General features: G+C 48.3%; 2 protein-coding genes across 4 annotated transcripts in view; one reads left to right on the top strand and one right to left on the bottom strand.

Annotated features, from left to right (window-relative positions):
- The window catches only part of LONP2 (lon peptidase 2, peroxisomal), a 153,578-nt gene extending 129,773 nt beyond the window's left edge, over positions 1–23,805 (top strand). Inside the window, exons 12-15 of the mRNA XM_089662888.1 lie at positions 5,864–6,006; positions 12,219–12,426; positions 13,739–13,929; positions 21,682–23,805. Of these exons, the coding sequence (XP_089519014.1) occupies positions 5,864–6,006; positions 12,219–12,426; positions 13,739–13,929; positions 21,682–21,903 (764 nt within the window). The 3' untranslated portion in view covers positions 21,904–23,805. The remainder of the gene's footprint in view (positions 1–5,863; positions 6,007–12,218; positions 12,427–13,738; positions 13,930–21,681) is intronic.
- A 15,180-nt stretch (positions 23,806–38,985) lies between these two features.
- Positions 38,986–64,966, bottom strand: LOC149435220 (E3 ubiquitin-protein ligase SIAH1). 3 transcript variants are annotated; one of them, XM_089662886.1, is made up of 2 exons: positions 64,821–64,966; positions 38,986–40,402 (listed from the first exon to the last, which is right to left on the bottom strand). In XM_089662886.1, the coding sequence occupies exon 2, from the start codon at positions 40,398–40,400 to the stop codon at positions 39,552–39,554; it is 849 nt and encodes a 282-aa protein (XP_089519012.1). In that variant the 5' UTR covers positions 40,401–40,402; positions 64,821–64,966; the 3' UTR covers positions 38,986–39,551. The 3 variants fall into 3 exon arrangements, with proteins under 3 accessions (XP_089519012.1, XP_089519011.1, XP_089519013.1); XM_089662885.1 differs by lacking the exon at positions 64,821–64,966 and adding an exon at positions 52,410–52,838; XM_089662887.1 differs by lacking the exon at positions 64,821–64,966 and adding an exon at positions 47,759–47,911.
- Positions 64,967–72,089: the final 7,123 nt, after the last annotated feature.

The raw sequence follows: 72,089 nt of genomic DNA, 5'->3' as shown, positions 1-72,089 counted from the left end.
CTTATTAGATGGAGGGGGACCTCTAATGCGATGGAAGGGGACCTCTGATGCGATGGAGGGGGACCTCTGATGCAATAGGGGGAACCTCTGATGCGACGGAGGGACCTCTGATGTGATAGGGGGACCTCAGATGCGATGTGTGGGGACCTCAGATGCGATGTGTGGGGACCTCAGATGCGATGGGGGGCATTTCTGATGTGATGGAGGAGACCTCTGATTTGATGGGGGGGACCTCTGATGCGATGGATGAGACCTCTGATTTGATGGAGGTGACCTCTAATGTGATGGAGGGAACCTCTGATGCGATAGGGGGGACCTCTGATGCGATAGGGGGGACCTCTGATGAGATGGAGGGGACCTCTGATGAGATGGAGGGGACCTCTGATGCGATAGTGGGGACCTCAGATGTGATGTGTGGGGACCTCAGATGCGATGGAGGGGACCTCTGATGCGATAGGGGGGACCTTAGATGCGATAGGAGGGACCTCAGATGTGATGGAGGGGACCTCTGATGCGGTGGGGGGCATCTCTGATGTGATGGAGGAGACCTCTGATTTGATGGGGGGGACCTCTAATGCAATGGAGGGGACCTCTGATGCGATAGGGGGGACCTCTGATGCGATAGGGGGGACCTCAGATGCGATGTGTGGGGACCTCTGATGCGATAGGGGGGACCTCTGATGCGATGGGGGGACCTTAGATGCAATGGAGGGGACCTCTGATGTGATGGAGGAGACCTCTGATTTGATGGGGGTGACCTCTAATGCGATGGAGGGGACCTCTGATGCGATAGCTGGGACCTCTGATGAGATGGAGGGGACCTCTGATGCGATAGGAGGGACCTCAGATGCAATGGAGGGGACCTCTGATGTGATAGAGGGGACCTCTGATTTGATGGGGGTGACCTCTAATGCGATGGAGGGGACCTCTGATGCGATAGGGGGGACCTCTGATGAGATGGAGGGGACCTCTGATGCGATAGGGGGGACCTCTGATGCGACGGAGGGGACCTCTGATGTGATAGCGGGGACCTCTGATGCGACGGCGGGGACCTCCTATGTGAAGTTAGCTCATCAAGATGGTCGTGTACATTGTTCCAGGCTCAGGTTTCCCATTAATAAGCAACATTTACATGTTTACATTGTGGGATTCCTCGAGATCTTTCATACTTTTAAAGGTTGCCAAGACTCTGAAAAAAGGTTGAGGAACACCGTCCTCAAATATTTATAGCACGTTCTGTTGGCCTGGCTCTGCACACATAAAGGGTTGCGTCTTGATCCGGCTGTCAGGAGTGTTCAGTCTTTGGAGGTCACAGCGATCTGTCATGTCTCTCTCGGTACGTATCTAGGCGGAAGCTGAAGATAATTGAAGTTTTATCGGGTTATTTTCTCCCCAAGCCACAGCTGCCGTATTGATCACTCAACATTTGCAGTACAGACTGTCTCAGACCCGCCGTACCCGCCTGCCAATCGTCTCCCAGCAGGAAGGGTTGACATAAATCGTTGTCCACCCCGAGCTCTGCCGATGGTCCCCGGTGATAATGTCCTAGCTTCATTACAATAAATTCCTGGCTAATATCATTTCCCCGTCTCCACTATTAGATTTACTCCCCGTCACCGGCAGAGAGTGGAGAGAATTAATGAGCTGCTGGCCGAGTATAGTCATTCCTGGACCTTTAATTGTATTGTCTATCCTCGAGTGATACGTCTTCCAGGATCCCGAGGAGCCGTCGTATACAAAGAGCCGCATTCTGAGCGTTCATCTCTGGGGCTGTCCAATCAATACGGCAATAGCCAGGCGCTGCATTGTTCTCCGCTACTCATCATTCTATTTCTTCACCAATTTTCCTGCCTTTTAACCGGCCTAGAAGTGTCCGTCCGCAGAGAGTGCCGGCCTAGAAGTGTCCGTCCGCAGAGAGTGCCGGCCTAGAAGTGTCCGTCCGCAGAGAGTGCCAGCCTAGAAGTGTCCGTCCGCAGAGAGTGCCGGCCTAGAAGTGTCCGTCCGCAGAGAGTACCGGCCTAGAAGTGTCCGTCCGTAGAGAGTGCCGGCCTAGAAGTGTCCGTCCGCAGAATGTGCCGGCCTAGAAGTGTCCGTCCGCAGAGAGTGCCGGCCTAGAAGTGTCCGTCCGCAGAATGTGCCGGCCTAGAAGTGTCCGTCCGCAGAGAGTGCCGGCCTAGAAGTGTCCGTCCGCAGAGAGTGCCGGCCTAGAAGTGTCCGTCCGCAGAGAGTACCGGCCTAGAAGTGTCCGTCCGCAGAGAGTGCCGGCCTAGAAGTGTCCGTCCGCAGAGAGTGCCACTCTTCTCTACAGGGATCATGTCAGCGGTCTCCAAACAGAAGTCCGGGGGCCAGATGCACCCTTTGCTTGCATTTACTCTGCCCTGGAGGCACTATTCTCCCCACTGATATTAACAATGGGATGTAATCCCTCCCACTAACACCAATGATGGGACACTATTCCTCCCACTGACACCAATGATGGGGCACTATTCCTCCCACTGACACCAATGATGGGGCACTATTCCTCCCACTAACACCAATGATGGGGCCCTATTCCTCCCACTGACACCAACAATAGGACACCATTCCTTCCACTGACACCAAGGATGGGACCCTATTCCTCCCACTGACACCAACAATGGGACACCATTCCTTCCACTGACACCAACAACGGGACACCATTCCTTCCACTGACACCAAGGATGGGACCCTATTCCTCCCACTAACTCCAACAATGAGACTCTATTTCTCCCACTGACACCAACAATGGAACACTATTCCTCCCACTGACACCAACAATGTGACACCATTCCTTCCACTGACACCAACGATGGGAAGCTATTCCTTCCACTGACACCATTGATGGGACACTATTCTTTCCACTGGCACCAATGATGGGACACTATTTCTCTCACTGACACCAAGGAAGGTACACTATTTCTCCCACTGACACCTATATTGGGGCACTATTCCTCTCACTGACACCAACAATGGACCACTGTTCCACCCATTGACACCAACAATGGGACACTATTCTTTCCACTGACCCAACAATGGGGCAATATTCCAACCACTGGCCATATTCCTCCCGCTGACACCAACGATGGGACACTATTCCTCCCACTGACACCAACAAAGGAACACTATTCTTCCCACTGACACCAACTATGTCACATGTCCCAGAAGACTACGGAGAGGGGGGAGAGAGCTTCCGCTTCCGATCGCTTAGACCAGTGGTCTCCAAACTGTGGCCCTTTGCTTGCTTTTATCCGGCCTCTGGGGCACTATTTCATCCACTGATACCAACAATGGAACGAAATTCCCTCCCCTGACCCCAATGAAGGGGTACCATTTCTCCCAATGACACCAACAATGGGGCCCAACCATGGGGTACAATTCCTTCCAGTGACACCAAAAATGGGGCCCAATGACACCCATGATGAGGAACAAAGAATGGGGCACTATTCCTTACACTGACATCAAAGATGGGGCATTTTTTACCCCACTGACGTTGGGACCTTTTCTACAACCAATGGCTCCAGTCCGACCCCCCTAAAAACTGAAGGACATTAAACTGTCCCTTTGCTTAGAAAGTTTGGAGAACCCCTAGCCTAGGCGGTTGCAGCGGGAGTGGGGGCGGGTACCTGTCAAACACATTTCGAAAACCCCAACTCACCCGTTCCTTCATCAGAGAGTGGCTATACATGTAGGTGGGTGCTGTGCAGTGACCATCAGCTGGAGCCGAGGGGCATTAGAAGGGAGAAGTGTCACCGGCACACCAAAGTACTCCAATATGGGTCCAAACTTTTAATAAGCAATCATTGGGCAGCACAGCGGCTAAATGGTTCGCACTTCGCCTGGCAGTGCTCGGGTCGTTGGTTCGAATCCCAACCATGGGATCACCTGCCTGGAGTTTGCATGTTCTCTCTGTACCTGTGTGGGTTTCCTCCAGGTACTCCGGTTACCTCCCACACTCCAAAGACATGCAGGTAGCTTATAATTGGCTCCTGTCTACATTGGCCCTAGTATGTGTATGTATGAATGTGAGTTAGGGACCTTAGATTGTACACCCCTTGAGGGTTAGGGACCTTAGATTGTACACCCCTTGAGGGTTAGGGACCTTAGATTGTACGCCCCTTGAGGGTTAGGGACCTTAGATTGTACACCCCTTGAGGGTTAGGGACCTTAGATTGTACGCCCCTTGAGGGTCAGGGACTGATGTGAATGTACAATATATATGTAAAGTGCTGCGTACATTGACGGCGATATATAAGTACCTGAAATAAATATAGTTACAGCAAGAACAACGTTTCGGAGTCCCGCAGGACCTCTTCATCAGGCACGTGACGGAAAATAGGTCTCTGAAACGTTGCTCTTGCTGTAACTATATTTATTTATTTTAGGTACTTATATTGCGCCGTCAATTTAAGCAGCACTTTACATATATATTGTACATTCACATCAGTCCCTAACCCTCAAGGGGTGTACAATCTAAGGTCCCTAACCCTCAAGGGGCATACAATCTAAGGTCCCTAACCCTCAGGGGGGTACAATCTAAGGTCCCTAACCCTCAAGGGGCGTACAATCTAAGGTCCCTAACCCTCAGGGGCGTACAATCTAAGGTTCCTAACCCTCAGGGGGTGTACAATCTAAGGTCCCTAACCCTCAGGGGGCGTACAATCTAAGGTCCCTAACCCTCAAGGGGCGTACAATCTAAGGTCCCTAACCCTCAAGGGGCGTACAATCTAAGGTCCCTAACCCTCAAGGGGCGTACAATCTAAGGTCCCTAACCCTCAGGGGGCGTACAATCTAAGGTCCCTAACCCTCAGGGGCGTACAATCTAAGGTCCCTAACCCTCAAGGGGCGTACAATCTAAGGTCCCTAACCCTCAAGGGGTGTACAATCTAAGGTCCCTAACCCTCAAGGGGTGTACAATCTAAGGTCCCTAACCCTCAGGGGGTGTACAATCTAAGGTCCCTAACCCTCAGGGGGTGTACAATCTAAAGTCCCTAACCCTCAGGGGGCGTACAATCTAAGGTCCCTCACCCTCAAGGGGCGTACAATCTAAGGTCCCTAACCCTCAAGGGGTGTACAATCTAAGGTCCCTAACCCTCAGGGGGTGTACAATCTAAAGTCCCTAACCCTCAGGGGGCGTACAATCTAAGGTCCCTCACCCTCAAGGGGCGTACAATCTAAGGTCCCTAACCCTCAGGGGGCGTACAATCTAAGGTCCCTAACTCACATTCATACATACACATACTAGGGACAATTTAGACAGGAGCCAATTAACCTACCAGCATGTCTTTGGAGTGTGGGAGGAAACTGGAGCGCCCAGAGGAAACCCACACAAGCACAGGGAGAACATGCAAACTCCATGCAGGAAGCGCCATGGTCGGGAATCGAACCCATGATCCATTTACTATATGACTGCTTAATAAAAGTTTGGCCCCATATTGGAGTACTTTGGTGTTCCGGTGACATTTCTCCCTTGGGGTACCTGTCAAAATCGGGTACCCGCTCCCCAAAGGTGCCAATTCCTCACGGGCAGCGGGGGATGGGGCTTTAAAGCAGAACTTCCCCTTTTTGGGTGGCGTTCCGCTTTAAGTCCTTGTGGAAGATGCAGCCGGGGATCAGTATTTGATGGACCTCCCGTCTGTCCCGGTTCAATCTCTCATTATCTGCGCACATTGAATGTAATTTGGAGATGGGGTCGCTCGGGGTCAATGGCGGGACGCAGATGAGCATCTTATCCTGCTCATTACAGGAGGGGGGGGGTCTGCTGGCTGAAGAGGCCATTTATCTCCATTTCATGTCGGTGTCACTGCACATTCGCTCCCTCTAATCCCTTGTGACTTTCTTATCGCAGAGAGCAAAGCCAGCCTGGCGGAGGACTCCAGAGCTCGGGACATCGGTGACCCCGCAGACTTGACCCTCCCGCCTGAAATGCCAATACTGATTGACCGTCACGCACTGAAAGATATCCTCGGAGCACCAAAATACGAGATTGAGGTAAAGGACCAACGAGAAATTGCACCATCTGCAGTGACTATTTTTTTTTTTATAGAGCTAATTGGTTGACCTTTCCCTTCACCTGAGACTAAAACTGACCGCAGATATTGGGGGGCGAGCGTGTGTGAGCGGTCTGATGCGGAATGATCGGTTTGTTCATTAAGGATCGAACTCCAGACAAATGGATAAATATACATAAAATAAGGGAGCTGCCAAAGGGCTTGTATTGCTGTCCATCCAGTTCTTAGAATCGTAATACTCTGCCAGATTGTTAGCACCAGACTGCCCGCCACCCTGTCGCAGTCCCGCTCTAAGTTGCTGATCACCGCCATTACAGTGTAGCGTCTAAAGCTGCGTAAATTCCAGTATATATACCATCGCAGATTTTTTCTTCTTGGAAAATAGGTTCAGGAACTCAACTACGATCAGAGTACGGGGGTGCGCTACGTATAGAGTGCAGAGTACGGGGGTGCGCTACGTATAGAGTGCAGAATACGGGGGTGCGCTACGTATAGAGTGCAGAGTACGGGGGTGCGCTATGTATAGAGTGCAGAGTACGGGGGTGCGCTATGTATAGAGTGCAGAGTACGGGGGTGCGCTACGTATAGAGTGCAGAGTACGGGGGTGCGCTACGTATAGAATGCAGAGTACAGGGGTGCGCTATGTATACAGTGCAGAGTACGGGGGTGCGCTACGCATACAGTGCAGAGTATGGGGGTGCGCTACGTATACAGTGCAGAGTACGGGGGTGCGCTACGTACAGAGTGCAGAGTACGGGGGTGCGCTGCGTATACAGTGCAGAGTACGGGGGTGCGCTGCGTATACAGTGCAGAGTACGGGAGTGCGCTACGTATAGAGTGCAGAGTACGGGGGTGCGCTACGTATAGAGTGCAGAGTACGGGTGCGTGCTACACTTCTGTGTCAAAAAAGGTCCAAAAACGCCGGTTTACGTAAACCTGTCCAATATTAATAACAGAGATATGTTCAGGAGATCTCATGCCCCTCCTTGGACTTGACTCGGTGTGCCTGCGCTTTTTACCAAGTCGCTAAATCCCTGCAATTCATCTTTACGGCTCGGTTCACACCTACAAGCACGGACACGTTTCTGTGCATCGGCAGCCCTACACGTGAGAAATGCGGAAAAGAAGCCCGTGACCATTCCACAAAAAACGCACCACACCGAGCCGCATGGTGCAGGTTGGCGCACGTGGAACGCACTCATTTACAGGGAAGCCATTAATAATGGCACCGACGCACATTTGCTAATGGGCAGCGCATGACGTTCTGTGCGTTCCTAAAGCCTGCGGTTGTTATCTCATCTGTTAGAGCGCTAAAGGTATCCTATCAGGTTTGTGCGATTCCAAATTCCCGGGGGGGGGGGGAGGGGGGGTCGTCCCAGGAGAATTCTCAGCTATTATGCCAGCCAGCTCCCAGAAGGCCTGTGGCTGGCACTCTGCGTCTGGCCTCTTGCGGTGCAGACAATGCGGTGCATCGGTGGGGGGGGGGGGGGGGGTTGATGCTACGTGGTGTGACACCTGGAAGAATTATTGTATCCGACACCATGATGAGTGAAAGTGCTAAGCGGATTAAGGAGTACAGAACTGCATCCGAAACAAGCGTCCTTTGTACCCTGACTCTGGGGGGGCCTATTATAGGGGAACCCCTCCCACCACCACCGCCGCCGCCTGCAGGGATGATATTGTTGTTCTGCCACATGACAGGGGACTCCAGTGTTGACTTGTTGCAGGAGAACAATGGAGCGAGCGGATACACTGACAGCGGAGGGAAGATGAATGGACGGGCGGGCTCTGCCTTTCTGTGCTGGAAAATCTTCACATCCGCTGGCTCGGCACTGATTGGGTGGCTGGTGGAGCCTGTAAAGCCGTAGTCCCCGTATATATTATACTTCATATATTATACTGCTTTGTGTAACCAAAATACATTCCACTTTTTTTTTTTGCTTTTGTCATTTGGTTTTAATTTTTGATACATTTTATGAGTTTTTCACTTATAGCCATGGATCACTTCCATACACGGGTCACATTCCGAACGAATGTTCTTTAGAAAATCGGAAATTCTGTGCGCGATGGCGCCACCATTGATTTCCAGATTCAACCAACCAATCCTTCAATGTCTCCTCATGTTATTTATTATTTATTTCAGGTACTTATATATCGCCATCAATGTACGCAGCACTTTACATATATATTGTACATTCACATCAGTCCCTAACCCTCAAGGGGTGTACAATCTAAGGTCCCTAACCCTCAAGGGGTGTACAATCTAAGGTCCCTGACCCTCAAGGGGCGTACAATCTAAGGTCCCTAACCCTCAAGGGGCGTAGAATCTAAGGTCCCTGACCCTCAAGGGGCGTAGAATCTAAGGTCCCTGACCCTCAAGGGGCGTACAATCTAAGGTCCCTAACCCTCAAGGGGTGTACAATCTAAGGTCCCTGACCCTCAAGGGGTGTACAATCTAAGGTCCCTGACCCTCAAGGGGCGTAGAATCTAAGGTCCCTAACCCTCAAGGGGGGTACAATCTAAGGTCCCTAACCTTCAAGGGGCGTACAATCTAAGGGCCCTAACCCTCAAGGGGCGTACAATCTAAGGGCCCTACCCTCAAGGGGCGTACAATCTAATCCCTAACCCTCAAGGGGCGTACAATCTAATCCCTAACCCTCAAGGGGCGTACAATCTAAGGTCCCTAACTCACATTCATACATACACATACTAGGGCCAATTTAGACAGGAGCCAATTCACCTACCAGCATGTCTTTGGAGTGTAGGAGGAAACCGGAGTACCCAGAGGAAACCCACTCAGGCACAGGGAGAACATGCAAACTCCAGGCAGGTGGTGCCATGGTTGGGATTTTAACCAGTGACCCCAGTACTGCCAGGCGGAAGTGCTAACCCTTTAGCCGCTGTGCTGCCCATAGTTGCTACAGAAAAGAATTTTCTTTCCAGGTCACAGCTTTATATTTCCCGCACGGTTCTCCCATCAATGATTCAAAATTCGTTCATTTTTCAAATAATTTCCAGCACACCCGATCAATCAAATTTGACAGTCACACGAAAATGAATTCCAAACAAATTTTCTTTAGAAACCGGAAATTTTGTGCGTTTTGTAATCCAATGGCGCCACCGTTGATTTCCGAATTCAACCAACAAAGCCTTCAATGTCTCCTCGTGTTGCTACAGAAAAGAATTTTCGTGGCCAAGAATTTTCCTTTCTTTCCAGGTCACAGCTTTATATTTCTTGCACGGTTCACCAATCATTGATTAAAAATTCGTTCGTTTCTCGAAAAATTTCCAACACTCAAATTCGATGGTCGCACGAAAATCGGCCATTTCTGTGACCCACTAATGGTGCGAAATTAGAACGAAAATTCTTAGGAGAGATTTTCGAAAGAAAATTCTTTCTGAATTCGACCCGTGTAAGTCCTCGCGCACACGGGACGGTTTTACAGCGGCTGTTTTTGGCTTTTGACGGTTTTTTCTACAGCCAATAAACCCCCCCAGCATGTTATCCTCGGTGTCCATACACACATAGATGGGAATCAACGTTTTTTGACTGGGACGATTTTTGGCTGGAAATAAACCCAGAACTAGAGGAGTTTTTTAGCTGTAAAAACGCTCTAATGCTGGTAAATGCCGTAAGCCGCACGTTATATGTAGGCTACCTTCAGGTGATTGGACACTGGCAGAAAAAAACTTAGCTAGGGCCGCCCCCAATGCATGCTAATATAACCCCACCCACTCCATTTTTAAATTGTCTCCTTGTCTGATCTTCAGCTCTTCTTTTCTCTTCAGCTGTTCAAAGTCGAGACTTTATAAAGCTTGTCTCAGCTTTCAGAAAACAGGAGGCGGAGAGCTGAAATGACACTGCAAAGCTCAGTGAGGAGAGCTCTGAGAGCAGATTGGAGGGAAGAGACACGCCCCCCTTCACACAGCTCACAGGAACAGAGGCTGTCAGTCACAGGCTGTGTGCTAGAGGTCCTTGCCTGTTACCCTTTTTCTCTATGGGTGTCATGGGTTATATGTAGGCTACCTTCAGGTGATTGGACACTGGCAGAAAAAAACCTAGCTAAGGCCGCCCCCAATGCATGGCAATATAACCCCACCCACTCCATTTATAAATTGTCTCCTTGTGTGTTCTTCACCTCTTCCTTGGTGCTGGACAGCCCTCCATAATGTGGAGTGTTGCAGATGTGAGGATGTCCGCATGGTGCGGGCTGCCTTGATGGAGCACCCCTCGGGGGGCGGGGCCTGAGCACCCTGCATTCACAGCTGGATGTCATCAAGAAGTCAAGCATTACAGGGCAGAGAGGTGTCCTTGTGGGGGACAGCTCCGGAGAAGATGTCAGCATTGCAGCAAGAGCTGCGTTCTTTACTTGCACTGGTGCAGAACTGCTAAAGTCAAATAAAATACAATAGCTGAAGAACTGGGCTTCAACGTGGGTGCAATGTAAACCCTCCATATACCCGGTCAGGTGCTGCACAGAGATGAAACAAATCCTCCTACATTAGTTGTCCCTGTTTATCTGCAGCCTTCTTTTCTCTACAGCCGTTCAAAGTCCAGAATTTATAAAGCTTGTCTCGGCTTTTAGAAAACAGGAGGCGGAGAGCTGAAATGACACACTACAGAGCTCAGTGAGGAGAGCTCTGAGAGCTGATTGGAGGGAAGAGACACGCCCCCCTTCACACAGGAACAGAGGCTGAGGCTGCCAGTCACAGGCTGTGTGCTAGCATTCCCTCCCTGTAACCTTTTTTTTCTTGGTGTCAGGAAAACGTGTGAGAAGTGACTCATGGTGATATCAGGAAGGAGGCAGTGGACAGAAATTGACACATGGGGGTTGATTTACTAAAACTGGAGAGTGCAAAATCTGATGCAGCTCTGCATAAGAACCAATCAGCTTCCAGGTTTTGTCAAAGCTTACCTGAACAAGCAGAAGTTAGAAGCTGATTGGTCGCCATGCACAGCTGCTCCTGATTTTACACTCTCCAGATTTAGTAAATCAACCCCATAGTGTTCTGGACTGAGACAAGTACACACTATAGAGGGATTTGCTTTGCTCATATTTTATGTCTGGGTTGACAACGACTATTCTTTTCAATATTAATTTTGGATCTGTAGGTACATACACATGACTCATGCTGATAGCAGAGGAAAGAGGCAGCGGACACAAATGACACTCAGTGCTCTGGATTGAGACCAGTACACACTATAGAGGGATGTGCTTTGCTCATATTTTATGTCTGAGGTTGACAATGGATTTAATTCTGCTAAATATTTAATTTTGGACCTGGGAGGTCTGTAGGTACATAAACATGACTCATGCTGATAGCAGAGGAAGGAGGCAGCGGACAGAAATGACACTTAGTGCTCTGGACTGAGACAAGTACACACTATAGAGGGATATGCTTTGCTCATATTTTATGCCTGAGGTTGGCAACGACTATTCTTTTCAATATTAATTTTGGACCTGGGGAGGTCTGTAGGTACATACACATGACTCATGCTGATAGCAGAGGAAGGAGGCAGCGGACAGAAATGACACTTAGTGCTCTGGACTGAGACAAGTACACACTATAGAGGGATGTGCTTTGTTCTTGTTTGAGGGTTACAACTTCTGTAAGTTGATCTCTTACATATAACCTATAAATGATGAGACGTTCCCTTGAAGAACTCTACTGGATTTCACCTCAGCCAAGGCAGTCTACTGGCCTTTCCATCGTTGAGGTATCTGTCCCACACAATGCTGCTTTTTTTTTTTTTCTCTGAAGTAAATAATCATCTTTAGAGGCAAAGAGGAAGTTCCCTTTAAGAAGGCTTATTTGCATTAACTTACCAGGAAAATTGTTTGACATCTCCCACCCCTTTGTCCTTCACTCAAGGAAATTCTTAATAATCACCCCAACCGTTGGCTAGGAAGTCCGCTGCAAGGCTTCTGGAGTACAGGACCCTCATTGACCGAAAGGATTTTATGGACCCAATCCTGCGCCTAATGATTCCTCACCCCCGACTGCAGACAAAGGCCCAGATGTTCTGGTGTCATGCAGGCGGGTGGGAAGGTATTATTTGCAGAAGCCGAACATGAATAATTAGAACCCATCAGCATATGTGAGCCAAGGGCTACGCTTCCACTTCTGTAGCAGTGAAATGACTTGGCCATTACCCTCCTGTTTCATTGTGGGGCTTTGTCCATCCTGTAGGTGTTTGAGAGGCTGAACCAGCCCGGTGTGGCCATTGGACTGGCCTGGACTCCGCTGGGAGGAGAGATCATGTTCGTGGAGGCCAGCCGTATGGACGGGGAAGGGCAGCTTACCCTCACTGGGCAGCTGGGCGACGTCATGAAGGAGTCGGCTCATCTTGCCATCAGCTGGCTTCGCAGCAACGCTAAGAAGTATCAGCTGACCAATGGTAAGCAGGAACCTTGTGGCTTATGATGTCTTGTGCCTAATCCAGAAAGCAGTGACTGGGAGAGGGTGGAACACCACCGGATTATGCTACTGCTAGTATGAGGGGGTGAGAGACTGGGAGAGGGTGGAACACCACCAGATTATGCTACCGCTAGTACGAGGGGATGAGAGACTGGGAGTGGGTGGAACACCACCAGATTGCCTACTGCTAGTATGAGGGAGTGAGAGACTGGGAGAGGGTGGAACACCACCAGACTGTGCTACTGTTAGTATGAGGGGGTGAGAGACTGGGAGAGGGTGGAACACCACCAGATTGCCTACTGCTAGTATGAGGGAGTGAGAGACTGGGAGAGGGTGGAACACCACCAGACTGTGCTACTGTTAGTATGAGGGGGTGAGAGACTGGGAGAGGGTGGAACACCACCAGATTATGCTACCGCTAGTACAAGGGGATGAGAGACTGGGAGAGGGTGGAACACCACAGACTGTGCTACTGTTAGTATGAGGGGGTGAGAGACTGGTGGTGTTCCACCCTCTCCCAGTCTCTCACCCCCTCATACTAACAGTAGCACAGTCTGTGGTGTTCCACCCTCTCCCAGTCTCTCACCCCCTCATACTAAAAGTAGTACAGTCTGGTGGTGTTCCACCCTCTCCCAGTCTCTCACCCCCTCATACTAACAGTAGCACAGTCTGGTGGTGTTCCACCCTCTCCCAGTCTCTCACCCCCTCGTACTAGCAGTAGCACAGTCTGGTGGTGTTCCACCCTCTCCCAGTATCTCACTCCCTCATACTAGCAGTAGGCCATCTGGTGGTGTTCCACCCTCTCCCAGACTGTGCTACTGCTAGTATGAGGGGGTGAGAGACTGGGAGAGGGTGGAACACCACCAGATTGCCTACTGCTAGTATAAGGGAGTGAGATACTGGGAGAGGGTGGAACACCACCAGACTATGCTACTGCTAGTAAGAGGGGGTGAGAGACTGGGAGAGGGTGGAACACCACCAGACTGTGCTACTGCTAGTACGAGGGGGTGAGAGACTGGGAGAGGGTGGAACACCACCAGACTGTGCTACTGCAAGTACGAGGGGGTAAGAGACTGGGAGAGGGTGGAACACCACCAGACTGTGCTACTACTAGTACGAGGGGGTGAGAGACTCCCTACCTACCCCCCCCCCCCCCCATGACCATTTTATTATGTGCAATGGTTGGCAAAATATTTTTTTCTTTTTGAAGTTTGTATGTCCGAGCCGTGCAGCACACGGACTCCGCAGACGCTGCGCCTGTGACATGACCACCGCATCCTCTTCTCTTGCAGCGTCTGGCAGCTTTGATCTCCTTGACAACACCGACATTCATCTGCACTTTCCAGCTGGGGCCGTCACAAAGGATGGTCCGTCTGCGGGCGTTGCCATAGTAACCTGCCTCGCCTCGCTCTTTAGCGGCAGACTGGTGTCTTCAGATGTTGCCATGACAGGAGAGATCACATTGAGGGGACTCGTCTTACCTGTAAGTCGCACGCCGGGGGGGAGAGGGGGGTATTCCTTCATCAGAGCCTAAAACTGCCCCAACCAGGTTCACATTGTCATTTTCAGTTCATAACCACTTTAGGTGCCCAATCAAATCGCATGGCAAGTCGCACCCTATTGCTCGCAATGTAAGCGGTCACATCGGTGCGGCTCCTGTTTGGTCGGAGCCACACCAATTTCTATAGTGACTCCAGATGCGACTTCCATAGATGTCTGTATCTTGCAAGCCGCGGATGTCTCACAAGTCGGAATGAAATCTGACTTTGAAATCGTGGGGCTTCATGAAGTCGCGCGATTTCAAAGTCAGATCAGCTTGACCGGGAACTAAGACCAGGCCTATTGTGACACTTCTCACATGTATGTAAAAATCTGCACTTTTTTTCCAAGAAAATTATTTAAAACCCCAAAACATGATGTATTTTTCAACCAGAAGCGCTGGAGAATAAAATGGTGGATGTTGCAATTTTTAGGTCACGCAGTATTTGCACAGATGTTTTTCAAACGCACATATTTTGGAGAAAAAAAAACACTTTTGGGAATTTTAGTGCACACAATATAATACCCATTTGTTGGCATAATATAAAAGATATTACGTCAAGTAAATAGATACCAAACATGTCACACTTTAAAATTGCGCTTCATGGCACGGGGAACAAAGTGTACATTAACCACTTTCCGTCCGGCCCATGTATATAAACGGCTGGACAGAAGTAGTGCAGGGGCGGGTGGCCTGGAAGCGCACAGCTCCGTGATCCGGTGCCCGCTGTGTCATCCAGACACAGTGGAACACCAATCGTTGTATGGGAACTCTGTGTGAGGTCCCACACGTGATCACTGATTGGCCAATCAGTGATCACATGCAGAGTCGTAAGCAAGATGTCACTTCTGACCAGGGGCGGACTAACAACTCATGGGGCCCCCGGGCAATAGGGGATCATGGGGCCCCTGTGTCCTTGCCCAAACTCAAAAAAGCCTATGAAAAAGGTACCAGGGGCATCTCATGGGGCCCCCTACTGACCCCGGGCCCTCGGGCAGTGCCCGAGTTTCCAAATGGTCAGTCCACCCCTGCTTCTGACATCATTGCTTACTACGTGTGAAATCTGTGAATGATCACTGAGATCACATGGTACAGGGCCATTCACAACAGCCTTGTAGCATGTGACAAGCTGTGACCAATCACAGCTCACACAGTATTTCTCAATGGCTGCAAGAATGCAGCCAGAGAGAAGGAGAAATGATTGCTTTTATAGCCTTTATGGGTGTAAAAGCAATCAGTGTAAAAAAAATAAATCTTCATCACCCCCCAAACGTAGTACAGTGTCACCATGGTGACACTGTACTGTTAGGGTGATAGTATGTAAAAATAAAAACATAAATAATATAAAATTTTATAAGAAAAACACTTTTTTGAAAAAAAGTTTGGATTTTTTCATTTATATAGCAAAAAAATAAAAATCCCAGTGGTGAATAAATACCACCAAAATAAAGTTGTATCTGTCTCAAAAAAATGCTAAACAATTCATATGGGTACAGTGCTGCATGACCGCGCAATTGTCATTCAAAGTGTGATAGCGCTGAAAGCTGAAAATTGGCCTGGGGGGGAAGGGGGTGAAAGTGTCCGGACTGGAAGGGGGGGAAAGTGTCCGGACTGGAAGGGGTGAAAGTGTCCGGACTGGAAGGGGGGGAACTGTTCGTACTGGAAGGGGGGGGAAAGTGTCCGGACTGGAAGGGGGGGGGGAAAGTGTCTGTACTGGAAGGGGGGGGGGAAAGTGTCCGGACTGGAAGGGGGGGAAAGTGTCCGGACTGGAAGGGGGGGAAGTGTTCGTACTGGAAGGGGGTGAAAGTGTCTGGACTGCAAGGGGGTGAAAGTGTCCGGACTGGAAGGGGGTGAAAGTGTCCGGACCGGAAGGGGGGGAAAGTGTCCGGACCGGAAGGGGGGGAAAGTGTCCGGACTGGAAGGGGGGGAAAGTGTCCGGACCGGAAGGGGGGGAAAGTGTCCAGACCGGAAGGGCGGGAAAGTGTCCAGACCGGAAGGGCGGGAAAGTGTCCAGACCGGAAGGGCGGGAAAGTGTCCAGACCGAAAGGGGGTGAAAGTGTCCGGACTGGAAGGGGGGGAAAGTGTCCGGACCGAAAGGGGGTGAAAGTGTCCGGACTGGAAGGGGGGGAAAGTGTCCGGACCGGAAGGGGGTGAAAGTGTCCGGACTGGAAGGGGGGGAAAGTGTCCGGACTGGAAGGAGGGAAAGTGTCCGGACTGGAAGGGGGGGAAAGTGTCCGGACTGGAAGGGGGGAAAGTGTCCTGACTGGAAGGGGGGGAAAGTGTCCGGACTGGAAGGGGGGGAAAGTGTCCGGACTGGAAAGGGTTAAATTCTCCAAAGTCGACGTTTTAAAAGCCTTTACAGGTGACCAGTATAGAGTTACACAGGAGGTCTGGTGCTAGAATTATTGCTCTCAATCTGATGTTTGCGGTGATACTTCGTGTGGTGCGATTGCTGGTTGCGTATGTGTGCACAAGCAGGGGGGTCTGGGGAGGCGTGTAAAACATTTTTTTATTATTTCATTTTTTACATTTTTTTTTACATTATCTCTTTACATTTCTTTTTGATCAACTTTATTGCTATCACAGGGGATGTACAACATGGGCAGTGACAGGTCCTCTTTACTGAGAGATCTGGGGTTCATTAGACCCCAGATCTCTCCTCTGCACTTAAAACCGAGATTGGTTTGATCCGATGTTTTCCAAAGCCAGTAATGGCGGCAAAACCTAAAGTGACAAAATACTCGTTGCTTCTGGTTTCTTGGACCAAAGAGATGATCGGGAAGTTTTCAATCCTCTGTCATCTCTATGGTCAGCCGGTGGAACTGCTGGCTGCAGTCCATGGGCTTCCCAGTGGGACAAGAGAGCCCGGGAGGGGGGCAGAAAGGTGGTACCTCCTTCCGCCGCCTGTAAAAGTGATCCAGCGTTTAATTAGCTGCTAGGATCACTTTTATATAAAAACAAGTCCATCTCTGGCAAAAAAAAGATACCAGGATGATGCCTGTAGCTGCAAGCATCTTCCCGGTTGTACCCATCCAACGTACCGGAACATCACTGGGGCTGAAGTGGTCTGCTTGGTTACAATGAGCCAATGTAGATAAGGTCTAGTCTCTATTGCAGCCTGTCCTAACCTCTTCACCCCAGAGGAACCCTGGAAATAATTTTCAGGTCTCAGGGACCCCCTGGAAAGATTAGTCCATTGGGAAAACGCCATTTACATTGGTGGTGGTAAATGCAAAAAATGCCCCCCTTACAGGGGGGGATCAGATGGACACCGCTATAGTCATGGCACTCACATGGCCAAGTGTTGTTAGATCTGGAATTAAGCCAAGTGTTGTTGGACCTAGAACTAAGCCAAGTGTTGTTCATCCTGGAACTAAGCCAAGTGTTGTTCATCCTGGAACTAAGCCAAGTGTTGTTGGACCTACAGCTAAGCCAAGTGTTGTTGGACCTACAGCTAAGCCAAGTGTTTTTGGACCTGCAACTAAGCCAAGTGTTGTCGGACCTGCAACTAAGCCAAGTGTTGTTGGACCTGCAACTAAGCCAAGTGTTGTTGGACCTAGAACTAAGCCAAGTGTTGTTGGACCTGCAGCTCAGCCAAGTGTTGTTGGACCTAGAACTAAGCCAAGTGTTGTTGGACCTGCAGCTCAGCCAAGTGTTGTTGGACCTAGAACTAAGCCAAGTGTTGTTGGACCTGCAACTAAGCCAAGTGTTGTTGGACCTGCAACTAAGCCAAGTGTTGTTGGACCTGCAACTAAGCCAAGTGTTGTTGGACCTGCAACTAAGCCAAGTGTTGTTGGACCTGGAACTAAGCCAAGTGTTGTTGGACCTGGAACTAAGCCAAATGTTGTTGGACCTGCAACTAAGCCAAGTGTTGTTGGACCTGCAACTAAGCCAAGTGTTGTTGGACCTGGAACTAAGCCAAGTGTTGTTGGACCTGCAACTAAGCCAAGTGTTGTTGGACCTGCAACTAAGCCAAATGTTGTTGGACCTGGAACCTATGCCAAGTGTTGTTGGACCTAGAACTAAGCAGGCAGTATCAGATGGGAGATTGGTCAGCAAACAGCGCATGGAACCCCCTAGCCACCCCTGAAGGAACTCGGGTTGAGAATGGCTTCTGTATGGTGTCATTGGAGCCATAGACTAAGTATGGCCCCCTTTGTCAAAGCATCTCAGAAAACTTTGCAGCCGATCGGATATTTGGTGGCTCTCGCGCCTGCAGAACGTCTCTTGTGTCAGTGCGGCTGTTTTATTCTTTTCTCCAAACTCCCTTCGGCGTTCCATCAGCCTGTATGATTCAAATGTACCGCAAAAAGGAATCCTCACAGGAAGACGTCTATCCTCATTTCACCACAACTACCGCTGCCAAATCTTCCTCGCCTCCATCATCTCTGCTTTCTGCCATCACATTGTCAACTCTTTTGGGAATCTTCTTCGCTGCCAGTATTTCATGTAATTGGCCTTGTTATTACAGCCCCATATGTCATCAATTTGTACTGTGCTGCAGAAGAGGGTGCTGCCGTCTACCTCAATAATACGACTTCGAACACAAAGCAAAGTTTCCGATGTGACGACTGCCTGTTCTGCACAAACCCAGCCATCAGATGCAGACTATTGTTTCCTCAACTGTCATTTTCACGAGACTACTGGCTGTACAGTTTTTAACCCTTTTGCTGCCACATCGTACGGACCTGACAGCGGGGGGGATTGTAGACACATTCCAGTGAGGGGGGGGGGATTGTGTATAAAACAGACAGGTGGAAGCGGTTGGCTGCGTTGACGCCTAATTGCTACCCCCGTTAATGATGCCAACACCCCCCCCCTCCCCACGCATGCTTCCAGGCTTTGCTTGCCTATCTGCAGGCCCGGGGCCGACATGGTGGGTGCAGGAGAAGGAGGAGGGCAAGCACACATCCGCTCTCCTCCCCTTCTTGCTGTGACCCAGAAAGCGACGTGTATGACATCACTTCCGGGTCACAACTGTCACTTTTCTAGCCGGGAAGGAATGTATTCCAATGTGATCTACAATGCATTACATCCAGTGGAGCCCAGAGGAGACATTGGGGATCTTTGGACCCTGCATGTCTCATTAACCCCTTGGCGCTGGTGCCTCCCAGCCCTTTAAGGGTTCCAGAAGCCAGGAGGCGGGGCAGGATTTTAGGGTCATGTGACCGCCGTGATTCGCTGTCACAGCGGTCACATGATCGGGAAAGGTCCCGATTGAAAGAGGAGATCGGGACCTTTCTGTGAGCACCGAATGTGTGCGCTGGGAGCGAGCAGGGCGCGCGCTCTCAGTACATTTTTTTTTAATAGAACGCAAATGTGCGGCTGCTTGGCGTCTAGGCCCAAACGCCAGGAGGACACACATTTGCGTTTGGCCGGCGCCAAGAGGTTAAAGAGAACCTGTCACCTAAAAATCATCACATAGAGGACTTTGTCAAAAAAAAAAAAGTGAAGCAAAAAAATGTTTTTTCTCTATTGCAAAAAAAATAAAGTTACACCCAAGCACGTACCATCCCCCCAATAAAAAAATTTATTGAGGCCCCCCATATATGCACTTACAAACGTAACAGCACTCATCAGGGGCGCCTATGCATGAAAACGTCAATTGTGATACACGTTAGATATCGCCACTCACACCGGAGTGAGAGCAATGATTCTAGCAGCAGACCTCCTCCGTCACACTAAACTGATGACCTGTACGGGGCCTTTGAAGCGTCGCCTATAGAAATACAGAGTACTGAAGTTTGTCGCCATTTCATAGACGCACGCAAATGTAAGATTTGACATGTTGGGTATCTATCTACTCTGCATATTCTCTTATATTTTACCAAATTTGGGGTAATTTATTGCATTTGACCTAAAATTCACTTTGATTTGTTTTTTTACTGAACTTTTACGTTTCTTAGACCTTTGCGGTAATATCGCGTGACATAAAAAATTGGATATACCGCTATTTTATTCTCTATGGTGTCTGCTTTCAGAAAAATGTATCATGTTTGGGAGGTTTTGTGCCATCTTCAGGCCAAAAATTATTTTTTTCAAACTTGTGCAAAAAATGTAACAACGGCTCTGGCAGCGATTGTCAGGATTAAGGCTCAATTCACATCTGTGTGGGTGGTGCTGCTGTGGATCCACATGAAAATCTGTGCAACCGCACCACCCGCAGAGGAATGTGGACCCGCAGTCGGGTGCCATTCGTTCTAATGGCACGACGCCCGCACTGGAAATTGCAACCGTACTGGGAACCGATGATCCCACTGACACCAATGATGGGGCACTATTCCTCCCACTGACACCAATGATAGGGCAGTATTCCTCCCACTGACACCAATGATGGGGCACTATTCCTCCCACTGACACCAATGATGGGGCACTATTCTTACCACTGACACCAGTGACGGGGCACTATTCCTCCCACTGACACCAATGATGGGACACTATTCCTCCCACTGATACCAATGATGGGGCACTATTCCTCCTACTGACACCAATGATGGGGCACTATTCCTCCCACTGATACCAATGATGGGACACTATTCCTCCCACTGACACCAATGATGGGGCACTATTCCTCCCCCTGACACCAATAATGGGGCACTATTCCTCCCACTGATGGGGCACTATTCCTCCCACTGACACCAATGATGGGGCACTATTCCTCCCACTGACACCAATGACGGGGCACTATTCCTCCCACTGACACCAATGACGGGGCACTATTCCTCCCACTGACACCAATGATGGGGCACTATTCCTCCCACTGATACCAATGATGGGACACTATTCCTCCCACTGACACCAATGATGGGGCACTATTCCTCCCACTGACACCAATGATGGGGCACTATTCCTCCCACTGACACCAATAATGGGGCACTATTCCTCCCAATGACTGGGCACTATTCTTCCCACTGACACCAGTGACAGGCACTGTTCCTCCCACTGACGGGGCACTATTCCTCCCACTGACACCATGATGGGGCACTATTCCTCCCACTGACACCAATGATGGGGCACTATTCCTCCCACTGACACCAATGACTGGGCACTATTCCTCCCATTGACACCAATGATGGGATACTATTCCTCCCACTGATACCAATGATGGGGCACTATTCCTTGCACTGATACCAATGATGGGACACTATTCCTCCCACTGACACCAATAATGGGGCACTATTCCTCCCAATGACTGGGCACTATTCTTCCCACTAACACCAATGACGTGGCACTATTGCTCCCACTGACACCAATGATGGGGCACTATTGCTCTCACTGACAACGACGGGGCACTATTCCTCCCACTGACACCTGTGACGGGGCACCATTCTTCCCACTGACACCAATAATGGGGCACTATTCCTCCCAATGACTGGGCACTATTCTTCTCGCTGACGCCAATGATGGAGCACCATTCCTCCCACTGACACCAGTGACGAGGCACCATTCCTCCCACTGACACCAGTGACGGGGCACCATTCCTCCCACTGACATTGGGGCATTTTCTACTCCCACTGGCCACAGTCCAGCCCCCATAGAGTCCAAAGGACAGTTACCTGGCCCTTGGTTTGTGTGGAGACCCCTGGCTTAGTTGTCCTCATCCCACCCATGTGGTGTAGTCCATGGATACTCTCCATCCGGGTCATCACAGGGAACCTGTCCTGGGCTCGGTTCTCATCTAACCTCTTCTTCCAGGTCGGCGGCATTAAAGACAAAGTCCTGGCGGCACACAGAGCGGGACTGAAGCGGGTGATCATTCCACAGAGGAACGAGAAGGATCTAGAAGAGATTCCAGTCAACGTCAGAAGGGATCTGGATTTTATATTAGCGACCGCCCTGGATGAGGTCCTGAACGCGGCGTTTGATGGCGGATTCTCTCTGAAGAGCGGACCGGAGCTGCTGAACAGCAAACTGTGATACCACCTCCATCTCTCTCTGTACATGGTGGCCGTATCTCCTATCATGGTTCTGCTGCAGATTGCACCTTGGTTTTTTTTTTTTGTATGCAGGGCTGCTATTGGTTGAGTTGTAGGTGGAAAAGAGAAAAGTTATCACCTGGGCAGGGCCTATCCTTAGCTCCACCCACAAAACATCTACTAAGAAATGCTCTTAAAGCCGGATCCCGCCCAAGTTTTTTGTTTTTGTTGAACCTCTGTCAGGATTTGGGACTCCCCAAACTACGGCCCTCCAGGTGTTGAGGAACTGCAAGTCCCATGAGGCCTCGCAAGACTCTGACATCCACAGGCAAGACTCCCAGAGGCATGATGGGACTTGTAGTACTTCAACAGCTGGAGAGCCATAGTTTGGAGACCCCTGATCTGAGACATGGGGAAGATTTTCCTGTGTGGTCACCAGGATAAGTAGTGAGGGCAGAGGCATCCCTAGGGTTGGTGTCACCCGGTGCGGTAACACTTGGTGACACCCCCTCCGACGATCCCCGCAGAATGGATCGGATCTGCGGATGGAGCGTAATGGATCGCTCCATTCTGCGGGGATCATCAGCTTTCTTTACAACTTACCTTTTCTTGGAGCGGGTTCGGATTGAGCGGCAATATGTGTCTCCCATGTGGATATGTCCCCCCTGAAGCAACTGCGCATGTCCCGGTTTCAGGCACAATCAATTGATGATAGCAGTTTTTCTATCATCGATTGATCGTGCCTGAAACCGGGACATGCGCAGTTGCTTCAGAGGAGACATCTACATGGGAAACACATCTTGCCACTACACCAGTGTCACCCCACAGGATTGTCGGCATGCAACCTACATGGGGTGACACCGGACCCGCTCCAAGAAAAGGTAAGTTGTAAAGAAAGCTGATGATCCCTGCAGGATGGATCGGATCTGAGCATTGGGGAGCATAATGGATCGGATCCATCCTGTGGGGATCATCGGCTTGCTTTACAACTTATCTTTTTGTGGTGCGGGTCTGGTGTCACCCGATGCGGACCGCACCCCCCGCACCTGCCTCGGGACGCCACTGAGGGGAAATCTTAATATCGGGGACACTGCAAGTAACGGCCAGGACTGGCTCTACACAAGCCGGCCCAAACTATCTATTTCCATTATAAAATGATGCCGCCGCTGTGTTGGCTGTAGTAGAATTGGCTATGTACAGTAAGTGGCGCCATGTTCTGGCAGCAGTACCGTTCACTTCCGCATGCTGCCGCTGCAGTTACTGGCAGTTTGGGCTGAGTGATTCACTGCCAATCAGGAGAAGCCTTGTATTTTTATCACACATGAATTATGAATACAAGACTTCCTGTCATTGGCTGGAGTGGAAATTGTGACCTCGCCTGTCCACCTCGGCCAATCAGAAGCAGCCTTATAGTCATGGATAAAAGGCTTCTGATTGGCAGAGATCATCAGACAGGCTGTACCGCTCCCAGAACACAGCGCCGCTTACTGTATAACTAATGCTACTACAGCCCATGACAGCCCACACAGTGGCCGCAACGCTCTGTAATGGGCCAGCTTGGCCCGCACTAACTATATTTAAAGTGAAATTAAAACTGGAATTCTACTTTTAAGACGCTCTGATGTCCAACACATTTGGCTAAATGTCTCCTTTAATTTCCAGAAAGAAATTATTAAAGAAATGAAGCACTAAATTATCTGCCTAACATTTCAAGAGTGAAAAATGAATGTTTAATTTGCACATTACCTGGAAGTGAAATGTAATCAGTTCAGGAAAAGTACTGATAATAATAATGGTCGGCTCTGGTCCTGTGTATTATGTACTCATTAATTACATGTTGATGGCTCAGAGGAGAAACAAGGACAAATAATTATTTCAAATAAAAAATAAATTTACGACTTTAGTTGTTTTTTGTTTTTTTTGTTCCGTGATTAAAATCTACATCTCGTTATGATTTGTTTTCTCTGTGAACAGCAGTTGATTTACCTCATTATGGACCTTCAGTTACGGAAGTATCGATGGACTACAAGTGCAGGATGCCACCACACTACAGTGCCTGTACCGCCATGGAGGATGGACTTGTTTTGTTGTTTTTTTTCCATTCAATAATCTCTCTGAATGAATGAAGAGGCTGTGGGGGGGGCAGCAGTTTTAGGGCGGAGAAAAACGGACTGACCATGTTGCATGCTACATGTTAAATATGGGTGTAACATGAAACATGGTTTCGTTTTTGAAGAAAATTACCCCCCCCCCCCCCCATTACTGTGAATAAATTAAGTCTCGACTCCGCCTCTTTCCTGATGTCGACACTGACCAGGCAACAGCACAAGTCACATAAAAGGAAAAGAGGGCGCCACCATCTAAGTGTAGAAGATTTATTAAAATGTGAGCACATTTATCATTTTAAATTCACAAGTGACCCAGAGCTGCAAACATATCCTCATCACTGGCATCAGTGTAGCATAAATCCCGGGAGCCAAGATGACAAATGCCCAAATAGCAGAGAGCACCAGGCAAGCTGCTGGAAATAGTCCAATGGCTCCATGCTGTATAGCATTCATCTATTTTTAATTACGTTTGGTCCCGCCCAGCTTCAGATATCCTACATTGCCATTCACGCAGCTCTGAAACGCGTAGCCACACCCCACAGTGCGCAGAACTGCTGGCTGCTTCCTCACACCGCTGTGCGTTCCACGCCGACTCCATCATTCATCCCACAGCCACTTCCTGGTGTGATTCTGCATATTCCTGGCAGCTTCCCTGGTGACCTTCACTACTAAGCTATTTCCAGCAGCTTCCCTGGCGGACTCTGCTATCGGGCTTTTGGGCTCCCAGGATTTAATCCACACTGATGCCAGTGATGATGATATAGGGGTATGCTGGTATGATGGGGGCTCTGAAGGCTAGTACTGGCTGAAACAGAAACCCTAATTCCCCCAGGAAAACTAGAGGGGCCCAGTTCCTCCTGATTTGAATGGATCTACCTTGTCTGGCCGGGGAGGCAGAGAGTCCACAGAGCAGTGCCCCCCGAGTGGTTGCTCTTAGTAGCACCCTGCAGTGGGACGCTAGTGATGGAACCCTGCAGTGAGCATTAGTGTTGGTAGTAGTAGTGAAACATTAGTGATGGGACACTAGTGATGGTACCCTGCGGTGGGACATTAGTGATAGTACCCTGCGGTGGGACACTAGTGATAGTACCCTGCGGTGGGACATTAGTGATGGGACACTAGTGATGGTGATGGTACCCTGCGGTGGGACACTAGTGATGGTGATGGTACCCTGCGGTGGGACACTAGTGATGGCACCCTGCGGTGGGACACTAGTGATGGTACCCTGCGGTGGGAACGCTAGTGATGGTACCCTGCGGTGGGAACGCTAGTGATGGGACACTAGTGATGGTACCCTGCGGTGGGACACTAGTGATGGGACACTAGTGATGGTACCCTGCGGTGGGACATTAGTGATGGGACACTAGTGATGGTACCCTGCGGTGGGACATTAGTGATGGGACACTAGTGATGGTACCCTGCGGTGGGACATTAGTGATGGGACACTAGTGATGGTACCCTGCGGTGGGACATTAGTGATGGGACACTAGTGATGGTACCCTGCGGTGGGAACGCTAGTGATGGTACCCTGCGGTGGGACATTAGTGATGGGACACTAGTGATGGTACCCTGCGGTGGGAACGCTAGTGATGGTACCCTGCGGTGGGACATTAGTGATGGGACACTAGTGATGGTACCCTGCGGTGGGACATTAGTGATGGGACACTAGTGATGGTACCCTGCGGTGGGACATTAGTGATGGTACCCTGCGGTGGGACATATACTGTGTATATTGTGGGAGGGGTGAATATGCAGAGCTTTCATTGGCCAAGCGTTCTGATAATGAGCAGCGCGTGCGCCCTTATCTTCTAATATGTGGCCATCAAGGCATGACAGAGCTGTGATTGGCCGTTATGACTTTGCTAAACATATTAGATGGAAAATCAAACGTGTACTAATGTGGACTTCACAGTAAACTGTACCTCTGAATGGCGGACCGCGCCTGTGTGATGTATATTGAAATAGCCACTTGTAATCCCCATTGAAGGGCCAGGGACAGAGCGCTGTCAGCCTTTACCAGCAGAGAGCTGACGAGGATATCAACCCTCTGAAAGTTCTTGTTTATAAGATTTTCAGTGGCATTGGCTAGGTCAGGGGTGGCCAACTGGTGGCCCTCCAGCTGTTGCAGAACTACAAGTCCCATGAGGCATTGCAAAACTGACAGTTACAAGCATGACTCCCAAAGGCAGAGGCATGATGGTACTTGTAGTTCACCAACGGCTGGAGGGCCACAGTTGCCCACCCCTGGGCTAGAGCCATCCATCGTCTAGAGCCTTTTACATCTATCTGCGACTACCAAAAACTCACCAACCGTCTTCCTGCAGGTAAACAAAACCGCTTAGAGAAATCAATGTAATTTTTGTTTTGTTTTTGTATTCTTGGAGGAAAGCCGTGGTGAGATGTCCTTGTCATAGTCCCAGAGGAAACGAGGCCCCCAACAGGTGTGCCCGGGAACTCCAGTCCAAAGATCTCACCAATGAAGTCCACCAAAGACAATTGGGCTCCAGCATCTACTGCAAAGTCACATCATTTTGGGGTAGAAGACCCTTTATTCACCTCCAGTGCGGGCCTTTTATGGCACACGGGACATTTTTTACATATACCGGCTGATGTTTTTTTTCTACAGTCAGCAAACCCCCCCCAGCATGTTATCCTAGGTGTCCATACACAGACTAGAATCAATGTTTTTTTGGCAGGGAAAAAAAAACCCAGGACTGGATTTCTAGTTTTCTTTTTAGCTGTAAAAATGCTCTAATGCTGAAAAACGCATTTTTTTACTTTTTATTTAACCCAAAAAAAAGGGTTTTTTGAAAAAAAAATTAGTTTTGGTCGAAAAGCCTTTTTTTGGTAAAAAAAGAACGCCAAAAAAACGCAAGCACGTAAAAACGCCACTAATGCAAAAAACGCTAAAAAACTGAAATTTGTAACGTGGCTTTGCGCAGCCAATGTTACCGGTGTTATTTAAACGCCCCGCGTGCATGAGCAATCAGTATTTGTAGCTAGAAAATCCCCCCCCCCCCCCAAGCATTATATATATATATATATATATATATATATATATATATATATAAACATTTTCTTTAAAGCAACAGGCCCTAGAGATAAAATTGGTGGCTTTTTGTCATTTTCTGTCACGTGGTATTTGCACAGCGGTTTTTCAAACACCAAAAAAAAATGTCATTGCCTTTTTTTTTTTTTTTTTTTTTAATGAAAAAAAAAAATACCTAACCCCATTTTTTTTGTAAAACACAAAAGCTGATGTTGCACCGAGTAAATAGATACCTAACATGTCACATTTTACAATTGCGGACTCCCGTGCAATGGCGGCAAACAACATACATGTTTACTATCCATAGGCAATGTCTTAAAAGCCTTTACAGGTGACCACTTCAGATTTGCAGAGGTCTGGTGGTAGAATTACTGCCCGTGAGCTGACGTTCAGTGACACCTCATAGGTGTGGGGCGATCGCTGTTTGTGTGGCGTGTCTTATTTGTCTTTGTGCTAGACCGGGGGGGTGGGGGGGGGACTTTAATTTTTTTTTTTTTCTCAATTTGTACACTTGCTTTAATATTTTTTTTTCCTCACTTTTATTACTGTCACAAAGAGTGGTAAACATTCTTGTGACAGCAATAGACGTGACAGGTGCTCTTTATGGAGGGATCTTGGGTCTATAAGTGTTGGCGAACCTATGGCACACAAGCCGAGTCGTCCCAGCAGCCGAGTGTTGGATAGCGCCACACATAGGGGCCGTGCGGATGCTCAGAAAGGAGTAGCAGCGCCAGACGATGATGTCAGTAGCTGAGACTCATCCATGCTTTTGCATGGCCGGTCAGTGCGCTGCCAAGGGGGGGGGGGGGGGGGAGAGAGATATTGGACTGACTGAGTTTTAATACATTGTTTTGTTGTTTTTTTTTTTAATTAACACAAAGTTTTCGCTTGTGCTGGCGGCCGGCGGAACTTTGCCCCCCCTCGTGTTGGCGGAACTTTGCCCCCCCATGCTGGCAGTCGGCAGAATTTTGTCCCCCTCCTGTGCTGGCGTTCGGTGGAACTTTCCCCCACTCGTGCTGGCGGTCGGTGGAACTTTGCCCCCATGTGCTGGCGGTCGGTGGAACTTTCCCCCACTCGTGCTGGCGGTCGGTGGAACTTTCCCCCACTCGTGCTGGCGGTCGGTGGAACTTTCCCCCACTCGTGCTGGCGGTCGGTGGAACTTTGCCCCCATGTGCTGGCGGTCGGTGGAACTTTGCCCCCCTCGTGCTGGCGGTCGGTGGAACTTTGCCCCCCCTCGTGCTGGCGGTCGGTGGAACTTTGCCCCCATGTACTGGCGGTCGGTGGAACTTTGCCCCCCTCGTGCTGGCGGTCGGTGGAACTTTGCCCCCCTCGTGCTGGCGGTCGGTGGAACTTTGCCCCCCTCGTGCTGGCGGTCGGTGGAACTTTCCCCCACTCGTGCTGGCGGTCGGTGGAACTTTGCCCCCATGTGCTGGCGGTCGGTGGAACTTTGCCCCCCTCGTGCTGGCGGTCGGTGGAACTTTGCCCCCCCTCGTGCTGGCGGTCGGTGGAACTTTGCCCCCATGTACTGGCGGTCGGTGGAACTTTGCCCCCCTCGTGCTGGCGGTCGGTGGAACTTTGCCCCCCTCGTGCTGGCGGTCGGTGGAACTTTGCCCCCCTCGTGCTGGCGGTCGGTGGAACTTTGCCCCCCCTCGTGCTGGCGGTCAATGAAACTTTGCCCCCCCTCGTGCTGGCGGTCGGTGGAACTTTCCCCCACTCGTGCTGGCGGTCGGTGGAACTTTCCCCCACTCGTGCTGGCGGTCGGTGGAACTTTGCCCCCATGTGCTGGCGGTCGGTGGAACTTTCCCCCACTCGTGCTGGCGGTCGGTGGAACTTTGCCCCCATGTGCTGGCGGTCGGTGGAACTTTGCCCCCATGTGCTGGCGGTCGGTGGAACTTTGCCCCCCTCGTGCTGGCGGTCGGTGGAACTTTGCCCCCCTCGTGCTGGCGGTCGGTGGAACTTTGCCCCCCTCGTGCTGGCGGTCGGTGGAACTTTGCCCCCCTCGTGCTGGCGGTCGGTGGAACTTTGCCCCCCTCGTGCTGGCGGTCGGTGGAACTTTGCCCCCATGTGCTGGCGGTCGGTGGAACTTTGCCCCCCTCGTGCTGGCGGTTGGTGGAACTTTGCCCCCATGTGCTGGCGGTCGGTGGAACTTTGCCCCCCTCGTGCTGGCGGTCGGTGGAATTTCCCCCCCCCCCCTCGTGCTGGCGGTCAGTGAAACTTTGCCCCCATGTGCTGGCGGTCAGTGGAATTTCCCCCTCCCTCGTGCTGGCGGTCGATGGAACTTTGCCCCCATGTGCTGGCGGTCGGTGGAACTTTGCCCCCCTCGTGCTGGCGGTCAGTGGATTTTCTCCCCCCCCTCGTGCTGGCGGTCGATGGAACTTTGCCCCCCCCCCCCGTGCTGGCGGTTGGTGGAACTTTGCCCCCCCCCCCCGTGCTGGCGGTTGCTGGAACTTTGCCCCCCTCGTGCTGGCGGTTGGTGGAACTTTGCCCCCATATGCTGGCGGTCGGAGGAACTTTGCCCCCCCCCCCCCCCCCCTCGTGCCGGCGGTCGGCGGAACTTTGCCCCCCCCTCGTGCCGGCGGTCGGCGGAACTTTGCCCCCCCCCCGTGCTGGCGGTCGGTGGAACTTTGCCTCTTCTAGCTGGCGGTTGGGGAGTTGTTTTTTCTAAGCTAAACCCTCAGTATTCAGACTTAATTGCAGTGTTGGCACTTTGTGATAAATAAGTGGGTTTTCGGATGAAGTTGGACATTCGGTCTCTAAAAGGTTCGCCATCACTGGCTCGTCTCATACCGAAAATGAAGGTCATAAACATTCTCATACAACAGAATACAACTGCAGAAGCGACGTGTTGTATTTTGATGTATTCTTTTGTTTTGGCGCATGACTGATTTTTTTTTTTTTCATTCATTCTGGTATTGTACAAGATAACTTTGTGTTTGTCCCTGCGGATATTTTCACATGAACTCACATTCATCTCTCGTAAGCTGTGTACGAACGATCAGATTTATGTACGATCGATCAAAAGCAGTATTCTCTAAATCCGATTTTCTCATTGTGTGCACTAGGCATTGGAGGTGGGGGAGGGGAAACATCAGCACTTGCACATTCAGGAAAGGGGGGGGGGGGGGGGAACCCACCTGCTGTGCCTAAACACTAGGCACTTTCAGCACTTAAGCATTATTTTCAGGGGCCGGAATCAACGTCATTTTCTTGCCAATGGAATAAATGAACACACCAACGCTTGACACGTCTCAAGAGTTCACAAAATGTAGGATTAGGTGCTGTTTTTTTTTTTTTTTGGGGAGGAGGTTCTTTCTCCTCCCCCCGTTAGATTTCATGTAGGTGTGTGCCCATCTTTTCTGAACACCTCACGCACACAGGATGTTTTGATAATGCCGGTAATGTTAAAAATGTGAGTTTTTCAGTTTGTTTTTTTTAAGTAAAAAAAAAAAAAAAAACATCAGTTTGCAGAGTATTACCACGTTGGATCTCCTAGATTGTAAGCTCCCAGGATCAGGGCCCTCCTATCCCTCTTAGATTGTAAGCTCCCAGGATCAGGGCCCTCCTATCCCTCTTAGATTGTAAGCTCCCAGGATCAGGGCCCTCCTATCCCTCTTAGATTGTAAGCTCCTAGGATCAGGGCCCTCCTATCCCTCTTAGATTGTAAGCTCCCAGGATCAGGGCCCTCCTATCCCTCTTAGATTGAACTGTATTGTCTCCCGTTATATTGTAAAGCGCTGAGCAAACCGTTGGGGTGATATAAATCCTGAATAATAATAATATAAATCCTGTATAATATAAATCCTGTATAATAACAATAATATAAATCCTGTATAATAATATAAATCCTGTATAATAATAATATAAATCCTGTATAATAATAATATAAATCCTGTATAATAATAATATAAATCCTGTATAATAAGAGCATTTTTAAAGTTAAAAAAAAACTCCTCTAGAAACACACTAGTTCTGGTGGGGTTTTTTTTTTTTTTTTCCCAGTCAAAAAAAACACAGATTATAGTCTGTGCATGACACATAGGATAACATGCTGGTGAGGTTTACTAGGCAAAAAAAAACAGCCAAAAGCTGTAAAAATGGCCCATATGCATAAGGACTTAATGAGGTGTTTTGTATTTTTTTTTTTTTTCTTTTTAAATGGCTGGGTGGACTTTTATCTTTTTTCAGCTAGAACTATAACTATTAACTGGATATAAGTCCAGATCTTCCCCCCCCCCCCCAAAAAAAAACAAAACCCCATAATTTGTCCAATATTCATATCCTATATATGAGCCTTTACACAGGTTTTTTTTTTTTTTTTTAAGAAAAAAAAAGTCTGGTTAAGCGCTGCATAAATTGGCGACGCTATACAAGTACCTGTAATAAATAAATAAATAAAAAAAAAGTGACTGTTTTTAAACATTTGTTTACCTTTCTATTCTACTGATCCCACCTAATGAAAGAAGTCATTTTGCATGGAATCCTCCCATTCTTTTGCTTTCTATCCGCACAGCGAGGAGCGCCTTATCTCTACAAAAAGGACAATATATGTAACCAAGACAGAACAGATGTAATTCCATCTGGGAATGCTGGACAGCCAACTGCACTTGCCATCACTTCACAGGACTGTACAGACGTGACCCAGTGCTGTATTATTCATAACAATGTTACAAAACTCCAACTACTAGGGGGAAAAAAATCTGCCAAGAAAAAAAAAAGCAAGCAATAATAAAACAAATAGCAAAAATAAAATTTAAAAAAAAAAAAAAAGGCAAAGAAAAAAAACAAAAAAAAAAAAAATAGCAAAAAAAATAAAATAAAAAGCTTACATGCAACACCAACCCATTTCCTCATGTGTTATCCTAGGCTCCACCCATACAGGAAGATCGCTGTAGACAGGGTGGATAGAAGATCAGATTTTTTTTTTTTTTTTTAATTAAAATTTTAATAAAATGCTTTTGGAGTAAAAAAAAAAAAAAAAAAAATAAATAGAAAGCTATCTTTAGATCGATTTTTTTTTTTTTTTTTTTTTTTTAATATACATGAATAATTTAGTTGATTCAGCATGAAATGGAGCTCAGTGCTGTAGCACGAGGCGGTATATTCTGAAATACTTACATTTTTGGTAAACTCGTCCAATGAATCCAAGCTGAGAACACGCACTGCATTGATGCATTCACACCCTTTCACAGGAACCATGGGGGGGGGGGGGGGGGTGGGGGGGACGACAACACATGAAATAAAGGCATTTGAGTGGTTCTCCAGCTGTGAGATTAACCCCTCGGTTCTCATGTCGATGTTTTACTAACCTGACAGCTTCTGATTCTAAAATGAAACCTTCATTTGGTTTGCAAATATTAAAAGATTCGAACTACCGACGAGAATGAGTCGGATTCCTTACACTGAGCCCGGGATCACATACATGCGGTATATTGCATGCGATTCGTACAGGAACCGCACCGCATTCCTTTGCCAATCACACGTGACTTGTGTGCGGTGCGATCGGAGTCGTACATTCTGTATGGCACTAATCACAGCACACCCAAAACACGCAGGACCCTTGTTTGGGTCCGCACTAGAATCGGATTGCACGGGTATTCACACCTAATGAGATCCCATCCTGCACATTGCACTGCGTTTTGCAGACCGATTACGGGGGGGGGGTTAACTTAACATACACACCCACAGCGGTTCGCGTGAACGGGGTGCGATTCTGATGCGGTGTGCAATTCTACACTGCATCAGTGTGAACCAGGGCTTAAAGAGCACCTGTCATTTTAGATCCATCATGGCAGCACCTGTTAGCAGGAATCCACTCACCTGCCGCCACGTCCCTCACCTTGTTGTGTCCCTGCCGCATCCCCAGCCGTCCCATTAAAGTGAATGGGACTGTCGGTGAGACAACAGCGGGTCAGAGGAGGAGACGCTGCGGGACGGAGATGACAGCTGCTCTTTGAAAATTATGACTTAAGCCTTTTCACTAGTGATTGAAATCAAATGCACCCTAGATGTAGATCTGCCAAAAAAAATAAAAAAAAGGCACAGCAGCACTGAAATCACAACCAGCATTGCACTAGATATCCGTAGATCGCTGGTGCCATGCAGGTCTCCTGCAGACCTGTCATAGTACCTGCTTGATGTACAGGATGCATGGTCAGCCCGGGTTCACACTGATGTGGCGCAGAATTTGCAGCAGTTTCTGCGTGAATTCCGCAACGCATCAGAATCGCACCCAATTCATGTGAACCGCTGTGGGTGTGTTTAACACCCGCCCATGACTGGTCCACAAAACATTGTGCGATGCGCAGAATCGGATCTCATTAGGTGTGAATACCCATGTGATCTGATTCTAGTGTGGACCAAAAAAAAAAAAGGGTCCTGCATGTTTTTGGTGCGGGGCGATTCGAGCCATACAAAAACGCACCGCACAGAATTCGCATTTGATTTGCACAGGAATGCGGTGCGGTTCCTGTGTGAATCGCATGCGATATGCCACACCGTATGTATGTGACCCCGGGCTCAAGCAGATACTCTGACAGGAAGCTTCAATGAACTACCAACAGCGCTCCACAACATGATGGAAGCTCATTGAAAACTCCAAGGCCACAGCCGCTAAGGCTACCAGGACCTGTAGGCACTCACAGAACACTGAGCGACGGGGCCGCGTGGCCACACTGTTTTACGGGGAAACTTCTCCTTGTACTATGTGTCAGAGGGAAGGACCGCGAGCACGGCTGCGACTATGGGAACATGTTACATGTTCCACAGGTGAACTTATCCTTTAAAGCACGAGTGTCAAACTAGCGGCCCTCCAGCTGTTGCCAAACTACAAGTCCCATCATGCCTCTGCCTTTGGGAGTCATGCCTGTAACTCAGCTTTGCAATGCCTCATGGGACTTGTAGTTTGGCAACAGCTGGAGGGCCGCCAGTTTGGGCCAAAAAACAGTCCATCGCTGCAACACATGCACATTGCCTCATGCCTTCTCCCTTTAAAAACTGGCGGCCCTCCAGCTGTTGCCAAACTACAAGTCCCATGAAGCATTGCAAAGCTGACAGTTACAAGCATGACGCCCAAAGGCAGAGGCATGATGGGACTTGTAGTTGGGTGTCAAACTGGCGGCCCTCCAGCTGTTGCCAAACTACAAGTCCCATGAGGCATTGCAAAATTGACAGTTACAAGCATGACTCCCAAAAGCAGAGGCATGATGGGACCTGGGTGTCAAACTGGCGGCCCCTCCAGCTGTTGCCAAACTACAAGTCCCATGAAGCATTGCAAAGCTGACAGTTACAAGCATGAGTCCCAAAGGCAGAGGCATGATGGGACTTGTAGTTGGGTGTCAAACTGGTGGCCCTCCAGCTGTTGCCAAACTACAAGTCCCATCATGCCCCTGCCTTTGGGACTCATGCTTGTAACTGTCAGAGGCATGATGGAACTTGTAGTTGGGTGTCAAACTGGTGGCCCTCCAGCTGTTGCCAGAGTCCCAAATGCAGAGGCATGATGGGACTTGTAGTTGGGTGTCAAACTGGTGGCCCTCCAGCTGTTGCCAAACTACAAGTCCCATGAGGCATGGCAAGATTGACAGTTACAAGCATGACTCCCAAGGCAATCTTGCAATGCCCCATGGGACTTGTAGTTTGGCAAAAGCTGGAGGGCTGCCGGTTTGACACCCCTGTTTTAAAAGGGAGAAGGCACAGGGAAATGTGCGATGGACTATTGTTTTGGCCCAGACATACATTTACATGACAGTTTTGCTCAATTTTCCAAACCTTTCTGAATCCAGTTATACCGACTCGACTGCAGCACCCCCCCATTGTTGCCAGTGATGTTAGCATTTCTTCTACATTTGTTTTGTTCCTCCCCCCATCAGAAACTGGGAAAACACGCCACAAGCACATACATGTTTCAGTGCATTTAGTGTGAAGGAGCCTTAGAGCCCCGTCTCAGCTGCAGAAATGCAACAAACACGAGTCCAATTCATGACAGAAAACACATTTCTTCATCTGCATTCCTTATTTTGTACATCAGAACCAATCAGAGTGGAAGCCGGAAATGCTACAGACGGGCCAGCCATACGACAGACCGGCCAGCCATGGTACAGACCGGCCAGCCAAGCTACAGACCGGCCAGCCGAGCTACAGACCGGCCAGTCGAGCTACAGACCGGCCAGCCATGCTACAGACCGGCCAGCCATGCTACAGACGGGCCAGCCATGGTACAGACCGGCCAGCCATCTGCCCATTGAAACCAGACCAAGGCCCCCCAATGTAAAATCCTTTCTGTATTCGGATACAATGAATACATCAGTGACCGCATCGGAAACACACATTCCTTCCATGTCACATGATAAATTAACATTTTCCACAAACTGATTTACAGAGGCCTATGCTATACCAAAAGTGACAAATGACAAAGGATGGGGGGAGGGGAGAGGACGGCACTGCCAGGGGTGCTTACATCGATCAACCATTACTACATTAAAGTGAATGTGTGCTTCGCCCTGCACGCATTTATAGCTCCAGGGATCACCTCAATATCACAGAGGGGGGACTGTGGAAAAACAAAAACTGCTGTGCTGATGCTAGTGGCAGGCATAGTTACACCCAGGCCTGGGTCACACTACAGTGATAGATTCTGTGGGTTGCACAGAATCACACGATAGAAAATCACATTAAATTTCAGGGTGTCTGTTCACACCAATGCGACAACTGCGAAGCAACTTTGGGGGAGGGTCTTGTATTAGATGCAGTGCGATATGTGCCCCATAGACTTCAATGGAAATGCATCATCTAGGCACGTTTTAGATGCAATTCCAGTGTGTACCCCCCCTCCCTGCTTTCTTCCAGAAATTGCAATAGTATGAAGAGCGCATCTAAAAAATCACTTGTAGGGACTTCCTCTCACTTCCTGTTTTTGGCTATTGGATAGGAAGTGAAGGGAAATCTCCCCCAATGGGACACACATGGCAAACAAAAAATAAACTGAAAGGGGTTATATATCCTACCCCCCTCCCCCCCCTTTACTCTAAAGTGAAAAAATGCCTATAGTTCTACTTTAACCCCTAGATGCCCCTCTTGGCGTCTGGGTCTTGATGCTGAGCAGCCCCATATTTGTGTACCATTTGAAAATACGTATGTGCTGAGAGCGTGCGCCCTGCGTGCTCCCAGCACATATGTCCGTGACTCACGGAGAGGTCCCGATCTCCCCTTGCGATTGGGACCTTTTCTGATGACAGCGAATCACGGCGGTCATGTGACCCTAAAACCCTGCCTCGCGGCCTCTGAAACCTCTTAAAGGGCCGAGAGGCGCCGGTGCAAAAGGGTTAAGTTATCAGAATAAAATGTTTTTTTTGACAGTAATCCTTCAAGGGAGATTTGCAGCTTTGATGGAAGTTGGCCATCTGCTTGGAATGCTTTGAAGTCATATCATCATCCCTGAAGGTCACCTATATACAGACAGATCCTTCCAGAATCATTCTGATAACGGACAGGACCGGCAGGTGCTGCTGCAAGAGAAATCTGTAAATGTCGGCCCCTGGCTTGAGTAATATCCAGGACCTTCATCACTACAGAGGGGGACCTTCATCACTACAGAGGGGGACCTTCATCACTACAGAGGGGGGACCATCATCACTACAGAGGGGGACCATCATCACTACAGAGGGGGACCTTCATCACTACAGAGGGGGACCTTCATCACTACAGAGGGGGACCTTCATCACTACAGAGGGGGACCTTCATCACTACAGAGGGGGACCTTCATCACTACAGAGGGGGACCTTCATCACTACAGAGGGGGACCTTCATCACTACAGAGGGGGACCTTCATCACTACAGAGGGGGACCTTCATCACTACAGAGGGGGACCTTCATCACTACAGAGGGGGACCTTCATCACTACAGAGGGGGACCTTCATCACTACAGAGGGGGACCTTCATCACTACAGAGGGGGACCTTCATCACTACAGAGGGGGACCTTCATCACTACAGAGGGGGACCATCATCACTACAGAGGGGTCCCAAGCAGATGGGACATCCAGTGAAAACGAGACACCAAGAGGGAGATTTACTAAAAACTGGAGCACTGAGAATCTGATGCAGCTGTGCACGGCAGCCAATCGGCTTCTAACCTCAGCTTGTTCAATTAACCTCTTCACGCCGGCCGCACAAAAATGTGTGGCCCCCGTGTCTTGGCCGCACATTTGCACGCAACAAAAACAAATGCTGAGAGCGCGCGCCCTGCACGCTCCCAGCACACATGTCCGGTACGCACGGAAAGGTCCCGATCTCCTCTTTCGATCGGGACCTTTCCCGATCAGGTGACCGTCGTGACGGCAGTCACATGACCTTAAAACCCTGCCCCGCCTCCCGGCGTCTGAAACCCTTAGGGCTCGTTCACACTTGGCTGTTTTACCAACGCTTGCCAAATGCCCTTATAGCGTTTGGAAAGCGTTGGTCCGGCGTTTGCGGAGCATTTTTTAACGCTCCGCAAACGCTGCATGCGCGGTTTAGCGGAGGTTGCTAGGCGTTTGCCGAGCGTTAAAAACGCCCCACAAACGCCTATAATGCAGTTTGAATGGTGTTACCGCTCCTCAAATGCCCCGCAACTGCACCGCAAACACCAGCCGAGCGTTTGCGGAGCAGCACCATAGCCTAGAATAGGAGGCTTCAACGCCTCCTGACTCGCCCAGAGGCGTCCGTTTCGCCGCGACGCGATGCAAACGCTCCCGTTAGAACAGCACCATGTGCTGTAATGTGCAGAGGCGTTTGGGAAGCGGTAAAAACGCTTCCCAAACGCCTCTCTGCCACCTGCACGCAACGCTAGTGTGAACGTAGCCTTAAAGGGCTGGGAGGCGCCAGCGCCAAGTGGGTTCAGCTTTGACAAAACCTGGAAGCCAATTGGTTACTATGAAGAGCTGCACCAGATTCTGAGTGCTCCAGTTTTAGTAAATCTCCCTCCAAATTTAAAGAGCCGTTCAGTCAGACCAAAAATTCTCTCTGGCCCCACTACCTCTAAGCCCGGGTTCACACTACGGCGGTTGTGGAAATCCCATGTGATTTGCACAGGAACCTCACCGCATTCCTGTACAAATCACATGCGATACGATTGGAGCCGTACATTTACATTCTCTAATCACACCGCATTATAAAGGTGCAGGACCCTTTTTTGGTCTGCACTAGAATCGGATCGCATGGGTATTCGCACCTATGTGATCCGATTCTGCACATCGCACCGCATTTTGCGGACCAATGTGAGGGTGTCGTTAACATACACACCCGCATCGGTCCGTGTGAGTGGGATGCGATGCGGAATTCTCACTGAAAAAGCTGCAATTCTGCACCGCATCAGTGTGAACGAAGGCTAAATCAGGCAAAAAGGCAGAATTCAAATCATTAAGCCCGGGTTCACACTGGTGCAGTGCGAAATTAGCACCCCGTTCATGCAAACCACTGCGGGTGTGTACGTCAAGTCAACACTCCGAAATCGGTCAGCAAAACACGGTGCGATGTGCAGAATCGGATTGAGATAGGTGTGAGTACCCATGCAATACGATTGTAGTGCGGACCCAAAAAACAGGGTCCTGCACCTTTTTGGTGCGATTTGAGCCATACAAAATGCATGGCTTTAATCGCACCGCAGAGAAATCGCATGCGATTTGCACAGGACTGCAGTGCGGTTCCTGTGCGAATCACGTGCAATATACCACACGTGTGAACCCAGCTTTAAACTGTAGGCCAAGTCAACACAAAAATCACGTCAGGTCTTTCCCCAACATCACTGAAAATGTACACATTCCTCATTCCAGGAGGGAAAAAAAAAAAAAAAAGTTGGGAGAAACTTTTTTGAAGAAAAAAAAAAACAAAAACAAAAACCACAAATTAAAAAAACTGAGAAATGATGCATAGCAAACATATGTACATAATATATACTTACAGAAAAAGGAAGTCAAATTTATTGAATGAAAAACTAGAAGTTAATAAAAATTAGCAATACACAGAAAATGTACACAATCAGCAGCAATTCTATATAGGTGACGTACAAATGAAGAACGCAGAATACCGCGCAGAATGGCTTCTCCGTTAGAGGGGAAGGGAAAGAAACACACGGCATTTCACTGTACAATCTACAAACACAAATTCATTCATGGGGTACTTTACGTTGTTTTTCCAATTTTTTTTTTTTTACTTTACTTTTAAATACAAAAAGATGCCCGGGGTAAGGGGTCTATATTTTTTCAGTGGTTGATGTTTAAATATTAGTGTTTATGTCGGCTTTTTTTTTTTTTTTTTTAATTTTCTCTTTTTTGTTGTTTTACATGCATTTGCTTCCTGTATGTGTAATTACTGTCCATTGGCTGTGCCTCCATATCACCGTCCGTGGCGGCCAATAAAAGTCAAACTTTAAATGCAGTATGTGAAATATAAAGCCAAAAAAAAAAAAAAAAAAAGAAGTCTTTAAACACTGGCCCTGCAGATTTTGCGCTTTGCCATTTTTATTAACACATGGAGATTGTCACATTTATTCCTAAATTGCCATTTTCTGCGAAAAGTTGTGCAATGCTTGTGTCGAACACTAGGCAGTCGCTGTTCATGATGGCGGTTGCGATGCCCTCATGAATAGAGCGCGGAGTGGCTTCCCATGTTAGTCGCCGGCGGTGGCCGTTCAGCTCCAGCCTGTACGCAAAGTTCTCGGCTTGCTTGCGCGTTCCTATTAGCTGCACGATGGCAAAGAATTGTTGGTGGCCGTCGTACTTTTCTTGTTTCTCCAAGACCAACATGAAATGAAAGCCGAAACAGGACTGCATCATGACCCAGTCAACAGCACCCGGAAGGTTGATGTCCGTGGCAAGAAACACTATATCCTCCCCTTGTAATGTTGTGATGGATTTATGCTGGTGCATGAGGTGCGGCATCACCGCGTCCAGGGAACCTTGCCACTTACAAGATGCCCCCGGACAGGGACACGAATACGGTCGGAATTCACACAGCTCTTCGTGGTCCGCCTTCTCCGTGTGCGGCAATGTCACCTCACAACCCGAAGAAGCGTATTTGCAGGGGAAGAGGACAGAGTTCGCAACCTTTTCCATTGCCAAGTTGCGAATGGATCCCAAAGGGCCCCGGCAGGTTGGGCAACATGTGAGCTTCGGGCGACAGTTGCTACACACGAGATGTCCACTTTGACACTGGAGGATTGGTGGCAAGACATAGTCAAAGCACACGGGGCATTCAAAGAGGCTCGCCAGGTCATTGTTGGAAGCCGTTGTTCCTGTCAAAGCTGGCACCCGCTGAGAAGGGGGACACTTGGAGGTACCAGTTGGGATGGCTGCAGCGGTCTGACGGCTCATATCTGCAACAAAAACAAAAGGCAGTCAGCTTACAGAGGGGAAAAAAAAAATGGAGTACTATGACCAAGCAAAATGATATGCCCATTATGAGAGGCTACAGGGAATCAGCAGCTGCAAATATCCGGTAAACAATGACTGGCAGCATCAGCATTAGAGAGGCAAGACATGCTGGCAGAGCTGTCCATACAAGCAATGATTGGGGCCTGAAAGGACTTATAAATGAGTAATGTGCATGGGCTGGGTGGGAGCCAAATCTCTATAGGCAAGAACAGGCTGACGGCAAGAGGAAAGGAACTATTCAAAAGTCACATACAGCCCTCCAAAATACCATCATTTGTATCATTCAACGTACACTTAACCCCTCGCCCTCCAGAGGATTCCCCCCCCTTCCTGATCAGGCCATTTTTTGCGTTACGGCGCTGCGTTACTTTGACCCCCTCACGCCGGCACCTCCTGGCTCTTTAAGAGTTTCAGAAGGCGGGGTTTGGGGTCACGCCATCACATGATCAAAAAAGGTCCCGATCGAAAGAGGAAATCGGGACCTTTCCGTGAGTACCGGACGTGTGCTGGGAGCGTGCAGGGCGCGCGCTCTCGACACGTGTCCTTTTTTTAATAGAAAGCAATGTGCAGCCGCTCGGCATCTAGGCGCAGACGCCAGGAGGCCGCACATTTGCGTTCGGCCCGCGTGAAGAGGTTAACTGAAAATTGCGTGGTCATGCAACGCTGCACCCAAATGAAATCTACATCCTTTTCCCCACAAATTGAGCTTTCTTTCTATGGTATTTGATTGCCTGTGTGATTGTTTTCTTTTGCTCTATAAAAAATAAAAAAAAATAAAAAAAAAAGAATTTGGAGAAGAAAAAAAAATACTATTTTTGACTTTTTGCCATTGAACACGTCCAGTGAAAAATTAAAAAAAAAAAATTCATAAATTTATGGTAAAATGTATTCGCTCCGTGCCTTTGCTAAAAAAAAAAAAAAATCTCAATACGTGTAAATTAATTGGTTTACGAAAACGTTATAGCGTTTACAAATGGCGGTATATATACACACAGGGATTTTTATTTTCTACTGGTAGTGGCGACGATCAGCAACTTATAGCGGGACTGAGGCGGACATTCTGACACTGGGGAGGGGACTGACTTGGTGTCACTGACATCCCCAGTGACACCAATACAGTGATCAGCGCTAAACAAAAAAAAAAAAAAGCACTGACACTAAACTAATGGCACTGGGCAGGAAGAGGTTAACATGAGGGGTGATCAAAGGGTTAACTGTGTGCTGGGAGTGTTTTACTATGGGACAGGTTCTGTGTGCTTCACTGTAATCACACTGCATTGGACGGATCCAAAGCAGTGTGCCCAAGCTGATAGGGAGAACCAATAGTAAACAAAACAGTTCTCCGATAATCACTGGGCGCTGGTGAGTAATTACCGGCCGGACCCGGTGATTGACAGCCGTGAATGGCGACGCTGGTAGGACTTATGCGCACCCCATACCCGAAGATGGAAAATCACGAATATATACACACACACACGTGACTTTGCGCACCCGTACCACCCTGTAGCAGTATTTCTGCTATCCAGCAGTCAGGAAACGGTTAAACATCAGTAGCCACCCATACATTGTACAAATATTAACCATTTAACGACTGCCCACCCACAATGTACTGCAGACAGGCAGCCACTGTAGGCAAAGCAAACTACCTGTACGCTGCTGCCTACGTCTGGGTTTCAGGCACGTGCATGCTTGTGCACAGCAGGAGCCTGTCAGCAAGTCCCGACCAATGATTCAAGGCCAGAATCTGCAGTATCCAATCACAGCCCAGATCTCTGTGTTGACAATCAACACAGAGCTCTGTACAGAGGGAACTGTTTCTCATCCCTGAGATGAGAAAATTAGAGCTCACTGATAAAAAGCAGCACACTACACATAGTAAACAAAGTTAGGCACATGTTTAACCCATTGATCGCTCTAGATGTTAACCCTTACGCAGCCAGTGCCATTAGTACAGTGAGTGTATAGTAGTATCACTGATCACTGTGTTAGTGTTACTGCTGATGTCAGTGGTAGTTAGTCAGCCCTCCCCACCAACCAGTGGCAGATGGCCCGCCGCACTACTGCAGTCCCATTATAAGTCGCTGCTCACCATCATTCACATAAAAAAATAAAATAAAATGACAATTCCAGTATATATACCAGTTTGTTGACGCTATAACTTTCACACAAACCAATCAATACACACTTAGTGGGATTTTTTTTTTTTTTTTTAATCAAAGCTATGTAGCAGAATACATTTTGGCCAAAATTTATGAATTTTTTTTATTGGATGTTTTATAGCAGAAGTTAAAAAAATATTGTTTTTTCCCAAAATTTTTCATCTTTTTTCATTAGCAAAAAATAAAAAAACGAATGGTGATCAAATACCCCCAAAGGAAAGCTCTATTTGCATGAAAAAAATTATATAAGTTCAATTTCCAGTTAAAGTAGTGCAATGCAATATAGCAAAAAAATGCTCTGGTCACCTTCCGGGGGTCAAAAACATCCTGCCGATAATTATCAAATTCTTACTAGAAACACCAAACCGGACAAATATTTTGCTGGAAGTATGAAGAAACTTTCTCAGAGCTTGCAATATTTGGAAAATTAGATGGATGTAGAAACGGTCTCCCCCAAGCTACAAGGCTCCACCCTGACGGTTCTTAAAGCTGAACATTCGAGCAACACACAAAAAAAAAAAAAAAAAAAAAAAAAAAGGCAATTTAATTCATTTTTATAATGTAAAGCAAATCCCCCATCCATGTCTCCATGCTTTAGTCCTCTTGCACACGTTTTTTTTCTACAGACAGTAAACCCCCCAGCATGTTATCCTATGTGTCCGTACACACAGACTGGAATCAATGTGTTTTGGCTGGAAAAAAAAAAACAGGACTAGTTGTTTTTCTAGGAGTTTTTTAGGTGTAAAAACACTCCAACGCAGCAAAATTGCAGCAAACCAGCATTTTTGGACTTTTTTTGGTCAAACACAAAAAAACTCCACTAAGTGCTAAAGAAAAATGCTAAAAACTGCTGAAAAACTTAAGTTTTTAACGTGACTTTACACGGCTAACGTTACCAGCGTTATTAAAACGCCCCGTGTGCGTGGAGCATTATTTTGCTAAGAAATCACTTTGAAAACCCCCCCCTAGTATTTGTCAGTGGCATTCTTGAGTAATGCAGGCCATACATGGTTCGAATTCCGAACGATTTTTCATCTGAAAATCGAAAACGCCATTCGCTCGGTAATCAGATGGTGCCATCAATTATTTAAATTAAAAAAAATAAAAATTCGGCCGACCAAGTCAAAGTTCCCCCCATATAACAGGCGAAACGTCTGTTCCTTCCAGGTAATGGCTCATGCGCATATTCTTTTCGGAAAAACCATCGTACAATTTGACCATCGAGTTGAAAATCCGTCCCTTTTCACAAATTTTCTAACATGCCCGAACACCGAAAAGGGGAGGAACCATGAAAATCGGCCGATGCCATTGACCCACTAACAGAGCGAAAATCAGCCAGTGCCGTTGACCCACTAACAGAGCGAAAAATCGGCCGGTGCCATTGACCCAGTAAGAGCAAAAATCGGCCGGTGCCATTGACCCACTAACAGAGCGAAAATCGGCCAGTGCCATTGACCCACTAACAGAGCGAAAATCGGCCGGTGCCATTGACCCACTAACAGAGCGAAAATCGGCCGGTGCCATTGACCCAGTAAGAGCGAAAATCGGCCGGTGCCATTGACCCAGTAAGAGCAAAAATCGGCCGGTGCCATTGACCCAGTAAGAGCGAAAATCGGCCGGTGCCATTGACCCACTAACAGAGTGAAAATCAACCAGCGCCATTGACCCAGTAAGAGTGAAATTCGGCCCATTATTCTTAGGTCTGATTTTTGGCCGAAAAATCGTGTCAAATTTCGACCCATGTATAGCCAGCCTAAGGGCAGATGATTCATGTAGCATTTTCTTCCTGGAATCCATCTGTCATTAGCTCAGGCAAGGAGGGTGTGCTTAGCTAAGAAAGCCCCTCCTCCCCTCCTGAGATGTGACAACATTTGCCTAGGCATGGAAACCAGGATGTAACTGAAATGTATAAAAAAACCAAGTAAACATAATATTCCTATCCATGTACTAATGCCAGCAGCAAAGGATTAAAGAGAGTCAATGCTGTTTGAGAGAAGAGTGACGTTCCGGATTAAGAACTACAAAAAGCATCTGTAGTCAATCACTGGAGCACTGAACTGTGACCTTCAACAATGCAGAATGCCACAAATACCAACAGCCACTAGTAAAAATGGGAGTGTGCAGCACGTCAATGCAATACTCATCACTAGACCAACGCAGTCTGCAGAGGCCAGCAACGATCACACAAGAGAGATGGGGATATAAATTCCTTTTGAGTTCACGGAGGAAAAACGATTTCATTAAAAAGGTTTTCGCTTTGAACAAAGCAGTTGTTGCAGCTTCTACGTCTACCGGCCGGTCACGAGACAAGCGGTGAATGCGGGCGTTACAACACATCCACTAAACCGTGCAGAAACAATGCAGACATATCCAGTTACATTCCCAAATAGCAATCCGAATGTTCCCAGCCAGTCACTGGACAATTTCTAGATTCCAAATATATCTGTGCGCATCGGGGAGGACAGCCCATCCCCCTTTTTTATTTCAAGCTCAGCGACAATCTGGATATTCTCAGCGCTGGGATTGTTCGTTTCAAGTTCATTTAAGTTTTCGACGAACTTGTGGGGACCCCAGAGACACCAGTAAAGACTAAAAGATGAAGTGACTCATGCAGTGCCAGCTTCCTGGAGCTCGTGTAGCCCCCAGCACTCTGGAAATGTCTCTGATCTTACATGGTAATTGGGCCATATTTAAATAAAAGAGTTTTAAAAAGAAAAATTAACCCAAACATGTGCAGCTCACAGAAGTCGGGAAACGTGGGTGAGATACGAAGACGTGTTCCGCTTTGAAGGCTGTGAGCCGGCGGAGATGGTGACAGATGTCTGGCGGGACGGATAACTGCCATTTCAGAGCGGTAAGGCCTTACATCACCAAGTCGGGGAGACGGGTCCTGTGCCGGCCTGTAATAAATAAAGCTATAAAACACCACAAAAAGGTTAAACCGGCAACTAGACAAAAGCCGAGCCTCAGAACCAGAACACCGCAGATGACCAGTCCTTAGGAGGAGGTTATTGTTACTTCAGTTACTTCTATAGGGCTGTCATTGTTCAATACTTAACATATATAATATCACCCAAACCGTACTCCCCGCTCCTCGCAAGACCTCTTACTCTCCAGCTCCCTCCTCCCATGCTCAGCTCCAAGACTTCTCCAGGGTGTCACCCATCCTCTGGAACTCCCTACCCCAATCTATCAGATTATCACCTACTCTACTTGCCTTTCGGAGATCACTGAAAACCTTTCTCTTCAGGGAAGCCTATCCCGCCCTCTGCCAATTCTGGAATCTTCTACTCTTCCAACCACTCCATCCCCCACAGTGACTACCTACTGTACCACTCACCCCGCCCTCCTAGATTGTAAGCTCCAAGGAGCAGGGCCCTCAAATCGAACTGTATTCTTATGGTTTTGTCTCCCACTATAATGTAAAGCGCTGAGCAAACCATTGGCGCTATATAAATCCTGTATAATAATAATAATAAATATGGTATTTGCTGCATTCCTTCAGTTGAGGGAAAGTTGTCACCCTAAACAGGAAGTGTGTCACTGGCAGGATTACCAGGTGAAACCTGGTAATCCTGCCAGTGACACACTTCCTGTTTAGGGTGACAACTTTCCCTCAACTCTGCTGCCACCTCTCTCAACCAGGGTTCCATGACTGCTCATGTTTTGGACTACAAAACACACACCACCGCTCCCAATGCCGGTTATATAGAGGATAAAGGGTCTTGTGGTTTACAGAGTAAAGTTGGGAGAGGCTGATGAGAGGATTTGAGATTTTAATTCAAAAGTTAGGAAGACACAAAAGCCACACTTGTATTGCAGTTAATCAATTTGTAAACGTGGTGGCTGTATTAGTTCCCCTTTTTGCCCCCCACCAGCCTCCTTTTTAATAATGCTACAAATCACTCGGTTTTCGTTTCAACTTCCTTTACCAGACCAAGCTGTCCAGCAAAAGTGAGAGACAGTGGAGACAAACCATTCACCAATGCCAGGGGTGCTTACAAAGGGTCAGTTTTTGTTCATTAACCTCTTCCCTACCACACTATAGCCAAAAACGGCTACAGCACAGTGGTCTAGTTCTGGGAAGACGTCCATGGACATCATTCCAGAACACGTCCCCTGAGCGGCCAATCACAGCGGCCTTTTACCAAGTGATCATCTGTGTCCAATGATGTAGCAGATCACCGGGTAAAAACAGTTGCCGGTTATCGGCTGCACTTGCTTCATGCTGTCACAGAGGGAGGAAAGTACTGCCGATAACTGGCAATTGTCAGAAGTGATCGGCAGGGATGATCAGTGCCCAGCAGTGCCCCCCCCCCACCAGAGGTGCCCGGCAGTGCCCCCCACCACCAGAGGTGCCCAGCAGTGCCCCCCACCACCAGAGGTGCCTGTTAGCGCAGCCTCATCAACGCACATCAGTGGAGAAAAATTACCTGTTAGCAAAATTTTATTAGAAACAATTTTTTTTTCGCTCTGTTTTTGTTTATAATGCAAAAAATAAACACCCAGAAGAGATTAAATACCCCCAAAAGAAATCTCTATTTGTGTGAAAAAAAAAAAAAAGATAAAAATTTCACATGGGTACAGTGTTGCATGACCACGCAACTGCCAAAGTGTGACAGCGCTGAAAGCTGAAAATAGACCCGGGAAATGGGTATAAGTGCCCGGTAGGCAGGGGGTTAAGGGGCCCTTTCACATCTAAAGTGGCTGGATATATTTTGGACTGCACTCCGACTGCAAAGACAGTCCAAACTCCAGGCTATCCTACAGGCATAGTTCACACCATTGCAGTGCAGAAGAGTACAGCATGCTGTTTTCGTGCAAACGCACTACAATGCATCACAGTTCACATAGAAGCCCAAAGGAAAGAAAGAAGGAAGTGACCTCACAGGACAAATGCAGATCGAAAAATGCGCGTCAACTGCATGTAAACAAACATCAAATGAATGAATAGGTACAAGGAAAAAACATGCAGTAGGTGTGCAGTCTGTAGTGTGACTAGGCAGGAAGGCGACGTTCACACCTGTGCAGGTGATTGCTGTGGAGGGAACCCCCTGCACAGGAAAACATGCTGGATGCATGCGGGTGCCATTAATCCTAATGGCATGCCACCTACACTAGGAACCGCACCACACTTACAATTCCTGGGCGGGCTGTGATTTCAGGAATGGTGCAGGGACCTTTCCTCTACATTTCAGGAGGTACGTGCCGATCCCGGCTCACACAGTCACAATAATGGGAACCTAGCCTGATACAAAACCTTGATCTCAGAAGGTGTGCGACCGCTTAGTAGGTGTTCAATGAACTCGGTGAACTTGGAACTGCAGCTAACACTCCCAATCCACTCAAACTGACAATGCTGCTCTTCAAAAGGAGTCTCCATTGCTCCTCCATCCAGAGTGGAGACACCGTAAGACAGGAGGTGTGTCACTGGCTGGATCACCAGGTTAAAATTAGGGGGGGGGGGGGGATGGAGGAAGAAGAAAAAAAAAAAAAAAAAAAAAAGCTTAGAAAAGAAAACAGATGTGGCCTCAGCATTTCAAAAAATTGATAGGCTGCAGTATATTACATTTTTGTTTCAATTCCACTTTAACGGCTTAACCCTTTGAGGACCGTAAGATTTTGGAACGCCAAAAGAATCAATTTTTTTGTTTTTAAAGTTCGTACACTTCAGTTGCTGTAAGTAAGCCATTTCATGAAATAATTGGCCAAAAGCTCGATCCATTTGTTGTTTGTTGATAACTAAAATTTTGACTCAAACCAAAAAAAAAAAAAAGTTTTAAATTCTTAATCAGATGATACACGCAATTAAAAACATGGGACGAATACGTCCCTTGGTCCTCAAAGGGTTAAGGAGCGCCCTACATCAGATATACTGCTACAGGGCAACACCTGTGCCCAAAATAACGTATACATACACGTGATTTTGCATTTCCGGGTAGGGGGCGTGCGCGAGCCACACGAGCGCATCCTACCCGAGCCCGCCATTCGCAGTCGCGGATGTCAATCACCAGATCCCAGCGTGATTACCGAGCATCTCCGACAGGGAGGAAGATTGTTTGTAAACAAAACAATCTTCCTCCCTGTCAGCTCGAGCACACTGCACAGCACAGCCATCCCCATCAGTGCACTTACAGTGACGCACACACCCCCGCCCCAAAGTAAAAACACTCCCAGCACATACTTAACCCTTTGATCGTCCCTCATATTAACCCCTTCCTGTCCAGTGCCATTAGTACAGTGTCAGTGCTTTTTTTTTTTTTAGCAATGATTGTATCGATTTCACTGGAGATGTCAGTGACACCTAGTTCCCCCTCCAGTGTCGGCAGCAGTCCCGCTAAAAGTTGCTGATCGCCGTCATTACTAGTAGGAAAAAAAAAATAATCCCAGTATCTATACCGCCATTTGTAAACGCTATGACTTTCATGTAAACCAATTCATTTACACGTATAGGGATTTTTTTTTTTCGCAAAGACATTATATCCTAAATTTATGACGAAATTTGATTTTTTTTAAAAGTTTTTTTTACTGGGCATGTTTATTAGCAAAAAGTCAAAAATATTGTTTTTCTCAAAAATGTCAGTTTTTAGCTTATAGCACAAAAAAAAAAAAATACAGAAGTGATCAAATACTACCGAAAGAAAGCTCTATTTGTGGGGAAAAAAGGACTTAAATTTAATTTGGGTGCAGCGTTGCATGACCGCACAATTGTCAGTTAAAGTAACGCAGCGCCGTAATGCAAAAAATGGCCTGGCCAGGAAGGGGGGTAAATCCTTGAGGGCGAGGGGTTAATGAAGAAAGTAGAAAATATTGTAAAATATACAAACTGCAGCTACAAGGGATGTCAACAGGGTGCTGATCTCATTATTGGAGTCACATGGTCTCTGTTTGTATTTGCAGAGAACATTGGATCCCTTACACAGATATGAAGGGGGAAAAAAATCATCAAAAAACACACACACATATATATATATACACACACACACACACACACACACATATATATATATATATACACACACACACACACACATACATATATACACATACATATATATATATATATATATATATATATATATATATATATACACATACACACATACATACATATACATACATACATATACACACACACACATATATACACACACACATACATACATACATACATACATATATATATATATATATATATATATATACATACACATACATACATATACACACACACACACACACGGTTAAAGCCCTACCCAAGTACAGATACCAAAAAATACCTACTAACATTTTTATCCCCAATTATATTGCAGCTCCCCAATTCTCAGATGTGGTGGCTGCATTAGTGTTCTTTTTTTTAAGCTTTCCTCTATTTTCTCCTGGTGATGATCTGGCCAGTAAGTCTGTTTTTCAAAACCACAAGCTCTCCAGCAGCATATAGCAGTTTGCATGGATGAGACAAACCATTTACAATGATGGGGTGCTTGCAATCATCAGATATATATATAACCTTTATCCCAAAAGAAAAAAACAAACCTGTTTGCTGTAACAGCTGAGTGAGCTGGAGTTTGGCTTCAATTTGTTAGTGTATTTAAATCTACTAGTACATCGTACCGACCGTGCCTGGGTCTCGCCTAACATTCCTCTCCCCCAGACGGACAATGCTGCTGTCCAAAAGGTGCTTCCTCCTCCAGAGTGGGGGGGCTCTACTACAGGCGTGTTACTGGCCAGATCACAAGGTGAAAAAGGAGGGGAAAAAAAGCCTAAAAAAAGAAAAACTAATGCTGCCACCACATCCAAGGATTGGAAAGCTGCAATATTACACGTTTTGGTTTTAAAGCTGACCATATATTATACAAATGTTCTTGTTCAATTGTCTTTAGAATTACCTTCAATTATGTAGTGCAAGAGCCCCCCTGCCTGCCTGAATACAAACGGAGTGTTCAGGTATGACCTCGTATTATGTGGTTTTGGTAAATCTAAAAGAAGATTGTACAATGTATGACCAGTAACCAGGGATCACGGTAACTAGGGATGTAAACTATAGATAACTAGAGATAAGAAGCTGCAGTTAAAGTTTCCCACAACACTGAACCCAGAAGTAGAATGTCTGGATACGTCCCCACCACATCACTGCAACTGACAGATCCCTGTATAGTCTGATGTCTGCTTTCAGTATTACAGATCTCTTCACCACAAAACGCTGTCCAATCCGGACCAGAACACAGCGGGTCACACTCGTCACGAGAAGAGAATCCGGACCAGAACACAGCGGGTCACACTCGTCACGAGAAGAGAATCCGGACCAGAACACAGCGGGTCACACTCGTCACCAGAAGAGAATCCGGACCAGAGCACAGCGGGTCACACTCGTCACGAGAAGAGAATCCAGACCAGAACACAGCGGGTCACACTCGTCACGAGAAGAGAATCCAGACCAGAACACAGCGGGTCACACTCGTCACGAGAAGAGAAACCGGACCAGAGCACAGCGGGTCACACGTCACGAGAAGAGAATCCGGACCAGAACACAGCGGGTCACACTCGTCACGAGCAGAGAATCCGGACCAGAACACAGCGGGTCACACTCGTCACGAGCAGAGAATCCGGACCAGAACACAGCGGGTCACACTCGTCACGAGAAGAGAATCCGGACCAGAACACAGCGGGTCACACTCGTCACGAGAAGAGAATCCGGACCAGAACACAGCGGGTCACACTCGTCACGAGAAGAGAATCCGGACCACAGCACAGCGGGTCACACTCGTCACGAGAAGAGAATCCGGACCAGAACACAGCGGGTCACACTCGTCACGAGCAGAGAATCCGGACCAGAGCACAGAGGGTCACACTCGTCACGAGAAGAGAATCCGGACCAGAACACAGCGGGTCACACTCGTCACGAGCAGAGAATCCGGACCAGAGCACAGAGGGTCACACTCGTCACGAGAAGAGAATCCGGACCAGAACACAGCGGGTCACACTCGTCACGAGAAGAGAATCCGGACCACAGCACAGCGGGTCACACTCGTCACGAGAAGAGAATCCGGACCAGAACACAGCGGGTCACACTCGTCACGAGAAGAGAATCCATCACATAGGTGCGAGTGCAACCGAAACACTGCAAGTCCCCCGACAGATAGAGAGTGAAGGATGCAGATCCACCACATACATCGATTGCCGAATAGAACAACTCCAACATCATCCACAGAAGACAACCCAACGTCTGCTCTGCACCACACCACGGGACGATCGCGCACGCACAAACACGGGACGATCGCGCACGCACAAACACGGGACGATCGCGCACGCACAAACACGGGACGATCGCGCACGCACAAACACGGGACGATCGTGCACGCACAAACACACACACCATGGAGCCATCGCACACAGACACGGGGCCATCTTGCATACGCGCGCACACACAACGCGGGGCAATCGCGCGCACACACAACGCGGGGCGATCGCGCGCACACACAACGCGGGGCGATCGCGCGCACACACAACGCGGGGCGATCGCGCGCACACACAACGCGGGGCGATCGCGCGCACACACAACGCGGGGCGATCGCGCGCACACACAACGCGGGACGATCGCGCACAGTGCTGACAAGTCCCCTGTACTGGGAATATACAAAGTCACATTGTGTGCCATACAGAGCGGGCTGCTGCTTGGAGTCACAGAGAGACGCTGGGCCCAGGAGCTGACACTTCGCCGGCCCTATGAGCACAGGGTCTGGAGTTTGCAGAGGATGGAAGCGGTGACCCCAGGGTGGCGCAGGCTTACCTTTCCTCTTCTTGGGGTCACTCCCAGCCAGACATGTGAAGAGCACCCCCTTCCAGGAGTAGAGCACGCTGTGGGTGGCTTTGCCAGTCATGAGTTGGGCAGTTCATATCGGAGGTCCCTGGTGAAGGCTCAGCTGTCGGAGGAGGTGGGGGGCGGGGAGGGGTGAGGTCAGCGCCCACGAATAGCTCTCCTATGGCCGGCTGAAGGACGCGGCTCGCTCCGGACACACTCGGCCAGGCACACGCCGCTCACACCCCGGGGCAGGAAGTAGCTGGGCGCGGGTCGGTGTGCTGGTCGCTCTCCATACACTGCAGCGGACGACATTCACCGACAACAGGGGGAGGGGGGGCGGCTCCTCCCAGCTGGCCTCCCCGGGACTCTCACTGCAGCGCTGATCCCAGCACCGGCCACACCCGCAGGAGGGAAACCGCGCATGCTCCGTGCCCTCCCCGCTCGCCAAACCCCTCCCACCCTTCTGCTGTCATCTTACTGGCCAGGGGCTGGGAGGCCGGTACATGACGTGTTACTGCAACACAGCCCAGGATCCCAGCACACCGGGCAGAGGAGAGGGGGGCCGGGACACAGTCCGGGATCACAGCACACCGGGGAGGGGAGAGGAAAGGGGGCCTGGATCCCAGCACACCGGGCAGACGAGAGGGGGGCCGGGACACAGTCCGGGATCACAGCACACCGGGGAGGGGAGAGGAAAGGGGGCCTGGATCCCAGCACACCGGGCAGACGAGAGGGGGGCCGGGATCCCAGCACACCGGGCAGAGGAGAGGGGAGCCGGGGCAGAGGAGAGGGGGGCCGGGGCAGAGGAGAGGGGGGCCGGGACACAGCCCGATATCACAGCACCCCGGGGAGAAGGGGAGGCCGGCACCCCAGCACCCCGGGCAGAGGAGAAGGGGGGGCGGCACCCCAGCACCCCGGGCAGAGGAGAAGGGGGGGCGGCACCCCAGCACCCCGGGCAGAGGAGAAGGGGGGGCGGCACCCCAGCACCCCGGGCAGAGGAGAAGGGGGGGCGGCACCCCAGCACCCCGGGCAGAGGAGGGCCGGGATCCCAGCACCCCGGGCAGAGGAGGGCCGGGATCCCAGCACCCCGGGCAGAGGAGGGCCGGGATCCCAGCACACCGGGCAGAGGAGGGCCGGGATCCCAGCACACCGGAGAGGAGGCCCGGGATCCCAGCCCAGGAGCCCGGGACACAGCCCAGGAGCCCGGGACACAGCCCAGGAGCCCGGGACACAGCCCAGGAGCCCGGGACACAGCCCAGGAGCCCGGGACACAGCCCAGGAGCCCGGGACACAGCCCAGGAGCCCGGGACACAGCCCAGGAGCCCGGGACACAGCCCAGGAGCCCGGGACACAGCCCAGGAGCCCGGGACACAGCCCAGGAGCCCGGGACACAGCCCAGGAGCCCGGGACACAGCCCAGGAGCCCGGGACACAGCCCAGGAGCCCGGGACACAGCCCAGGAGCCCGGGACACAGCCCAGGAGCCCGGGACACAGCCCAGGAGCCCGGGACACAGCCCAGGAGCCCGGGACACAGCCCAGGAGCCCGGGACACAGCCCAGGAGCCCGGGACACAGCCCAGGAGCCCGGGACACAGGCTGGAGGAGAGGAGGGCCGGGACACAGCCCAGGAGCCCGGGACACAGCCCAGGAGCCCGGCACACAGGCTGGAGAGGAGAGGTGTGTGCAGACACAGAGGAGCCCCATCACCACCACTGATCACATGACCTGTCATCCACTGCTAGGGGTCCCGGGGTCAGGATTTCCTCTGCCTGCTCCACTTCTGATTAAAAATAACTAATTACACACACACCCTATATTGCCCACAGTGTTGGTCGGCCGGCCTTTCCACGCACATGACCTTTAATGGCCCCCAGTCTTAGTCTCCGCTCTAATTCATCCCAAAGGTGTTCTATGGGGTTGAGGTCAGGACTCTGTGCAGGACAGTCAAGTTCCTCCACCCCAAACTGGCTCCTCCATGTCTTTATGGACCTTGCTTTGTGCACTGGTGCGCAGTCATGTTGGAACAAGAAGGGGCCATCCCCAAACTCTTCCCACAAAGTTGGGAGCATGAAATTGTCCAAAATGTTGCCTTAAGGAGTTCCCTTCACTGGAACTAGGGGGCCAAGCCCAACCCCTGAAAAACAACCTCACACCATAATCCCCCCTTCACCAAACTTTACACTTGGCACAATGCAGTCAAGTAAGTACCGTTCTCCTGGCAACCGCCAAACCCAGACACGTCCATCGGATTGCCAGACAGAGAAGCGTGATTGGTCACTCCAGAGAACACGTCTACTGCTCTAGAGTCCAGTGGCGGGGGACACTTTAACCCCTTCACCATTAAAGGTAAAAACAAATCTTAAACACCTAAGCACAATTTTGCAACATTGACACGTTAGCAAAGCTGTACATATCACAACTACTTTGTGCATCCAGGTGGATTGTATCTTGGGGGGGGGGGGGGGGTTCAGGACCAATTGGGCTTTCATTTGGTGGTAAATGGTAATGGATATCTCCTGTTTTTTTTCCTCATCACGGAAAGCTGGCCCTTTTTAAAGATTCAGCTATACATTTCTTGCTTCTACCGTAACCTACCACCAAAGAACCCAGAATAACTTTTCCTGCTCCCGCCGATCGCAACAATACCATATATGTTACTTGTACCCGGAGTACGGCCCAGAAACAATAGTCCGGATTTTGCTTTTTTTTTTGGAATCTCGGTTTGTGTTTTTTACTTATTTTACACTTTTTTCCTCTCTTTGAAAAGGACAGATACAATGCATCTCTCTGCTCCATTCAGAGAGAGAAAACACAGGGGAGGGGTTCACAGTGATAACCAATCAGAGGCTTTCACAGCAATCAGACCACCCAGAATTCGGGGTCCCGATCGTTAGCACAGAGACTAGGTTCTCACTGAAAGCCCCGGGTCCCGTTCTAAGAGCGAGCCGTGCGACACTCTCCCAGGACAAGGACAGGTAGGCAAATATGCGGCCCCACAGAAATCCAATTCAGCAGGGCCACATATTTGCGTACGGTCAGCATGCATTTTTTTACGGTCACTTTAAAAAAAATGTTGTCATCGCTTTTATTATCACAGGTAATATACAGTAAATATCTCCTGTGATAGCAATAGGCAGGGACGGGCACTCTTCAGTGAGAGATCTGGGGTCCATTAGAACCCAGATCCCTCCTCTGCCTTCAAAAGCTTCAGATCATACCAAGACTAGTAAGATCCAATGCTTTTTTTTTTTCAAAACCCTAAAAGGTTTACAACTGCGAAACCAGAAGTGATGATATGCTCCATAGCGTTCCCTTTCCTACACCAGAGATGATTAGAGCCGTTCCAGTCTGATTACCTCCATAGTCAGCTGGCAGAACTGCCGACTAGACCAGGGGTGGGCAAACTTTTTGACTTGAGGGCCGCAATGGGTTCATATATTGGACCCGGGGGCCGGACCAAGAGTAGATGAATGATGTGTATGTGTCATCCATAGTAAGTATAGTAATTCATCCCCCCATATAGTAATTCATCCCCCCATATAGTAATTCATCCCCCCTATAGTAATTCATCCCCCCTATAGTAATTCATCCCCCCATATAGTATTTCATCCCCCCATATAGTATTTCATCCCCCATATAGTAATTCATCCCCCATATAGTAATTCATCCCCCATATAGTAATTCATCCCCCATATAGTAATTCATCCCCCCATATAGTATTTCATCCCCCACAGTACTATTCCCCCCCCCACCCAAGTAGTAAGCCAAGTCCCCCGTGTCAATTCACTTACCTTTGCTCCGCGCGTTCCTCTCGCCGTGTTCCCGCGCCGTTCCGGTCTTCAGAGCGGACTGTGAGAGGAGCCTAGCTCCCCTCACGTTCGTCACGCTGCCCCACCTACACACATCCTGACAGCCAATGTTTGCCTGCCCTGGCTGCGGGCCGGATTAAAAGGTCCGCCGGGCTGTAGTTTGCCCATTGCTGGACTAGACACACGGGTCTCTTGGTGGGACAGGAGAGCACGAGAGAGCCGCGGCAGGAGTGGATGGGGGCTGTGGAGGTCCCCTTCTGCCGCTTGTAAAAGCAATCCAGCAGCTAGTTAGTCACTATGATTGCTTCTACAAGAAAGCGGACGCCGGCTGAAAATAATACTGGGATGATCCCATTACAACCACAGGTACGTCACTGGTCAAGAGGTAAAAGCCCAACTCTGGGCAAATTTTTGTTTTTTGCCCATGCAGCAGGTGGAGGAGAGCTTAATATGAAAATGTTTACCATAATGCATTAAAAGTTAAACACACACACACACCTTCTGCCTTTGGAACCACGTGAACCGCTTCCCACCTGGCCACTGCAGTTAAACAGCCGGGCTGGATCTTTGCTGTTCTGAGGGGACATTCCTGTATGTCCCCCAGAACATGCTTGGTGTGCCTGTGTCTCCTTGACACAGCGCAATACAGCTCGGCAGAAGGGCTTTGTGATTGGCCCTTCTGTTCACGTGATAGCTGTGTCCAATCACAGTCATAATGTAATGTAAATGTGGTCGCCTGTCAGTTGATCAGCTCTGCTTCCCCTCTCACACAGCCCACCAGTGAGGAGAAGCAGAGCCGATCTGTGTTGACAGCAAAGTGAACGGTGAGTATTCAAGCACTACACTACCCTGACCACCCAGATAGTGTCCCCCAACACATCGGTCACACCTGTACCAACAAGCCACATCTGCATCAGTGTACTAGTGGTCAGCCACATCTGTACCAACAAGCCACATCTGTACCAACAAGCCACATCTGTACCAACAAGCCACATCTGTACCAACAAGCCACATCTGTACCAACAAGCCACATCTGCGTCAGTGTACCAGTGGTCAGCCACATCTGTACCAACGATGTGCATCAGTGTACCAGTGGTCAGCCACATCTGTACCAACGATGTGCATCAGTGTACCAGTGGTCAGCCACATCTGTACCAACGATGTGCATCAGTGTACCAGTGGTCAGCCACATCTGTACCAACGATGTGCATCAGTGTACCAGTGGTCAGCCACATCTGTACCAACGATGTGCATCAGTGTACCAGTGGTCAGCCACATCTGTACCAACGATGTGCATCAGTGTACCAGTGGTCAGCCACATCTGTACCAACGATGTGCATCAGTGTACCAGTGGTCAGCCACATCTGTACCAACGATGTGCATCAGTGTACCAGTGGTCAGCCACATCTGTACCAACGATGTGCATCAGTGTACCAGTGGTCAGCCACATCTGTACCAACGATGTGCATCAGTGTACCAGTGGTCAGCCACATCTGTACCAACGATGTGCATCAGTGTACCAGTGGTCAGCCACATCTGTACCAACGATGTGCATCAGTGTACCAGTGGTCAGCCACATCTGTACCAACGATGTGCATCAGTGTACCAGTGGTCAGCCACATCTGTACCAACGATGTGCATCAGTGTACCAGTGGTCAGCCACATCTGTACCAACGATGTGCATCTGCGTCAGTGTACCAATGGTCAGCCACATCTGTACCAACAAGCCACATCTGCGTCAGTGTACCAGTGGTCAGCCACATCTGTACCAACGATGTGCATCAGTGGTCAGCCACATCTGTACCAACGATCCACATCTGCGTCAGTGTACCAGTGGTCAGCCACATCTGTACCAACAAGCCACATCTGCGTCAGTGTACCAGTGGTCAGCCACATCTGTACCAACAAGCCACATCTGCGTCAGTGTACCAGTGGTCAGCCACATCTGTACCAACGAGCCACATCTGTACCAACAATCCACGTCTGCCACATCTGAACCAATGATCCCCATCTGCCACACTACCAGTGGTCATCCACATCTGTATCAATGATCCACATCTGTACCAACAATCCACATCTGCCACACTACCAGTGGTCATCCACATCTGTCACAGCGTACCAGTGATGAACATCTGTCACACAGAACCAGTGTAAAATCCACACCTGTAACAGTGATTGATAAGTCAGTGTACCAGTGTCTAATCCACATCTTTCCACATTTTCCAAAAACTTGTGGGGGGGGGGGGGGGGGAAACAAAAAAAACCCCGACATGTACAAAAGACTCATGCCTCACCAAAAATACATTGGAGTGTTTGGGTTTCCAAAATGGGGTTATTTTGTGGGCTTCACAAAACGTGTTAGGTTGTCAGGAAATTAGATGTGCAATTATTGCCCCCAGAATACCTGACCGTGTTCCTTGCGTGTTGGACCTCTCTATGTGGTTAGGCTGTGAAAACGTCTCACACGTGGTATCCCCATACTCCGGAGGAGCAGCAGAATGTGTTTCGGGGTGTAGTTGAATGTATGCATATGTCATGAAAGAGAAATAACCTGTTAATATGACAATTGTGTGAAACAAAACAAGCTAATTTTATTTACTTTCTTCATTTTCCGAAGAATTGTGGGGAAAAACTACAGCTTCGAAAAGCTCACCATGCAAACACTCCAATTTTTACGTAAACACTACAAAAAGCCACGTGAAGAAGTGCCATCCCTTTACCCACCTAAATACGGGGGAACTTTCACCCTCTCCCTGCCCAGGCCAATTTTAGCTTAGCTGATTATCAGTGCAAATGTGTGCTGTCAGGATTGCCAGTTATTGGCTCAGTGACGGCACACGAGGAAAGGAAATGCAGATAAGCAGCAAGTTTGTTTACATGTAATCAGACACAGCTGATCACTGATCGAGGTAAAGAACCAATCACAGCGGCCCTTTACCATGTGATCAGCTGTGTCTGATAAACATGTAAACAAAGGGCCACTGTGATTGGCCCTTTACCTCGATCTGTGATTAGCTGTGTTCAAAGGACAAAGCAATTACAGAGCATGCCCCAGGGGCAGGTTTCTGGGAGGACTTCTATAGACGCCCTCCCAGAACTAGACAACCACACCGTAGCCATCTTCCAGCTATAGCACAGTTAGGAGGCACTTAAAAAGACAGGCAGCAGCAGTCCCACCATTATATCAGATACCACGTCAGACACAATGCTCAGTCAAATGGTGGTTCCAATAAGCAGTACTTCAAGCTCATCAGCTACATACAGGGCTGTGTTCCAGCAATGGAATGGTAGTCTCCCAGAACAAAACTGAGTCAGGCTGAGCTCGGCTTAGCCATTCATAGGCAGCTTGGTAGTCTCTTGATGAATAAAAAGCTTCTTCTGATTGGTCGTGATGTCATGGAGGTCGTGACGTCATCTGCCCACTTCTCCACCTCAGCCAATCATTTAAGGAATGCAAAGTTACCCATGAATGGTTGAGTAGCCCTCAGCCCGACTTGACTGTGTTCTGAACCTGAAGTTCCCATCCCACGGCCATAACACAGCGCTATATACAGTATGTAACTGATGCTGCATACAATTCATACAGCGTGCCCAGCGGGTGCACCGGTTAGTGTAGCTGCGTGTTTTGGCCAGCTTGGCCCAAACAAACTACATCAAAGGACCCGCTTAGCTTTACATTTTCTCTGCTCACTTTCCAGAGCTAAACGAAATGCCCGGGGTACGGGGTATGACCCTTCTCGGCCTCCCACAACACAATGATCAGGGTAGCCCTATGTACGTTTGACTTTCCCAGAAAAGTAGAAATGTGCACAGATGTTTCTAGGGGGGTTGTAGTAGAAATGTGCACAGATGTTTCTGGGGGGGCTCTAGCTGTAGTAATGTGCACAGATGTTTCTGGGGGGGCTCTAGCTGTAGAAATGTGCACAGATGTTTCTGGGGGGCTCTAGCTGTAGAAATGTGCACAGATGTTTCTGGGGGGCTCTAGCTGTAGAAATGTGCACAGATGTTTCTGGGGGGCTCTAGCTGTAGAAATGTGCACAGATGTTTCTGGGGGGGCTGTAGTAGAAATGTGCACAGATGTTTCTGGGGGGGCTGTAGTAGAAATGTGCACAGATGTTTCTGGGGGGGCTGTAGCAGAAATGTGCACAGATGTTTCTGGGGGGGCTGTAGCAGAAATGTGCACAGATGTTTCTGGGGGGGGCTGTAGCAGAAATGTGCACAGATGTTTCTGGGGGGGCTGTAGCAGAAATGTGCACAGATGTTTCTGGGGGGGGGCTGTAGTAGAAATGTGCACAGATGTTTCTGGGGGGGGCTGTAGTAGAAATGTGCACAGATGTTTCTGGGGGGGGCTGTAGTAGAAATGTGCACAGATGTTTCTGGGGGGGGCTGTAGTAATGTGCACAGACGTTTCTGGGGGGGCTGTAGTAATGTGCACAGACGTTTCTGGGGGGGCTGTAGTAATGTGCACAGATGTTTCTGGGGGGGCTGTAGTAATGTGAACAGATGTTTCTGGGGGGGCTGTAGTAATGTGCACAGATGTTTCTGGGGGGGCTGTAGTAATGTGCACAGATGTTTCTGGGGGGGCTGTAGTAGAAATGTGCACAGATGTTTCTGGGGGGGCTGTAGTAGAAATGTGCACAGATGTTTCTGGGGGGGCTCTAGCTGTAGTAGAAATGTGCACAGATGTTTCTGGGGGGGCTCTAGCTGTAGTAGAAATGTGCACAGATGTTTCTGGGGGGGCTCTAGCTGTAGTAGAAATGTGCACAGATGTTTCTGGGGGGGCTCTAGCTGTAGTAGAAATGTGCACAGATGTTTCTGGGGGGCTCTAGCTGTAGTAGAAATGTGCACAGATGTTTCTGGGGGGGCTCTAGCTGTAGTAATGTGCACAGATGTTTCTGGGGGGGCTCTAGCTGTAGTAATGTGCACAGATGTTTCTGGGGGGGCTCTAGCTGTAGTAATGTGCACAGAAGTTTCTGGGGGGCTCTAGCTGTAGAAATGTGCACAGATGTTTCTGGGGGGGCTCTAGCTGTAGTAGAAATGTGCACAGATGTTTCTGGGGGGGCTCTAGCTGTAGTAGAAATGTGCACAGATGTTTCTGGGGGGCTCTAGCTGTAGTAGAAATGTGCACAGATGTTTCTGGGGGGCTCTAGCTGTAGTAGAAATGTGCACAGATGTTTCTGGGGGGCTCTAGCTGTAGTAGAAATGTGCACAGATGTTTCTGGGGGGCTCTAGCTGTAGTATAAATGTGCACAGATGTTTCTGGGGGGCTCTAGCTGTAGTAGAAATGTGCACAGATGTTTCTGGGGGGCTCTAGCTGTAGTAGAAATGTGCACAGATGTTTCTGGGGGGCTCTAGCTGTAGTAGAAATGTGCACAGATGTTTCTGGGGGGGCTCTAGCTGTAGTAGAAATGTGCACAGATGTTTCTGGGGGGCTCTAGCTGTAGTAGAAATGTGCACAGATGTTTCTGGGGGGCTCTAGCTGTAGTAGAAATGTGCACAGATGTTTCTGGGGGGGCTCTAGCTGTAGTAGAAATGTGCACAGATGTTTCTGGGGGGCTCTAGCTGTAGTAGAAATGTGCACAGATGTTTCTGGGGGGGCTCTAGCTGTAGTAGAAATGTGCACAGATGTTTCTGGGGGGGCTCTAGCTGTAGTAGAAATGTGCACAGATGTTTCTGGGGGGCTCTAGCTGTAGTAGAAATGTGCACAGATGTTTCTGGGGGGGCTCTAGCTGTAGTAATGTGCACAGAAGTTTCTGGGGGGCTCTAGCTGTAGAAATGTGCACAGATGTTTCTGGGGGGCTCTAGTTGTAGTAGAAATGTGCACAGATGTTTCTGGGGGCTCTAGCTGTAGAAATGTGCACAGATGTTTCTAGGGGGCTCTAGCTGTAGAAATGTGCACAGATGTTTCTGGGGGCTCTAGTTGTAGATTTGTAAACATAGGCTGCATGTGTAAGGGGGATATGGAGCGGCTGTAACACAAATCTGTTGCCTACATTATACAAAGTACAGCACCCCTTTAGGTCCTGTGCGCACCATGTGTGGTGATTGTGGGCATTTTTCTGCATCTGATTACCGTCAGTCACAAGGGCACATAGAAAACACAATGTCTTCCTTTGTGCCCTGTTTACGCCATAACACTGGCGTGATGTGCACTGCCACACCGCATTTATTCTGCAACGCATGCATCCGTCCACAGGTCCCCCCATTACAATGCACAGACTTGGAGTGTAAGCCCTCATGTACACGGGACATTTCTGCAGCGGAAGTTTTTGGCTTTTGACGTTTTTTTCTACAGTCAGTAAACCCCCCAGCATGTTATCCTAGGTGTCCGCACACACAGACTGTGAATGGTTTTTTTGGCTGGACTAGTGGGTTTCCACTGTAAAAACACTAATGCTAAAAGACGCAAACGCGGAAAAACGCCATTTTTGGACTTTTGACAAAAAAAAAAAAGATTTTTTTTATTCTTTTTTTCTTGCTAAAAAAAAAATAAGGAACAGCTAAAAACCACAAACATGGCAAAACACAGCTAATCACGGCAAAACGCTATTGCAAAATTGCTAAAAAAAACCTCATGTTAAGACTGTACACAGCTAACGTTACCAGCGTTCTCAAAACGCCCCGTGTGTGTGTGAGGGCTAATGCCGGCCATACATGGGTCAAAATTCTACCAATTTTTCGTCCCAAAATCAAACCCAAGAATAAATCGGCCGATTTTCGCTCAGTTAGTGGGTCAATGGCACCGGACGATTTTCCTCCCCCTTTTCGGTGATCAGGAAAATTTGTGAAAAACGACTGATTTTCGACTCGATGGTCAAATTGTACAATTTTTTTTCCAAAAAGAATATGCGCATGAGCCGAGGCCTGGAAGGAACAGAAGTTTTGCCCTTTATATGGGGTGAACTTTATGACTTGGTCGGCCGATTTTCGAAATCATTGATGGCAGCATCGGATTACCGAGCGATCGACATTTTCGATTTTTGGATGAAAAATCGTTCGGAATTCGAACCATGTATGGCCTGCATTACTCAAGAATGCCACTGGCAGAAATACGGGGGGTTTTCAAAGTGATTTCTCAGCAAAATAATGCTCCGTGTACACTGGAGGGGTGCTTTGATAACGCTGGTAACGTTAGCTGTGTAAAGTCACGTTAAAACCTGAGTTTTTCAGCGTTTTTCTTTAGCGATTAGTGGCGTTTTGACGTGTTTTTTGACCCCCCCAAAAAATTTTTGGGTCAAAAAAAAAAAAAAAAGTCCACAATGCTGGTTTGCTGCGATTTACCACGTTTTGTTGCGTTAGAGCGTTTTTGCACCTTAAAAACGCCTCTAGAAACCCACTAGTTCTGAGTCTTTTTTTCAGCCAAAAAACGCCCTTGCCAAAACACGGTGATCACAGTGGCTAAATAGTTAGCACTACCGCCTGGCAGTACTCGGGTCGTTGGTTCAAATCACAACCACGGCACCACCTGCCTGGAGTTTGCATGTTCTCCTTGTGCCTGTGTGGGTTTCCTCCGGGTACTCCGGTTTCCTCCCACACTCCAAAGATATGCTGGTAGGTGAATTGGCTCCTGTCTAAATTGTCCCTAGTATGTGTATGTATGAATGTGAGTTAGGGACCTTAGATTGTACACCCCTTGAGGGTTAGGGACCTTAGATTGTACACCCCTTGAGGGTTAGGGACCTTAGATTGTACACCCCTTGAGGGTTAGGGACCTTAGATTGTACACCCCTTGAGGGTTAGGGACCTTAGATTGTACGCCCCTTGAAGGTTAGGGACCTTAGATTGTACACCCCTTGAGGGTTAGGGACCTTAGATTGTACACCCCTTGAGGGTTAGGGACTGATGTGAATGTACAATATATATGTAAAGAGCTGCGTACATTGACAGCGCTATATAAGTACCTATAATAAATTATATAAATTACAGTCTCTGTGTGCATGGATTTTCAAAATCATCGATAGCACCATCGGATTACCGAGAAAACGTCTTCAATTTTCGGATGAAAAATCATTCGGAATTTGACCCATGTATGGGATGTACATTCTCAATGCAGTTAAAAACAAATCTGAAACCGCACATCATACCACCCAGCTCACTAAAAACAAGGCAATTTAGCACGAGGTTACCGTGAACAGACCCTAAATTCAGTAGTGAACACTGTAATAATCTTTAAAAGGCAAAGAACACCTTCCATTTAATAGACTGTATGTAACGGAAGTCAAAAAATAATCAACACAGCCGAATGCTAGAACCCTCATGGACAGCAGTTCAGGGTAGTTTACAACCCAGCCAGAGGAGCGATCATCATTTTTATAGCACCTGAAATTCACAAATGTTGCAGCAAACCCACAAAAGGTAAATATACAAATCCACAACATAACTTCATGGAAGCCGATGCCAATCACCATGGAATTGTAGTAAGCGAACCAGTTGTGATTTCAGAACAGCCGATTACTCCATTTGTGGATTCACAACTACAATGCACAGGTGACAGTCAGAAATAACTGGACACAGCTAGTATACATGTCATGTTAATTGGTTATTATGTCCACAATTTATCACAACGATAATGCATGCAGCACAGTACTCACCTAGCACCCACTTCTCTTCAGACCCTTGATAGAAACGTCACTCTCAGTTAATAACTTCTGAATGTTGGCTCATCTGCAAAAATGGAGACACTTCTTTTGATTGACAGAACTCAGTAGCTTCCACCCCCCTACCTTCATCACACACACACTGCAAGCTCACAGTCCTTATACTGCCAATGGTACAAAGCCAAATGATCTGTTACCCATAGAGTCAACATTGTGCTTATGACTCCATATGCTAGTTTTAGAAATCTAGACTCCATCTTGCCAATAGAGACCGCTGGCTGAACTACCTTGAGACATTCAATATAAGCCTCAGTAACCCAAGCCAGCGAGGGCCACACTGGAAAATGTGCCGCAGCCAAGCCGGAGAGCCAGCAGCATTCATGGCGGCGGACGAGATTTGTAAAAGGCAATAATGCCGAGCATATCCAAGCTAAACTTCCACTGGACTATTAACTCCAAGTATTTATTTCATCCTCTGGTTAGTGTCCTGTATCATGATGCACTAAACCATGTATGCTGCACTGGAGGCGGACATACCAGCCACAGAGAATTACCAGGGGAAGGATATTATTATGAAGGGAACATCTGCAAAATTTGATCTGTGTACATCAGGGGTGGACTGACAACTCATGGGGCCCCCGGGCAATAGGGGATCATGGGGCCCCTGTGTCTTTGGCCAAACTCAAAAAAGTCTATGAGAAAGAAAGAAAGAAAAAAAAAAAAAAAAAAAAAAAAAAAAAGGTACCAGGGGCATCTCATGGGGCCCCCTACTGACCCCGGGCCCTCGGGCAGTGCCCGAGTTTCCAAATGGTAAGTCCACCTCTGGTGTACTGCCATTACCACTTGTAACTGCGGGCTGGTTGTTCAAAAGACAGCCCCAGTGGTTCACAAGTACAGGATGAAATATCTGACGGGAACCAAAAACCCTCAAAAGGATACAGACCAATAAATAGTAAGATAAAAATGACCAGAAACTGGGTTTTTTGCCTTCCTCCGGATCAACTGTGGGTGTAGGATTATAACTTTTTTTTTTCCAATGGTTCAACTGGATGGACTTTTGTCTTTTTTCAGCCAGACTAACTATGTAACCCAGAAATGATTAAAAATAGATGCAAACCAAAATTGAAGGATATTTAAAGTGAATTCTATGCATGAAGGTAAAAAAAACAAAAAAAAAAAAAAAAAAAACCTTGTGTGTTGCTCCCCCCATAGCCCCTCCTTTGTACTCACCTGAAACCCCTCTTGAACAAGGCAGGGGCCAAGCTGCAGCTTTATGTGTCTTGTGGACACACAGCACAGGGCTCAGGATCGTACAGTGCCCCCATAGAAAGAAACTTACTTTAGGGGGTATTGGTCAAGGGGGAGGAGCCAAGAATGACAGGAGGTGACCCGAAAAGAGGAGGATCAGGGCTGCTCTGTGCAAAACCATTACACACAGCAGGTAAGTATGACATGTTTGTTATTAGGGGAAAAAAAAAAACCCTTTAAAGTTGTTAAAGCAATCGGTAGCAGACAATTGCCATTTTTTATATTTCTTACCTTTTTTTTAATCCTTTGCTGCTGATCTACTGCAGCCAGTTTGTAGTCACTTATGGTCTACAGCTTACCCCTAGGTTCACATCTGTGCAGGTGGTGCCGCTGCAGATCCGCACGAAAAACTGTGCAGCTGCACCACCCACACAGAGGAATGCGGACCCACGGGTGGGTGCCATTAGTTCTAATGGCACGCCGCCCGCACTGGAAAATGCAACCGTACTGAGAACCTCGGCTGCGTTTTCCAAAGAAGTGCAGGGACTTCTTTCCTGCATGTCCCGGGTCACGGGAGTCCATTCAAACGAATGGGCTCTCGTGCCCGCGCAAGGCGTGGGCCGCGTATACGTGAACCAGGGCTAAGGCTCCGTGCACACGGGGAGTTTTAATAATGTTGGTAATATAAGTTGTGTAAAGTCACATTAAAAACGTGAGTTTTTCAGCTTTTTTAAAGCATTTTTGTATAAGCGTTTAGCGGCATTTTGCACGCCAAACTTTTTAGAGTTTGTTTTGACCCAAAAAAAAAAATAAAATAAATGGTGGGAGTGGGGAGAGATCAAAAACAGTCCAAAAACGCTGGTTTGCTGTGATTTACCACGTTTTTCCACGAGCGTTTTTACAGCTAAAAAAATCTTCTAGAAAACCACTAGTCCTGGGGTTTTTTCAGCCAAAAATGTTGATTCCAGTCTGTGTGTGTGTACGGACACCTAGGATAACATGCTGGGGAGATTACTGGCTGTAGAGAAAAAAAAAAAAAAAGCGTCAAAAGCCAAAAGCAGCCGCTGTAAAAACGTCCCGTGTGCGTGAGGACTTGACAACGCTCTCAGTACTGCAGGCTGTTCTCTTGATTTGGACTACAAACAGCTCCTCCTCTACTTATCTCAATTACATAATGGAGCCGTTTTGTAGTTTACATAAATGTACAAGGGCACTCGCTGCCAGCTGACAATTCTAAGCCGCCATCTTTACATGGAAGAAGCAGCGCTGTCAGCCTGCCATACACACTCCGTCAGTTGGCCACAGGCTGCCTGATACACACCTGACAGGTAGCCCAATGGCCAACGGAAGGAGCGCACACAGCAGACAGCAGAGGATTAGCATAGTAAGCAGGAATTGCTGTAAGTAATTATGCACCTAAACTGTGCATTGCCAAAATCAGTGCGACACGATGACAAACATACTAAAAATATAATTTGTGGTGGACATAACTTCATATGGAGGTGTGTCCCCATATAGAACGACCAGGGCCCTGTGTTTCCTCTTGTACCAAATTGTATTGTAACTAATGTCTGCCTTCATTTTGTAAAGCGCTGCGCAAACTGTTGGCGCTATATAAATCCTGTATAGTAATAATTTATACAAAGCCTGTATAGTAATAAATTATATAAATTCTGTATAATAATATTATATATAAATCCTGTATAATATTATATATAAATCCTGTATAGTAATAATTTATACAAATCCTGTATAGTAATAATTTATACAAATCCTGTATAATAATATTATATATAAATCCTGTATAGTAATATTATATATAAATCCTGTATAGTAATAATTTATACAAATCCTGTATAGTAATAATTTATATAAATCCTGTATAGTAATAATTTATATAAATCCTGTATAATAATAATTTATACAAATCCTGTATAGTAATAATTTATACAAATCCTGTATAATAATAATTTATACAAATCCTGTATAGTAATAATTTATACAAATCCTGTATAATAATAATTTATACAAATCCTGTATAATAATAATTTATACAAATCCTGTATAATAATAATTTATATAAATCCTGTATAATAATAATTTATACAAATCCTGTATAGTAATAATTTATACAAATCCTGTATAATAATAATTTATACAAATCCTGTATAGTAATAATTTATATAAATCCTTAATAAATAATAATAATAATATATATATTTTGCCACATAGTGTTGATGGGATGGTCAAGTGTCCACACTTCTGGCTACATAGTGTACATTTAACATGTTCTATCAGATTGAAGTGACGGGTTTACATACAAGAATGAATCAAACACGCTCTGCCTCACTCAAACGATTAGCTCCTGTGGGCTGATCACACCTGAGCAGGTCAGTATATAAACAACACCCAAAGGCAATATGGGAGGATTGCAGTTTATGGTTTGAATTACAGCTAAATAATGCAGAGTTGGATTATGGGAGAGTGATGTCACTTCCTAGTTAAAGAGCGAGGGTTGGATCGCTAAGAATACAAGCTGGATGACATGAAAAGCTAAATATAGAAGCATTAAATAGAATTGGAACAATGGCAGCAGAAGTGCAAGAAATTAAAAATCACATCTCCGCAGAAAGGGAAAGGATCAGGAAAGTGTCCCAACGGAGATGGCTTATAAAGAAAACGTGGAGCAATGTTCCCGGAGCAACGAATCAGGTGTTACTTACGGGGCTGTAGATGAATAATGATAATAAAAAATCTAAAAGCTGCTTCAAATTACATGATTAAAGTGATCCTGTCTCCTTAAAATCAATTTCTACTAAACCCTCCCTGGAAAAGAATACAAATATGTAATCGCTCATATTGCCAAACACCAATCCAAGAGGAATCTTCACAAAAACGCCACATTTTTCAGGGTTTTTTTTCCCCAAGTGATTTGTAAAAAAGTAAAAAATGTTAAACTTGACAAACATGTTATACTTACCCAAGTAATATAAATATCAAATGTAGGCGAGTGCTGGAACTATAAAGCAGCTAGGACCAAGGTAAAGGTAACAACTCCTTATGGATAAATATATAGAGAGTGCAGCGCTACACTTTCTATATATTTATCCATAAGTGTAATGGTTTTACACAGAGCAGCCCTGATCCTCCTCTTCTGGGGTTCCCCACCAGCACTCCTGACCCCCCTGATCCTCCTCTTCTGGGGTTCCCCACCAGCACTCCTGACCCCCCTGATCCTCCTCTTCTGGGGTTCCCCACCAGCACTCCTGACCCCCCTGATCCTCCTCTTCGGGGGTTCCCCACCGGCACTCCTGACCCCCCTGATCCTCCTCTTCTGGGGTTCCCCACCGGCACTCCTGACCTCCCTGATCCTCCTCTTCGGGGGTTCCCCACCGGCACTCCTGACCCCCCTGATCCTCCTCTTCTGGGGTTCCCCACCGGCACTCCTGGCCCCCCTGATCCTCCTCTTCTGGGGTTCCCCACCGGCACTCCTGGCCCCCCTGATCCTCCTCTTCTGGGGTTCCCCACCGGCACTCCTGGCCCCCCTGATCCTCCTCTTCGGGGGTTCCCCACCGGCACTCCTGACCCCCCTGATCCTCCTCTTCGGGGGTTCCCCACCGGCACTCCTGGCCCCCCTGATCCTCCTCTTCGGGGGTTCCCCACCGGCACTCCTGGCCCCCCTGATCCTCCTCTTCGGGGGTTCCCCACCGGCACTCCTGGCCCCCCTGATCCTCCTCTTCTGGGCTTCCCCACTGGCACTCCTGGCCCCCCTGATCCTCCTCTTCTGGGGTTCCCCACCGGCACTCCTGACCCCCCTGATCCTGCTTTTCTGGGGTTCCTCACCGGCACTCCTGGCCCCCCTGATCCTCCTCTTCTGGGATCAGGGGGGTCAGGAGTGCCGGTGGGGAACCCCAGAAGAGGAGGATCAGGGGGGTCAGTAGTGCCGGTGAGGAACCCCAGAAGAGGAGGATCAGGGGGGTCAGGAGTGCCGGTGGGGAACCCCAAAAGAGGAGGATCAGGGCTGCTCTGTGCAAAACTATTACACCGGCACTCCTTACCCCTCTTTCCTGCAGAGTGCCCACCATAGTAGGCCACTTGCTATGGGGGCACTTGTGCAGGCTTGCTCCATGATCCCTGTGCGTTTCCCACACTGCACTCACGCTGCCCTTGCAATCTGCTGTGTCAATACAAAGTTAATGACACCTCAAATGCAGGTTGTAAATGCAGTGAGTTTGCCTGCATCAGATTGTACCAGATCACTTGGTGCAAAATGACCATATGATCCGGATATAGCACTGATCCAAAAAAAGTGCATGCAAGTCTTTGGTGGGATTTGAGCCCAATCGAAAAAATCATACTGCACTGAATTGCATGAATGCAGTGCGGTTCCTGTGCGATTAACATATGGTGTGAACCGAGGCTAAAAGGGAATTTTTCTTCACTTTACAGGAGATTTTCGAACTTCCTGGTGCCCCCCCCCCCCCCATGGGGTTAGGTAGGTTTTTAATAAAAAAAAAAAAAAAAAAAAAAAACACTGAACACTCAACAGGAGTTCCAACAATTCCCCATTATAAGACTAAAATAGAGTAAAATTGGCCTTCGATACACTAAAACCCATTTAAAATGTGATCGTAAGTTGAGCAAAGAAAAAAAGGCTTTAAAGCTCATTCACCTAAGTCCTCACTTATCTTCCTCTGATGTGAAGTTATTCATTCTCAATAATCCTCCAAGATCACAAGCCTGATTTCAGGGCTGGTTCACACTACATGCAGTGAGGTTTCCATTTCTACATCCAAAACGCACAGAGAGTAGGTTACATGGTTGTCAATGGCATGGTTCACACCAGTACTTGCAGTTCCAGGAGACAAAAACGAAAACAAAAAAAAACACAAAGCTGAACATGCTGAATTTTTCCTGCCCACAACTGTACTGGAACGCTGTAAAAACGCATTAAAAACACACTGAACCCCAAATGACAAAAACATGGGAAAAAAAAAAAAGCATCCAGAACGCATAAAAAAAAAAAAGCGTGAAGAAACGCATCCAGACTGCGTTCCTAAAGTGTGAACTAGCCCTTAGTAGTTTCCAAAACTTTAGAAACATGTTGATTTGTATACATTAGAAGGCTGACAGGTTGCCAAGATTCTGTTCTAACCCCCGGATCACATATCTGCGCCCTGTGCTCCATGTTTTGCGCAGACACAAGAGCACATTCATTAGAATAGACTCCCGTGCCCTGGGACACGCAGAGAAGAAGTCCCTGCATTTCTTCTGAAAACGCAGCCGAGGTTCCTAGTATGGTTGCGATTTCCAGTGCGGGCGGCGTACCATTAGTTAATGGCACCGCCCTCGGGTTCGCATTTCTCTGTGTGGGTGGTGCGGCTGCACGGATTGTTGTGCGGATCCGCAGTGGCACCACCCGCACATGTGTGAACTTAGCCTTAGGGCAGGTTCACACCACAACGCAGTTTGGAAAAGGCGTGTTCCGTGCACATTTCCTGCACTGCGCCGGAACGCACTGTCTTTGAAAACTGCTGCAGGTGCCATAGTCAGCGTCCTTTTGGGCACCAAATCACATGGTACCGCCGTAGCATGTGATTTGGTGCTGCACGTTTTTAAAAGTAGTGCATGCACCACTTTTTCTGTGTTCCGACGCAATTTCCAGCCTATTCAAATAAAAAGGGGGCTGTAAAACCGCACCACACTGGAATCGCACAGGAGCATGGCAAGCATTCCTGTGATTCTGGTGTGAACCGGCCCTTACAGAAGGCCAAGATGTCAGTGTGGTGAACTTCAAAAATGAATCCAGTCGCAATGTGAGGCACACAAATGCTTTCAGGCATCCAATGTACAGCTTGGCTTGCAGGAACTCATGCAATTTACATTGGGTGCTTGAAAGCACTAAATTTGCATGAGGCCTTAGAGATACAGAAATAAATGAGGGCATTTTTTTTCTTTTTTGTTGAGGTGCTTTCCCACTTGTTCAGATTATATAAATACTTTTAGTGTGCATGA

Source organism: Staurois parvus, unplaced genomic scaffold (genome assembly GCF_062004578.1).
Source record: "Staurois parvus isolate SC_StPar_1 unplaced genomic scaffold, SC_StPar_1.0 ptg001581l, whole genome shotgun sequence".
In the NCBI taxonomy this organism is placed as follows: Eukaryota; Metazoa; Chordata; class Amphibia; order Anura; family Ranidae; genus Staurois; species Staurois parvus.
Note: the sequence above shows the minus strand (reverse complement) of the source record. Positions and strands in the feature narration are given on the sequence as shown.

Coding starts and splice junctions, on each gene's coding strand:
- LOC149435220 (XM_089662885.1), bottom strand. CDS start 52,500: ATGACTGGCAAAGCCACCCACAGCGTGCTCTACTCCTGGAAGGGGGTG. Junction 40,403..52,409: donor TGACCCCAAGAAGAGGAAAG/GTAAGCCTGCGC, acceptor TTTTTGTTGCAG/ATATGAGCCGTCAGACCGCT.